This window comes from Callospermophilus lateralis, unplaced genomic scaffold (assembly GCF_048772815.1).
Source record: "Callospermophilus lateralis isolate mCalLat2 unplaced genomic scaffold, mCalLat2.hap1 Scaffold_105, whole genome shotgun sequence".
NCBI classification, from domain to species: Eukaryota; Metazoa; Chordata; class Mammalia; order Rodentia; family Sciuridae; genus Callospermophilus; species Callospermophilus lateralis.
The window spans coordinates 807,201-879,289 of record NW_027510702.1 but is presented as its reverse complement, the minus strand read 5'-3'; the positions used below and the strand labels follow the sequence as shown (position 1 = coordinate 879,289).

The 72,089-nt window shown below is 37.5% G+C and overlaps 2 non-coding genes and 2 pseudogenes across 2 annotated transcripts; 2 read left to right on the top strand and 2 right to left on the bottom strand.

The window, feature by feature from the left end:
• Positions 1-15,140: 15,140 nt before the first annotated feature.
• Positions 15,141-18,729, bottom strand: LOC143640011 (sickle tail protein homolog pseudogene; annotated as a pseudogene).
• Positions 18,730-29,711: 10,982 nt separating this feature from the next.
• LOC143388317 (U6 spliceosomal RNA) lies at positions 29,712-29,818 on the top strand. The gene has a single exon (XR_013089961.2). It is a non-coding gene; the product is annotated as a U6 spliceosomal RNA (small nuclear RNA).
• Positions 29,819-37,380: 7,562 nt separating this feature from the next.
• LOC143388315 (aldose reductase-related protein 2 pseudogene) lies at positions 37,381-38,248 on the top strand (annotated as a pseudogene).
• Positions 38,249-55,456: 17,208 nt separating this feature from the next.
• On the bottom strand, positions 55,457-55,529 carry Trnaa-ugc (transfer RNA alanine (anticodon UGC)). Its single transcript has one exon. It is a non-coding gene; the product is annotated as a tRNA-Ala (tRNA).
• Positions 55,530-72,089: the final 16,560 nt, after the last annotated feature.

Here is a 72,089-nt window from a genome sequence, read left to right as displayed (position 1 = left end):
GGAGAACAAACTGCTCCCTCACACCTCTTTAAATAAATCCCCTAATCCCATTTATGATGACTGTAAAAATCCTGTTCTTAATACCATCTCATTCAAAGTTTCAACATGTGAATTTTGAGGGGATACATTCAGACATAACAAACAAGTCTGACAAAAATCAGAAACTTCAAAGATATATATGATGAATGAAAACCCCTGAAACTGGAGGAAATATGTAGTTAAAAATAAAACAGAAGGAGACCCTCACTGTTATACAAAATACATGTATGAAGATGTGAGGAGAAAAAAAAAAGAATAGTGTTATCCTAGATTAGGTAGAGAGAAATGATGGGAGGGGAGGGGAGGGATTGGGGAGGTAAGAAGGATAGTAGAATGAAACAGACATTATTATTACTGTGTGTATATATGTGAATGCGTGACCAATGTGATTCTTCAACCTGTATACTCAGAAAAATAAGATATTATATCCCATCTGATTCAAATGTATGATATGTCACCGTCATTGTACTGTCATGTGTAACTAATTAAAACAAATTTTAAAATCATTAAAAAAACAGGTAAGAATTTAAGAAAATGAACTTCAATATCTTTAAAAATTTTTTGAGAACAAATGTTGACAAGATTCTCCAGGGGCAAAACAATTACCAAGAATATGAAAGAAATATTGGAAATTTAAAATATGATTGCTGAACAAAAATTCAGTAAGAAGATTTGAAGGAAAAGCTGAGGAAAATTCCCATATTAATGGACAAATTTTCAAAAACATAAAAAATAAAACTGGGAGTTGTGATGCACACCTGTAATCCCAGTGACCCAGGAGGCTGAGGTAGGAGGATTGCAAGTGAGAGAACAGCCTCAGGCAATTTTGTTTGATCGTATCTCAAAATAAAAAATAAAAAGGAATGGAGATATGTCTCAGTGGCAAAGCACCTCTGAATTTAATTCCCACTACTACTTCATGGAAATAAACAAAAAAACAATAAAACAATACAGTATCAATGCAAGAAGACTAATGTCAGATCATCAGAGAACAGAGAAAATAGAGGGGAGGAAACTGCAATAATAGAAAGAAATAGCAGGGGGGGCATTAAGTAAAGACATTTGGCTTTAAAGCAGAGTCTACTAAGAATTTAACAGAATAAATTGAAATAAAATTTCCATACCTAGGCACATCCTGAAGACATTTCAGAGCAATGTTATTAACAAAAAGGTCCTACAGTTTGTTTTTTTAAAATTGATACAAAGATTGAGAACTTCTCATAACAACATTAAATTACTCAGCTCAGTGGAACGTTGTCTTTGAAATGTTGCAAAAAAAAATGATTTTGAATCTCTAATTCTACTCAGCCAAATTACGAATCAAGTATGTGTGAAAAAAAAAAAAAAAGATGCTCAGCTATTCATGTGCCACTTCCAGGGAAGATTTTTGACAATGTATTCTAGAAAAATAAAAACAAAGCCCAACATGAAATAAAAAGACATAGGATGCTAGAATCTGGGAAATAAACCAGGAGTGGAATGAGCCTAGTGACAGTGACAGAGGAGGCTTAAGAGAAATGGGTCAGGTTTAGAATGAGAAGTCACCAGTCACCAAGAACAGTTTCTCCAAGAAGACTGGAGTGGGTGCCACTCAGTGGAGAGGATGAGTAAGACACTTGATGGTATCCACACTCGATAAGAAAGTGGCAGGCTTCTTTTCTGGAGGCTGAATGTCTTAGTGGTCAAGAGCAGGAATTGAACTGCTGGGTTCTCCTGATTCTGTTCGATATTTGAGCTCAGGGATGTTGCTTGTACACCTCTGCTCATTTATAAGCAGGGATAATAGTACTTGATTTGGTTGTTGAGGGTGTGAGTTTTATTTTAATATAATTGGCACACACCTAAGTACCATTGGTATTTTCCATTGATATCACCATTCTCCACAAGAAAAAGAGAAGTGAGCAGAAATTTCAGCAATAGAAAATACAAAGGTGAACAACACAGGTGTGGTCCAAATAAGAGGGAAACTAAAACACTCCACTGAGTAACGAATGGAGACTAAGAGAGTCTCTTGTTTTGTCTTGTACCCACTGAAAGGAAAGGTTATCCTAACACAGCGTTACTTGGTTCTAAGATAAATGATTATTTAAAGGGTCATAACAATAGACATGCTGTTGACAGCATTTTGACTTTTAGAATTAACCTACTTATTGCAAAGTGAAATGTAATCCTTGACCTAAAAAAAGCAAAAATATTACTTAATATTCTTGATCTGAGGAATGGGGTGTGGAGGAGAGTGGGAGGGAAGGATAGGACTGCTACAATCTTTATCTTATATGGGGGGAATCAGGAGCTAGTGATTATAGAAGATAAAAAAGAAAAAAAACAGATATATTTCAAGTTAGAAAAGTTAACAATAGAACGAGCAAAAAAAGTAACTATCAAATATGCAGAAGGGACACAAGTGGTGAAATAGGAAGTAGTGTAAATAAGTTAATTCATAATCTTTGTATTGATTATTCAGTAGCTATGTTTAAAGGTGATAATTTAAAAAAGCAGTAGAAACTTATTTTTTATAAATGTGGAACTAATCATAAGAAATAAAGCCCATAAAGATTAATCATGTCTGCCTCTGACAGAGGAAATGAGAGAGAAGCAAGGATGGAGAGGCTGTGTGGTCTTCTTAGCCTTTCTGTACAATTTAATTTTTAACATTGTATGTATGGACTTTTTATTTCTTAATGAATATGTTACATGTTCTGTATAAGATGCTAGCAAATTTATTACAATGAGCACACTGATTTGTGATGTGATCATATAAATTTTGATCATATAAATTTTAATTAATCATGAACCTAAATAACCTAAGTAGATGAGGATAAAACTGATCATTTGGATGGTGGACACTGCTAGTGTTTTTTTTTTTTTAATTATAAATATAGGAGTATGTGACAAAATATAATGGTTATTAATTATGGTTACTGGGTATGTCTATCTTCATATTTCTTTCTCCATATCAGCAATCATCAGAGTTAATAATAAATAAATAAATACCTCAAACACTTTTTTAAGTAATTTTTCCCTTATTGATTCTCTGGATTAATTTCTTTCTCTAGTCCCCTAGATACAACCTGGTGAATAATGCCCCAGGGCATCTCAACACCCAAGGCTAGCTAGTTACTTTTCAGTGTGGCCATGAAACCCTCACTCAATGATTATCAAGAATTAATATTCTAGTTACTTGGGAGGCTGAAGCAGCAGTATCACAATTCCGAGGCCAGCATCAGGAACAAAGAGAGGCCATAAGAAACTTAGCGTGTCCATGTCTCAAAATAAAAAAAAAAACTGAAAACATAAATAGAAAAACTGGGAATGTAGCTGAGTGGTATAGCTGGGTTCAATCCCCAGTGCCAAACACAAACAAACAAAACCTCAAACTAACAAAAAAAGAGTCAATAGTGTTGATTCTAAACCAATTTATGGTAGTGGTTATTATAATTATATAATTTTATTTAAGTTGAGCATGCTCAAAAACATGATCTTGGCTACACATTAAAAGATTAGCAAACAGATATAAAATTTTAATATTACAAATTTAAATAAAATGTATGCATGTAGATGTTTTAAGAAATTAAGTATTTTCTTTTCTGTTGTTCCCACACATAAAGTTTTATATAATATCAGAGATAAAATTAATTTATATCCTTATGCTTTTGAATTCTAAAATTCATTTGATTCCAGAATCTAAAGAAGCATATATATGATTATTAGGGCTAGTTCAAATTTCTATTACTTAGCAGTAAGTATACAAATTATACCTACATCCGTTGTATTCCTAAGATAATGAAGGAATTTAACAGATCTTGGTTTTAGATTTTCTTGTACTGGTTCTAAAGAAATCCAAACACAAATGACATTTTCATGCTTATCTTCTTGGAAAAAGTGAATTTTTAAATAAAATAGAATTATATGTGCTATTCAAAAGAATCCTTTGGTTAATTCTTTTGAAAAGAAAAGTATTACCCCTCAACCTACCCTTTTCTGCTCCCAATTATGAGTTTTATTAATCTAGTTTCTTGTTATTTTTGTCACAGTACTGGGCATTGTACCTAAGACCTCACACATGTTGGATAAGCGTGCCACCTCATAAGCTTTATCACCAGTCCTGGATTTTCTAAAAGCAAGCATAGTGTAAAAGTGAAGCATACAGACTGAATTTAACCACACTACATCCAAATCACACCAATTTTGTGAGTTCTACCACCTTAGAAAAGTTACTTAACCTCTCTGAGTGTTACCTTCCTCAGCTGTTCAATGATGGTCTGAGGATTCAATGAGATGATAGATATAACATTATGGAGTCTGATATCCATTAAATTAAGAGCTATTTATTGATCAGCTGCCCTATGCCAGGTGCTGGTGCTGGATCTTGGAATTGTGTTCTTACCCAGTGATGCACACAATTTTAGTGGGTAACAGAAAATAAATATGCAAAAAACCAAAGGATGAAATAATTATAAATTGAAAGACATGCTGTGACAACAATAAACACATTTTGGTGAACAAGAATGATAGAGGGATAGACGAGAGAGTTTCTCCTAGAAGATGCTATCTACTGACGTTAGCAAATGAGGAGTAGCTGTGGAGCTACAGAGCAAGAGTACACATGAAAATCAAAGAAAGATCAATAAAGGAAAGGAAAGGGACCAGGGGGAGGGAAGAGGGGAAATACTGGGGAATTATATTGATCAAATTATACTGCTACATTGTGGGCATGTATGAGTATGTAACAACAAATCCCACCATTACGTACAACTCTAAGGCACCAATAAAAAATTATATATATAATATACATGATAAAAAAGAGTGAATGTGTCTGGGCAGAGAGGAGCAGGAAAGTCACTTCTTTGTGACAACCTGGCAGTTATATGGAAAGGAGGCCGGAATGTGTAGTGGGGTAAAAGGCAGGGAGGCAGGGGGAGAAATTGAATGCATAGGTGAAGGTCACAAGACTCGGTAAGGTCACAAGACTCTTTATTTTATAAAGAGAACAGACTCCATCCAAAAGGCAGTGAGAAGCCATGGAAAAGGCTTTAACAGGCGATCGTCAACAGACTTTAAAAAGATCACTCTGGTTTTAGAAAAGAAAATATATTAGAAATTTCTATTACCATTACAGAGGGTCAGCCAATTAGTACTAGCACCCTTGTTGAAGGCAACTGAAAAATTTGGATGAGATATTTTTTAAAAAATCTAAAGAGCATGAAAGAGCTAAAAGGTATAAGGGAACGTCTGGTTCTAAATCTAGAAGAAAGTAAGAATTCAGATATATAAGCCCAGCAGGGAAAGCCCTTTCTGCACTGAAGGTATTTGTGATAAGAAACTCAGGTCTTGAAAGGCACATGAATTGAGATCAAAACCCGACCAAAGCCCTGAAATGGAATATTTGATTTATTCTTCTGTTTGTCACCTCTCCCCAAAACGTCACATGCATTTGTTTTACCTGGGATCCCAGAGGGTTACAACCTTAATTCAGAACAGACAAGCTTGCTGATAGAGTTGAAGAGAGTACTTCTGCCATCTGTGTGTTTCAGGGAAATTAAAACCTTGCATGTGTATTATGATAAGTATTCATAAGTATTGCCTCTAGATACCTTGCAAAAATAGTAAAAAAATCTTCTCTGCAATAAGATATCATCATCCTAATTCTTAATTTTTCCTGTATATAATTTTCTAAATAGTGATCAACACACATTCAAAGATAATAATGCAAACAGGAAAATATAATATTTTAAGAGTGAACCATCAGAAATAATAGGGAATGATGAAACAGACCATTGATGATTGCAGTTTCCAGGCAGGGAGCAAGAGATCAGAATGTCTACTATGTTTAACAAAGTAAGAGACAACCCTGAAATAGACATAAAAATAAATTTAAAAACCATAAATGTAACATAGCAGATGTGAAAAAGATACATTCCTATTTTTTCTTCTAACATATTTTAAAATTTTATATACCTTTTCACCTTAAATAATAGATCTGGTTCAGTAACAGATAAAAATGGAAACATAGAATATAGGTCTGAAGAAAGAATTAGGAACTCATTAAAGAAAGATAAAAAAGAGGAAAAATGCAGACAGAAGAGGATAAAAATCTAATATATATCTTATCACTATTTTAGAAGGAGAGGATAAGAATAAAGCATCAAACATGATTTTTGGAGAAATATGGATGAGGATTTTCCAGAACTGGTGAATGAAAACATCACACATATTTACAAAGTTCAGTGACCCTTAGGCAATATAAATAGAGACAAATCGATCCCTGGACATATCATAGTCAAAACACATAAAAGCAAGAAAAGATAAAACCTTACAAGCAGTCAAAAGAGAAATGGCAAGTAGGCTGACTTACCAATGACAGAAATGGAAGTCAGAAGGTACTAGGAAATTTGCAACGTGCGGAAAAGAAAACAACTTTCAACGTAGAAGTCTGCACTCAAGAAAATATTCTTCCAGAATGAAAGTGAGATAAAGACTTGTTGGAAAAACAAAAATTGAGAGTGCTTACCACGAGATGATGGTAAAATTCCAAAGGAGAAATTTAAGACAAAAAAGAATGCCAGATGTAGACAGAAAAGTAAAAATTTAAGTGAACAAAGACTGAAATAATAATAATTACAATGTCTTATGGGCTTAAAATATAGAATATTAAAATATACAACAGTAAGAGCAGAAAAGTTAGGAAAGGAATAAAATAATTTGCATTCAGACAATGGAATACAAAACCAAACTATGAAAACATACGAAGAAAACTTAAATGCATTTTACTGATTAAAAAAAGTTTATCTTAAAAGGTTGCACACTGTATAATTCCAACCATGTGATATACTAGAAAAAGGGGAACCTGTCAAGATAAGTGATTAGAGGGATTTGGGGTGAGGGTTGGGAGGGATGGATAGGCAGAATGCCAAGGAGTTTAGGGCAGTGAATTTCTCAGCATGATGAATGGTGAATAATGTCATTATATATTTGTCCAAACCCATAGAATGTTTAATACCAACAGTGAACCCTAAAGTTTAATGAAGATGAGGGGGATAGTGCTGTGCCACACTACACACAAGTGAGAGCAAATTTAATCCTCTACTGAACCATATTGTTAATAGGGGAGGGTAAGTTGGAGAGAGGCAGGAAGTATATAGGAACTCTGTGTTTCCCACTCAGTTTCACTGTGAACCCAAACCTGCTCTAAAAAATAAGGTCCATTTAACAAAAATTTAATGGAAACAAACAAAAAAAAACTACATGAAAATTACCTTCTTATCCTTATCCAAGAGTGTTAGGAAGAGAACAGCCTTCTTAATAACAGGCTGAGATAACTGGCTATCCACAGAAAAAAATCAATCAGACCCCTAAATAATCAGAACAATAACAAAAAAAAAATCTCAAAAATCTGGTAGGAGAATGAATTGGTACAAACACTTTGGAAAGTTTGCTCTTATTTTTTATAGTTAAAGATAAGTATACCCAGTAATATGCTCTTGAGAAACAGTAGAATACATAAATATGAATGTTCATTTTAGCATTGTAATGGCTGAAAATTGAGAACCCCAAATTCAACAGTAGATGGATAAATTGTGAAATATCCACACAACAGAATATTCTACAGCAACGAAAATAAATGAATGTCACCTAATCCCAGCCACTCAGGAGGCTGAGGAAAGAGAATCTCAAGTTTAAGGCCAGCCTCCACAATGTAGCATGACCCTGTCTCAGGATAAAAAATAAAAAGACTGAGGATATAGATCAGTGGTAGAACACCCATGGGTTCAATCTCCAGCACCACAAAAAAAAAAAAAAAAGAACCCAAACTACAACAATACAAATGACCTTATGAATACAAGGCTAAGAAAAAGAAAATATAAATAAAACATATAGTATGATAACACTTATATATAGTTTTTTTTTTTAAATCAGAAATATACAGAGAGTAAGAATATAAAGAAAATGAAGGAAGTGATTTCCTAAGAAGTTAAGGTAATGGTAACCTTTAGGAAAAAGCGAGGGAGAAATTATCTGGAAAAGGTCAAGATCTTGGGAATATTCTATTCCCTGATCTGTTTTCTTGTTATGTAGGTGTTGGATTTTTACAATGGCTGTTATATTTTACATTTTGATATTATATGTACTTTTTGGTCTGTTATTTCTTAATTAATAATGGTTTAACAAGAAAGAAGGAAACTGATTAGAAAAAAGGGCAAGAATGAAGGAAGTACCAGTTGGCAAACTCCTGTGGTTGTATTCACGGTGACTTGGATTACTATGGCTTAGATTACTATGGCGGTAGCAGAAGTAATGAAAAGAGATGAATTCAAGATAAGTCAGAATGGAAAGGACTGGACTTGGGCCGTGAGAGAAAGGGGAATCACAGGTGACTTCTGTTCCAGGCCTGAGGATGCTGGAGGAAGAGGTGGGGAGAAAAGGTTAAGAGTAATGATTGGGATATGGAATTGTGTGTCTTGTTCTAGGCATTAAGTTTAAGATGCCTACAAAATGCTGGGAGCCATCAGCCAAGTAGGTATGACAAATTCCTTGCCAGCTTACTCCCATGCTGTCTAGTGGAAGGACTTCTGAAAGGTGACCTTGCTCAAGGACCAGGGCAGGATCCGTGTTTAGGGTGTTCCCCCTTTAGAATAGGGCGGTTTAGCATAATAGGAGATTAGGGTGTTCCCCCTTTAGAATAAGGCAGTTTAGCATAATAGGAGATTGATTAGGGTGTTCCCCCTTTAGAATAGGGCGTATCCTGCTGCTGAGTTCCTCTTGAGTGCTTAGGGTCAGACAGTATATTTTGGGAGACAGAAGCCCATGCGGGTGGATTTGGGAGAGAGTGGATTTGGGCAGAGAACGTGGATTCCCCCAGAGCGTGTTTGTAGACGGCCGGTGTGAGTTCGGGAATAAAGAATTGCTGTTTGAATCTACAAGCTGTGTGGAGACTCGTGATTTGTGCCCAGCCAGAGACTGCGGCAACAAAAGGTTTATCTAGAGGTATCATTTATGTTGTTCAATATAGGCATGACATTAACGAAGTATTTAATAGCATCTCTATGCTATTTTAAAATGTTAAGACTGGTTATGATCACCTGAAGGAAAATGTAGAAACAGAGGCAGGCTCAGGACTAGCTCTGATTAGATGCAAGTACATAACATAAGAGGGAAATTAAAAAAAAAAATGGAAACATTTTGAGATAGCAAGAAACAGACGTGGGTTCCAAAAGCTCCAAGATGAAAGTGAAGGAAGAGGGAGCCATCAACCAACTATATCAGTATGGAGAGGTGGAAGAAAATGGGAACAAAGAGATATCTTTGGGATTTAGCAACGTGGAGAGATCATGGGTAATCTTGAGTTTCAGAAGGGTGAAGGCAGGAAACTGGATTGAAATAGGTTGAAGTTTAAACAGGAATTGAGCAAGGAGCCCAGTGCGGTGGTGCAAGCTTGTCGTCTCAGCTATACAGAAGGCTGGGGCAGGAGGATGCAAGTTAGAGGCCAGCTTGGGCAATTTAGCGAGACCACTGTCTCAAACATATAAAACAAAAAGGTGTCATGGATGCCATAGTGCATGCCTGTAATCCCAACGACTTGGGAATCAAAGGCAGGAGGATTGTAAATTCAGAGTTAGACCCTAAGTGACTTAGTAAGACTCTGTCTCAAAATTTTAAAAGTTTTTAAAAAGGGCTCAGAGATTAAGCACCCTGGATTCAATCCCAGATACCAAAAAACACAAAGCAAAACAAACAAATCTGGAGATGAAGTCCACTGGTAGAGCTCCTGCCTAGTATGGATGAGGGCCTGGGTTCAGTCCCCAATAGCAAACAAAACAACAAAACAAAACAAAACAAATGAACAACAAAACAACAATAAAAAACAGGAAATAAAGGCAGCAAGTATCAACAAATCTTTTATATTTAGATTATAAAATATAATACAGAAATGAGGCAATGTGGGCAAAGTGGAGACAAGGGGCCTTAGTCAAGGAGACTGAGGACAATGATGTCAGTGAATGGCTGTTTGATAATGGCAAAGAAAGTAAACCAAAGGCAACAGCACATATTCAAATTCTCTGAGGGTCTGTACTGCTGGTTCGTAGTTCACTGATTCCCCAAATTTCTAATCCTGAAAGTAAGTTTCCATTAAGCAAGTTGTCTCTTATTAGGCAAAAGTGATTATTTTAAGTTAAGCAAGTTGATTTTTATTTAACCATAACAAGAAAACTCCTAAGGTTACACTGAAAGGAAATTCAGGTGTCTGCTGTCCTCGTAGAAGAAAGAAATACTAAAGATAGACATAAAAAATATATTCATGAATTATGAATTGTATAAATTGTCCATTGTGATATTTAACATCTCTTCATTAAATTCTATATTGCTCATACCCTTCTTTCAACAGAGACATTAAATTATCAAGAACTTTGAAGACATACAATAATATATAGTAAATATTTAAAGCACCCATTAGCAAATCAAAGGAGAAAGAAACATGTTTTATAAAACATTACCTTTGACTTATTTTCTTTTTTTAATATTTATTTTTTAGTTTTAGGTGAACACAATATCTTTGTTTTATTTTTATGTGGTGCTGAGGATTAAACCCAGTGCCTCACAAGTGCTAGAAGAGCACTCTACCACTTGAGCCCCAGCTCCAGCCCTTGACTTACTTTCTTGATTTTTTATGTTTGTTGGAACAAATTGTGATCTTAAATTTAACTTTTCAAAATCACTCTTTCTGGGTTCAGATTCAATTTTGAAATAGACACATCTGAAAGACATAAAAAACAAATTTAAATTAAAAGAATCAGAAAATTTACAAAATGAATCTAAAAAACAAATTTGGAAAATATATGAAGTCCCAGTTATATAAATTTAGATATTAAACTAATACAATTATAATAAAAAATATAAAAGATTGAGCAGGAGCTGAAAATACTAATGTTAATCATTTGAAACAGAGGGAACAAGAACCCCACTGTTGTGATAGGATTAAGGGCAGTCCAAGGACAATCACTCTCCACAAGCTAACTAACCTTTTCAGAAAACTATGCTGCATGAGAAATTGAGGGCATTGCAGATCTGAATTATCATGGTGGGATACAGAGTTAGGGAGAGTCCACATACCAGAATGGTCAACGAGATAGGATCACAGCATTTATGTACTGTAGACAGAATGTCCCTCCTCTAAATTTAACTGGTCTGTTCCTTTAAATTTTTGTATTTTATTTTAAGTGCTTATTTAATATCACTGGGAAATACTTCTATAATTGTGTGGTGCTCTAGTGAGAATGGGCATCATCCTGTCTCTACCTGAGATGGGAATGGGTCAAGTGTCCCACCCTGAGAATGATGCTGGCTCTACAAACATCTCTCAACTTACAAGAGGGTTATGTCCTAATAAATTCATAGTGAAATGAAAATACTGTAAGTAAAAAATGCATTCAAGGCCTTGGTGATGGGTAGAAGCTGGAAGATTTTCAAAATGTATGCTGGAAAACTGCTGATGTTGCCATGAAGGGCCTCACCCTTTTTAACTGAGCTGGTGACAGCACTGTATCCCACCTGTCCATGCACTCTGGGTCTGTGGTGGGAGTGGCAGACTTGGTGCTTTTCTGAATTGCTTCTGGGCCCTTCTTCTCTTGCTTGAAGAATAGAGTATGTTTTACCCATGTTTATAGCAGCAAAATTCACAAGAGCTAAACTATGAAAGTAGCCTAGGTGTCCATCAATGAATGAATGGATAAAGAAAATATGATGTGTACAAACAATAGAGTCATTCAGCCATAAATAAAAATGAAATTATAGCATTTGCAGGAATATGGATGAAAGTTAGGACCATTATGTTAAGGGAAATAAGTGAAACTCGTATGTTTCTCTCATATGTGGAAACTATAGAGAAAAAAGAAAAATGAGAGTCGGTGTGGATCTCCTAAATATCAAAGGGAAATCAGTAGAGGAAAGAGATCAAAGGGTGGGAGGTGAGGGAAGCACTGGGGAGTGATACTGACTAAATTATATTGTTATGTTGTATGCATGTATGAATATGCAACAACAAATCCCATCAATATGTACAATTATAATGCACCAATAAAAAATTGGAAAAAAAAAGAATAGTGCATGTTTGCAGCTGAGTATCTATACAGATGTCTCTCAACTTACGAGAGGGTTATGTCATAGTATCTATGCTGCAAACAGCTCTACACTCTGGCCCTGGAGGGTCTGGGAATTTTATCAGACATTAAAAAAATTTTTAAAAAACAGTCAAAAATTTTTATTTTTTCCCCATTTCTCTTGTCACAGCTGATAGTTTTTTCTGCTTTATAATTTCATCTTTACTCTTGACTTCTGTTGATATCTAATTAGGTCCATGTTTGTTCATAACCACATTCATCTTATTATCCAATGGTCAGTCTACCACAAACTAAGTGTTCTCTTCTAAATGTGCTTTTTCACATTTGAAAAAGAGTAGGGGACAAGAAGCTTTTACAAATATTTTATTATTCCTTTTTGCTTAATTCTATCTTAAATTCATTATCTCTTCTTGTGTTTTACTGTATGGGTCAAGAGAACCAACCTCACTTAAAAATTTCTCCATCTAAATACACAATTTTATTGTTCACAAGCTCTACATTCCACAAAATACTAGAACAAACACAATTCAGCCAAGTTCTCTGCCACTATTCGTAACAAGCACCACCATATAATTTCAAAAGTTGAAAGTAATTTACTGTTTTTTTTTCTCTTCTCACATTTGGTTTGTTGTTTTCTTGCCTTAAAAATTACAATGAAATATATAACTAATTTTATTTCCTTTCCTTTGTAATCAAACAGTTTTTTCTGCCCTTAGAATTAAGTGATTTTTTTAACATAGCTTTAGCATCTTGGTGACCCTTTTAATCTGAAAATTCAACTCTGTCTTTAAAAGAAGAGCATTTTTTTCCTAATATTTCTTGGATCATTCATTAACCATCTATTTTCCTCTCTTCTGATTCATGTATTCAGTATATACACATTTACATATTGAGTACACTGAAACTGTGATACATGTCTCTTTTCAATTTGATAAGGTATTTTTTTGCAAGATTCTGCCTTGATTTAATCTCCTAAAGTATCTATCCACTTTTCATCTGTATTTTATTTTCAATTTCCCCATTTAGTTTGTGATAAAGGTTTATTTTTTAATCTCTTTTTTCTCTCTGATTATTTGTCCTTAAGACACATATTTTCTAAAGCTTTCTTCTGTTCTTCCCATTAAATTTGCTTCATGAGGAGTTACCTGTACTCAATGTTTGGCTCCACCTCCCTCCTTCAAATGAGTCTCTTTAAGTGACTTGTGATTTCTCTTTAGCCACCCTTTCCTGTGAGTGTGGATTCCTCTGGCACCTCTGAAGCTCCAGTTATTTGGGACTCTAATTGGGCAGTAAGGTATTAAGAGCCTCATGTAATGAATCACTGGCCACACAGGTGTCATCTAGGATCTCTTGATGAAGAAAATGAGAAATGAAGAAGTCTACAGCAATGGTTCTCAAACCACTAGCTGTATATTAGAATTACCCAGAGGGCTTTGAAAAACACACAGACTAACAGTTCATGATCTCAAGGGTTGGGGGACTGGGTACATTTTTAAAAAGCTCTCAAGTGATTCTAATGAGCATCTACTATGAAAAGCCCTTCCCTAGATTCCCCAGTTTCTTAACTGTATGGGCTAATGGGAATCCTCTTCCAGCTCCTCAGAGAAGAGAACATGTTCAATGAGTACTGAAATTCTCTCTAAAGAGAGCTGGAGGAGGTAAAGCCCTTCACTTCCCAGAATCCTTGAGGAGCCTTAAAGGAACCTTTGCCCATGTAACTGAGGAACTCTGTTGGTCATAGCAAGTTAGGCATAAATCTCTCACATAAGTGCTCCACTTTTTTCACACTTCCTGTTCCCACCCTATTCCATTTAACTATTAAATCACATGTTATCAAAGATATATCAAAGATATCAAATTTTTTTGCCTTAATTATCAAGAAAATAAGCAATAATAAATATTGGCAAGGATGTGGGGAAAAAAAGGCACACTCATACATTGTTGGTGGGACTGCAGATTGGTGCAACCACTCTGGAAAGCAGTATGGAGATTCCTCAGAAAACCTGGAATGGAACCACCATTTGACCCACCTATCCTACTCCTGGGTTTATACCCACCGTATTTAAAGTCAGGATACTACAGTGACACAGACACATCAATGTTTATAGCAGCTCAATTCACAATACCTAAACTATGGAACCAACCTAGATGCCCTTCAACAGATGAATGGATAAAGAAAATGTGGTACATATACACAATAGAATATTATTCAGCCTTAAAGAAAAATGAAATTTTCAGGTAAATGGATGGAACTAGAGAATATCATGCTAAGTGAAATAAGCCAATGCCCCCAAACCAAAAGCCGAATGTTTTCTCTGATAAGTGGATGCTGATCCATGGTGGGGGTGGGGTAAGGAAGAATGAAGGAACTTTGGACTGTGAAGAGGGGAAAAGGTGGGGCTGTGGGAATTGGAAGGACAGTAGAATGAGACAGACTTTATTATCCTCTACACATGTATGATTACACTACTGGTGTGACTCTGCACCATGTACAGCCAGAAGAATGACAAGTTATGCTCCATTTGAGTACAATATGGCAAAATGCATTTGACTGTCATGTATAACTAATTAGTACAAATTAAAAAACAAAAATAAAAAAAAATCCTAATCTGCTCCCCAATTTTCCCTTCAATAAAGTTAGGACCTAAAAGGAGTATTATCAAAAAACAAAAGAAATGTTTATGTTTTTCATAATTCAAAAATATTAATTTCTTCAGAAATACCCAAATATTATAAAAAAGCATAAAATATTAAAAAAGAAAAGTTTGCCTTCTTTTTTTTGTTCACAAAGTAAAAGATGTTTTATTGCAAGCTTGCAAGAGCGTGGTGAAAACTTTAACAAAGTTTTTTTTTTAGACTTTCTTCATGCCCCCAGATCCAGGATGTCTACTGTAAATCATAGCTTACAAAGAAAACATAGTATTTGGTATGAACTAAGTCAGTGACTTGCTTCAAAACGGAAATCATGTCCATCCAAAATTGGGTTTAAGGTAAAACTACCTGACGATATTGGCGAGGATCCTGCAGTTTGGATTGCTTGCCAGGTTTGTCCAGGCTTCCTGGTCTATTCTTGGAACTCATAGGGACAGGCATCCTGCTCATCTGTGGGGTCCCACCGGAGCCCTTCTTCTCCTTGGGTGGCACTGTGACGCCTGGCCTAGTGTCTTTAGCGTGACTGTCAGCCCGGGACTGCTCCGCATGACTGTTTGAATTTACTTCCATAAAGGAACACTTCTGGAATGCCTGGAGTTCTGCCATTATTTTGTCTCCTTCTTCTTCTTCTTCTTCCTCATCTTTCAAGGAGGACGCAGTGACTGGTGGAGGGGATGGGGCCCAGGCTGAAGCAGGCTCTTCTGCTGGACATTTTGTGGCTCTTGTCTGTGGGCTTGAACCAACATCTTCACCGCTGGCCTTGGTAGTGATGATCTCCTTCCTGCCAGTGTAGACCACATCACCAGATCTCGTGGTAGTGAGCCCCGATACAGGCAGGTAACTTCTCCGAGGAGGTGGAGGAGGGGGAGGGGGTGACTTCCTCCCCAGCTTGTCCAAGTCTGGTTCTGAATTTGGTGAGTCTTCTGAGAGTTCCCCCTTGTCCACGGGGGCATCTCCCTTTGGCAATGGGGCCGAGGCTGGTGGCATCTCCAGGTTTGGAATTGACTTCATGATGTTGGCCTGAGCTTCTTCCAGGAGCTTCTCAAACTCTTTCCCATTATAATGGTCCAGATTTTGCCTTTTCTCTTGCCATTTCCTTTCTGCTTTCTCAATGGACACTGCCCTGTTCTTGGCACTCACACTGTGGATTTCCTCAGTGAACAAGCTCTGCATGGTGGAACCATTCGTGGGTGTCTGAGGGGACTGTGGGGCTGGAGCTGACTGCGGTGCAGAGGTTACTTCCTGTGTGACTGCAGGAGGGTTGGCTGTGTGGGTACCAGTCCCGACAGGCAAGTTCTGGGCAGGGTTCAGCAGGGCCAGGGAGTGCTGGGAGGGCTGGATGACCACAGGAGAGCTCTGTGCGTGGTGAACGGTCATGCCAGACAAAGGCACCACTTCCGACTTCACATCGCCAGGGACTCCCGTGCCATGGAAGGGCTGGCTGGGGCCATGGGCTGCTTCCTCCTGGTTCTTCAAGACTTCGGCGGCTGTGGCCTTTTCCATAGCGACATACTGTGTGGCTTGGGCTGCATCGGTGCCCTTCAGGAGCCCATCAGTGACATGTCTCCGCAGCATGGTCAGGATGTCTGTCATGCTGCGCACACGTTTTAGGAGACTGTCCAGCTTATGTGGCTCCTCCTTCAGAAACCGCACGGCCTCGACTTCTATGCTCAGGACGGCTCTCATCTTGTTTTGTAAGGTTGGAAATTCTCCTTTCAGGGTGGCTACTGCTTCTCCCACTTGTCTTAGGAGGAAAGCCCCATCTTCCACATCCTTGAGAGTAACCACTCGGCCAGCGGATGAAGAGTCCTTCTTCAAGTCTTCAACAAAGTCTTCCAACTCACATAACTTCTTGACAATCCTCTCCTCTTCGTGGAGGTATTTTTGTCTCTCTTGCTCCACTAGGGTGCGCTGTCGCTGCACGGGATCCTCCAGCCTCTTCATTGTTTCCACAACTTTGCTGCTGATTTCCAGCTCAGCCTTCTTCATCATGGCCCTCAGCAGCTCCTGGTTCTGCAGCTGGAGCTGTCTCATCTGCTGGAGCTGGAGCTTGAGTTCGGCCACACTTCGCTTCATGTCCAGCAGGATCATGTGGATGGCTGAGGCGCCTGTAGGCAGGGGCTGGCTGGGTGGCACCGTGGCCTCTTGGGCACCCAGAGTCTTCCCTCCGGAAATGTGGGGAGTTCCTGCACTTTCTGTGTGGTTCCTGTTGGCTGTCGTTTTCATCATTTTCTCGCTGGTCTCTCTGTCTTTGGGGATTGTAGCAGTGCTGTAGGCAAAAACTTGCTTCTCAACTAGAGGAGGGCCAAGGTCCACAATGCCGGATAATCCTGGAGTGTTCCTGGGCTTTTCAAAATATACCAAGGTGCCTGGTTCCTTTTTAAAGGACTGACGACTTGGCGAGGCCCGGTCTGGCTGCATGGTGTGAGGGGGGCCGTGAGCATTATGATGTGCGTGCATGTCTGTCATCCTCAGGTCACTAACTCGGTGAGGAGAGGCAGGGGGTGTTTTGGAGCCCAGAGTGGGCAAATGGCTATCTGGATACTTCCTTGATTTCTGTCTGTACAATGATTGTTCCATGTGCATTTCCGCTTGCATGGAGGGGTTACAATAAGCACTCGCTGACCGAATCGCTGTGCGGTGATATGCAATGATGTGATCAGGGACGTCCAGAGGGTGCCATCCGTGGGATGAGGCTATGCTCATCCTTCCCTCATGATAGAGGTAAGGGTCAGCATAGAAACCCTCATTTCTGTACATCGCGATGTTTTTGCTGCTTATGTCTTCATCGGGCTTGACATCTCTTCTTTCTAAGATGGCGCTTGGGCTTGGTGAGATGGATCTGGAGACCAGCAGACTGGAAAGTCTGTCCCGGGGGATGGTGGCATTGCCAGGAACAACCATGGGGCGAGTGCCCCCATAAGGAATTCTGGATGGGGAGGGAGGCATGGAATGAGGCACAGGAGTGGATGGTGGAGAATTGGGAATTGCGTGGGGTGGATGAGCTGTGGATCCAGGTCAAGAGGCACCAGGGCCATCTCCTCTTGCATAAACAAGTTCTCTCTGCATCCTCAGGTCTCCATTCACAGTTTTTGGTGTGTGACTGAATGCGTGTGAAGGATCCTTGTTGTACACTTTGAGGAGGGATCTGTCTTGAATGTTCCTTACATCATTTAATTCATAATAGACATTTCTGCTTTCATCTTTGATGTAAATGGCGACACTGGGCGACTCCAGCATTTTCATGGTGAGCTGCTGTGGAAAGGCACTTACAAAGAGAGCACGGATCGTGTCTGCACTTGTGATTTCATTCAGCATCCTGAGCTGCTTGGTTTCATCTCCGTACTGGAGATAGAGAACCCCCAGAGATCTTTCTTTCGTCTGGCTGGTTGACCTCACCACAGGAAGGCTTGCACGAGTTCAGCTGCCTCTGGAAAAAGGACTTGGCTCCTCCCCTTCAGACATGGCTTCCAAAGAATCACCGGACGTCTCTGGTAAATGCTCGACTGGGTCACTCAAACTGGGAGGTTGAGGACTGTGAGACAGTTTGGGACTTCTTGTCTGGTCTCTCAGCCTTTCTTGGTGGCCCATGATCGCTGTGGCATGATGGGGGTATTTCTGCTTTAAGTGTTCCAGGAAAGCTTCTCTCTTTCTATCCATCTCCGATGTTTGCATTCCCAGTATTTCTTTGGAACTTCGGGCCCCCCCCCCCCCCGAGAGTGTGTCTCCTTGGGATGTTTCGGGAAGACTTGGAAACTGAAGTACGATTGCTTCTATTAGAAAGGCGCTCCTTGGTTCTGCGGCATTCTGCATCTTCTACTGATGTTACATGCAGATTGCTTTTTCCTTGTTCCTGCATCTGTCTGCTGTCTGCTGAGTAAGGAAGGCACGGCTCACATTTCTGGCTTTTGTTTTCCTCCATTGTCCCTGCCTGCGGCTCAGGCTCCGGGCTCTCTTGAAACTTCAGAGTGCAGTTCCGAAAAGTTTGCCTTCTGTAAACATGACTTAAGTGTATTTCCTTACTGTCTTATTTTTAAAGATTAGCATGTATGATTGTACATTGCAAAAACTAAGCTTTAATTTTATTGTTGTTGTGCTATTTTTTTATGCCTACCATGTGTAGGCAATAAATTTTAAATTTTTCACATACATTAACATATTTAATTCTCATGAAGTCCCTATGGAATATATGTTATTACTATCCCCCCTTTAAAATAGGAAACCGAGGCATAGAGAAGTTATATAACTTGCCCTGCGTCGTAAAGCTAAAAGAAAGCAAAGCTAGTATACAAACCTGATGAAGAGTCTGTAAACTTCACCATCTTAATCTTTAAACCAGGCTAATATCACTCAGATTACATGATGTCTATTGAACTAAGAGAACAATTTGGCTCATTAAAATTCATTAATGGGCTGGGGGTAAAGCACAGTAGTAGACTGCCTTCCTAGCATGTGTAAGGCCCTTGGTTGGATTCCCAGTAGCACAAGGGGAAAACAAAAATCTACATAGACTGCAATTGTATCCTCTATTCATGTTGTTGTTGTTTTTTAATATTTTTTTAATTATCGATGGACCTCCATTTTACTCACTTATTTATATGTGGTGCTGAGAATCAAATCCAGCACCCCACATGTGTGAAGCAAACACTTTACCACTAAGCCACAACCCCAGCCCTCATATGTTTTTTAAAAATATTTTTTTTAGATGTTGATGGACCTTATTTTATTCATTTAATTATATGGGGTGCTGAGAATAGAACCTAGTGCCTCACACATGCTTGGCCAATGCTCTACTACTGAGCCACAACTCCAGCCCCCTTTATTCATATTTAATTATTTTTTTCATACATGAATTTCTCTTCTTGCTAAAAAAAAAAATGAATCCACACAACATAACCATATATACCTGTGTGTGTATCCACACATGATTTTTGTCCTTCCCCACGTTCGCTACTTCCATTCTATGAATTTTTTCCTATGAATTATTAAAATATTACATCTTAATAGGGACAGTTCTAAAAATGATTTTGAAGTTATTGGTTTATCTACCTAAAACAAAGTAGTAATGTAAGAAGTTTGCAATAAAATTAAATTACATAAACCATTGATATTTACTTGTGTTAGAAACAAACTGCTTTCTCTTAACTTACTGCTTCACAATGGGGACATATTTTGATATTCTGGTAAATCACAAATTTAAAAAATCTGATGAGATGTATTTTGTGCTGCTATCAGAATGCTTACAAGCAAAACAATAGGTAGTAGTTACAGTTTTCCACATCATGTTTTATGTTAGATTGGGAGTTATTTATACAACTTTCTTCCAGATACCTCCACCTGAATTCCCCACAGGCATCTAAAACTTAACAGATCCAAAATAAATTCCAGCTCTTCTCACCTTAATCCTCCTACTCACCCAAGATAGAACTGCTTCTATCCACATATTCTCTACAAAGCACTATGATGCATGTACCTGGGCATCAAGCCCAGGTTTGAGGCCATCCTATTGAACTAGATGGTGATAAAGAGAATGGGCTCTGAAATCAGACTACTAGGCTTTAAATCCTTCCTCTTGCTAGTTGTGTGACGTTGGAAGTTATTTAACCTAACACATGGATTTTTCATCGGTAAAACTGTAATTCCCACATTGGATTGTGACATAAAATAAATGAGATAAGAACAGTATCAACATTACCACCAATGTCCTGTTGACCTGGTTTGATTCTATTTCTTTATACTTCTTCTCAGGCTCTCTACATTTCTGATGCTTGGAAAAATTACAGAGCATTACACATGTACATAATGCTAGGAAACACCAAGTATGGCATGATTAGGCTATCCATTGTGAAGTACACAAAGAAACTGCCTTATTTAGTTTTCTAGGCAGGCATTTTCTTGTAATATATTAATTAAAGTTTAAAATAAATCCTGACATTAATTTGGAGAAATGTCACTGACTAACTTTCTTTAAAATTCAGAATTGTGTCTGGGGATGTAGCTCGGTGGTAGTGTTTGCCTAGAATGTGAGAAGTACTGGGTTCCATTCCAAGCACTATGAAAAATAAAAAAAGTATTTAAAAAAATAAATAAAAACAAAAATTCATAATTGAAATTACCATCTATGCTAGTGAAATATCATAACAATATTTTATAAGATGGGAATCTTCAAATAGTTATCTAGTATATTTTAACTCATAATTGTTATAAAATATGCCATATGACAAAGTTTTTATGTTATATACATTGCATAATTTAATACAAATATAAAGCAATGCTTGCAACCTTCAAACTGAAAGTTTTAGGTCATTATAATAGTTACTTTTTTGATTTTTTTAACATCACGTGACTTATCTTCCATGGTCTTTGATGCTGTCCTCGGTGCGGATTGAAGGGTAGCACTACCCTCTTCAAATTCTGAATGATAATCAAATGTCAGGGGTAAAGTATTTTCTGTTCCTACATACTAAAGCTTGTTTTTCTGCAACAAAACCAAAGTGACAACAAATAATTACTTTTCCTAGAGGGAATATCCTGTTTGGATAGGACAAAAATTCATCTCACTTTACACACACACACACACACACACACACACACACACACAATGCATGCGGCAGGCAATATTGACAGAACATACAGATTGAAAACTGGGGTCTTGTGCCCCAACTTTTATACCTTTGCTGTGTGACCTGAGCAAGCTCTTCCCACCTATAAAATGAGGGTACTGGACTAGATGACCACTTAGGCTCCCTTCTAACTCTAACATTCAGAATACAAGGAAAGACCTGCCTATGACATTTAGCAAAGACAATGTCTCTAAAGCAACTTGGAGAAACCCTGTCTGAAAATGAAAACTAAAAAGAGCTGGGGACGTGGGTTGGTGGGAAAGCACCTCTGGGCTCAATCCTCAAGACCAAAAAAAAAAAAAAATCATTAAAATATAAAATATTTACACAGATGGACTGAAGAGAAAAGAAAAAAGAATATAACTAAAGAGTGAGTTAAGGAGCTGGAAGTTATCTCTAAAAAATTCTCTCAGAGTACAGCATAGAGGAATAAAGGTAAAACTTTTGAAAGGAAAGTTAAAGAAATAGTGGTAAATGCTGATGTTCCTAGCTACTCTGGAGGCTGATGCAGGAAGACTGCAAGCTCAAGACCAGCTTGGGCAACTTAGCAAGGCTCCATCTCAAAAGTAAAAATGGCTGCGGATGTAGCTGAGTGGTAGGGCTTCCCTTTTCCATCCCAGTACAGAAGTGCGGGGGTGGGGGTGGGGCGATTAGGGAAGGAAGGAACGAAAAAGAAAGTAAAAAGATAGAGGGAGCTTCTGCATCTGCCCATGAAGGATTAAGTGCTATAGTAAATCAGGCAGAATATATGAAAACTACCTTCTTCAGCAGGAATGAATCCTGGAAAGAAGAAAAACAAATGAGGTGAATTCTGCAATAGCCCAGATTACTTCCTAGAGCAATTTCTGGGCTGAGGTTCAGGGAAGGGGAACCCTATGGGTCTGGGGGAATTCAAACCAAACTTTCTGGCCTTGCTGTTGTTAAGTTCAGATGAAAGACAGCAGCAGTGGTCGTATTTTGGGGCATTAACTCCAGAGAAATGAAAACTTAAATTTATACAAAAACTTGTATAAAACTTGTATAAAAATGTTGGTAGCAGCTTTATTTTATTTTTAGAAGTCTTATTTTTTTGTAGCCAAATCCTGACAAGAACCCAAATGCCCTTCAATGGATATGTGATTAAAACTGTTCTTCCATATAATGGAATACTACTCAGCAATAAAATTTGCATGTTATTTATAATAACAAAACTATAGATTCATGCAAAAATCTGGGTGAACTTCAAAGTCCATTATGTTTGGTGAAAAAGCCACTCTCAAAACTTTACATATCAGATGACTCTATTTGTATAACTTTTTCAAAATTACAAAATCGTGGAGATGGAAAACAAATCAGTGATTGCTTTTCACAGATAGAGATGGTGAATGCAGTGGATAAAAGAAGTAGCATGAGAGTGTTGTGTATAGTGACAGAAAAGGGCTGGATTTTGATTGTGGTGGTTACGCACATCTGTAAATGGAATAATACTGCATGAAACTACACATACACACTCACAGGTGTACACAGACACACACACATACACACACACACACACATAGAAATTCATGCTGGTCAAAAAATGAATAAACTGCAAGTAAAAACTGAAGAAAATCTGTAGTCCTGTTGACAGACATCAGGTATCAACATCTTGGTTTTAATATTGTACCATAACTGTATAAGATGTCACCATTGTAGGTAACTTGGGTAAAAGGTACGCGGGATTGCCTATACTGTTTTTGTAACTGCTAAAACTGGGTCTACAATATTTTTAAGTTTAAAAAAAATTAAAAAACAAATACCAGAGTGATTTATGTATTAGCTAATTTTCATGTTAAAAAATAGATAAAATCTACTTTTATGTATGTAGGTGTCTGTGTGTCTGTGTATTCTTATTCTAAATACATATAATTTATATGCAAAGATAAATGTCTTTATGTCTATCTTAATAAGAGTACATAAAAAGATATGAATGAACCAACTCTAATTGTCAAAATGTATTTGCCAGGCTGGGGATATGGCTCAAGCGGTAGCATGCTCGCCTGGCATGCGTGCAGCCCGGGTTCGATCCTCAGCACCACATACAAACAAAGATGTTGTGTCCACCAATAACTAAAAAATAAATATTAAACTTCTCTCTCCCTCCCTCTCTCACTCTCCCTCTCTCACTCTCTCTTAAAAAAATGTATTTGCCTCTGATGAGTGGATTATAGGAAAGAGGCCAAAGACTACTAATTAACTTCTCTTTATTTAATTTCTTAATGTCTACTTTTCTTTATGCATCTCTATGCATTGTTTAACTTTTTCCCAAAGGTATGTTTTATATTTACAATTTTAAAATAATAAATGTTTTAAAAGATTATATATATATATATATATATATATAGTGTGTGTGTGTGTGTGTGTGTGTGTGTGTGTGTGTGTGTTTGGTGCTGGGGATTGAATCCAGGGCCTTGTGCATGCGAGGCAAGCACTCTACCAGCTGAGCTATATCATCAGCTCCAGTATATAATTTTAAAAGAATTTCCAGAAAACCAAAATTTAATTGTTTCTTTATGTCCCAAATTGGGTTTTGAGAACCATATTCTCTTTTAATATTTTTCTTGAATTCTATGAGTCTTTTCTATTTATAGTTTACTTCAATTATTTCTGTAAGTTTTAATTATTTCTAATTTGGTAACTATCCCAAATGTTATCTTCCTTTTAACATGCCCAAACGAAGAAACTCTGCATATGTTTAGTACAATGGTAAGAACTATAGCAGTAGTCACATTTAATATTCAGCAGCAGAGGATTTCTAAGCAGGTGTGATATGTACCATAACCTACTGTAGCAGCTGTCTGGAGGTTTTCTTGTACAGTTAATCAATTTTTTTATTATCCACTTAGAGATTCTTTCACCTAATGTAATGATTTGCTTTTTATAAATTAGTTTATATTTTCAGGTTAATCTATCATTAACTAAAAATCAAAATTATTATTATTTGAAATGTTAATTTTTTAATTTTTTTTTTAGTTGTAGAAGGTCACATACCTTTATTTATTTTTATGTGGTGCAGAGGATCGAACCCCATGCCTCATGCATGCTACGCAATCCCTCTACCACTGAGCCACAACCCCAGCCCCTTGAAATGTCAATTTTTTAATGATTAAATTGAATTTAACTTTCACTTTACAGACCTTTATTCTTCTGTTCATGAGTATCTTTGCTTGCTTATCCAGGAGTTCTAACTTCTGTAAGACTCTTTCTGCCATCGTCTGTCAGTAGATTCCTACTTAAAAAGGAAGAGAAGAAAAAAAATCTCCGAATCAATTAGAATTTAAACATGTAACTGATTGGACATAAGAGATGACTCATCTTTACATTACAATTTTATTTTATTTTCTTAATTTTTTTAAAGAGAGAGTGAGAGAGGAAAAGAGAGAGAGATAATTTTAATATTTATTTTTTAGTTATACATTACTATTTTAGATAAATTATAGAATTGCATAGATCATGGAATAAATCATAGAATTATACATGTATCCACATTTTTTCAGAAGGTCACGTGATCAGTACTCCCACATATGTGTAGGTCCCAGGAATTTCTATATTTAAGAGGAAGTTGAGTTGGAGAAACTTTAAGATTATCATATGAGAACTAGAAATGACTCAGGCTTGAAGTAAGGACATATGGCTTGATTTATGACTATTTTATTTTGCCATGATATAATTTTAATAAAACTAAATGCAGAGTTCACATTTACATAATTCATTGCATTTAAATTAAATTGGTCTATGATCCAAGACTGTTAATATAGCATTTAGCAGGCAATTAGTCACACAGAAAGCATAGCAACTAAGCTGGTTAGTCCCACTGTGGCAATAATTCATATTTCTAGTTAATTAATATTGCTGAAAATACCATCAGGGTCAAGCAGTTTATATTAGAGATTTGGTAAGTTATTTAAACATGAATACCTTGTCTAATTTAGTTCTGTTTTCAGATGAGAAAACAGAAGGCCACAAAGTACCTTCTTGGTGCAAGACAAATATCTTGGGGTAGAGTGGAGGCAAGAATCCAGGAAGGGTAGCTTCAAACTCCCTTTATTTATTTTAAAAATTTGAGCAAATGACTATTCATTTCATAAATCTTTTCTCAGTGAGTTCAATAGGCTCCAGTGGCATTTAAGTGTAAGTATTATATGGGTCACAGAAAGTATTGAACTCATCAATGTTTATTATTATTATTACTATTATTATTACTATTATTATTGGTTATGGGAGAAAATACTTCTTTCTGATGTTTCCAATGGTCTGCAGACAAAGTTGGCCAAGTCTTTGCCAAACATATTTCACCTGACCTTTGTTTGCTGGTTACTGAGAGAATGACTATCACCTAAGCTAAGGGACCAAACTGCTAGTACTGCTAGACCAATTATTCATTGATAGGAGATACAGAATTATTCCTAGGAATCATTGTACTAAGAATAACTTACTTAATCCTTGATGAAAGTAAGGACATAATTTAGATAACTGCATTAATTGAAGCATATTTTTCTAGACTTTTAAACTAGACATACAATTAGCAATTCTTTCTAATTCTAATGCTAGTTTACATATAAAAAGCTATTTCCCCCTGAACTTATGGCATGGATTTAAACAAAGCCCATTAAGTTAATATGAATTGTAGAATTGAACTCATTAATGTTTTTAGTGTACACACTTAGCTTCTTCCTAGCTCAAAAAAAAAAAAAAAACAAAAAAAAAACAAATCCTATTTCTCCAATATTGTATGATTCAGTCAACATCACATGGAGACAATTATGCATAAAAGACAAAGATTCAAGCTCACATTATTTTGTACATGATTTCTTTCAGTTCTTTCAACACTTTTCCTTTAGTACACATTGCACCATGTATAAATTCTTAAAGCTTCTGATAGTACCTTTCCCCTTCCTGTTCCAGCATGCTCTCTGCCACTTTGCTATATCCACTTAATTCATCTTCATCTCATGATGTAGTTTTATGTGTATTAGGGGTTTTTTTTTAATTGCTATAACAAAATATCAGAGGCTAAGTACTTCATAAAGAAAATAGGTGTGTGTAGCTTACAAATTTGGAGACTCGAAGTTCAGGATCAAGCAGCCCCATTTTATTGGCCTGAAGTGAGGCCTAGTGGTAGATGATATTACAATGATGGAAGTGTAAAGAGAGTCATCGTAGCATGGCAAGACACAAAGCCAGAAAGTAGGGAGGGCCAGTTTTGCTCTTTTATAACAACCTCTCATGAGAAATAACCAGAGTCCCTGGAGAACTCTACTAACTCCCTCTGAGGGCAGGACCTCCTGTGATCTAGTTACTTCCCACTAGGCTTCATGTCCTAAAAGCTCTATCACCTCACACATAGTAGGCTCAGGAACAAACTCCCAACATGTGAGCCTTTGGAGGACATCCTTAAACTATATCCAAACCATAGCACGAATGTGACAAAGAATTTATGCAAAGGAAATTCTATTCTGTGGGTAGATAGCTTGCCTTATTATGACCTACATAACCAGAGATGTATCTGGGCAAGGGGAGATGCAGAATAAAGGTGTTAGGCACATGTGAGTTCCTTGGACTCTGAATCTCCTACAGGAAAGCAGGGACAGATTTTAGAGGAGAATAATAGATTACTTAAACACTACATATTTTTTTTGAGGCCCAGGAACCAATCCTTTTGTGCCCTAAGGTATTTTAGTTTCTGTGAATTCAAGGGGGTAAGACGTCTCTATTCCTCAGTACAATTGCTTTCATGGGAATCAAAGATTTCTATCTCTCAATAAGAGACAGAAAGGTAAATAACCAGAAAGACCAGCATATTGAAGTGAATGTGCTTCCCAGTTTAGGGAAGGTATAAATTATATGAGGGACAATTGCAGCACACTGCTTACTTGTGGTAAGGAACAGAAAGCAGTTCATTTTAGAGTAAGATGTCCTGTGCCTCTTACTTTTAGAGTCCTCCCATCTTCAACCTCACATCACACATTTTAAAATGTTCCATGTCATCCAGTTTTATATATGTGGGATCCTATGATAAGGAACAATATTTATGGTTTTGTTTAAAAATTATTTTGCTATGAGTGAATTATTTGGCTATCTTATGAATTCTGGAAAATCACTACACATATCACAAAATTTTTAAATTGAGGAAAACTAACCAATTATTTTTGAGTGTCAATAAAAATTTTATGAATACTAAATTTGTTAGTGAAACTAACAGAATATGATTCACTTCGAAGTCTTACGCTTTGGAACCAACACTTTTTCTTCCATTTTGCACAGTTTCATGGATCTTTGGCAATGTGCCAATCATGCCTGATAAATGGCCTGAGAGAAAATGGAGGTGAAGAAACACCAGAAATTAACTTTCTTGCTTTTCTCATTAAACCAAGAATACAAAAGGCCTATTATAAATTAATGAGTACTTTTTTTCAATTTTTAATATTTTTATTGATTTTAAATTTTAAAACAAAATCCAGTTTGAATCACAAAATTCAGTTGCAATCATGATTGGAAATAAAATGTTTACAATATATTTCTAAAGCTATTATTCTCTGTAATACTAAGACATTTAACAGCATAGCATGATATGACGTTTTCATTCCAATCGTTTATATATTTTCTTAGGATGAATTACATTTTTTAAAAAATTTAACACCACTTCATTGAACTGTACAAAACCAAAAACACATTTTTAAAAGACTTGCCAAACATCATTCATGAGTGTGTTTTAAAAAACAGCTCTACAGCGTGCAGGTGAAGCCGAGAGCTGTTTCCACCTTCTGGAAGGTGGAAACCTTCAGGAAGTGATCTGGAAAGGCTTCACCTTCACCATCAAGAAGAAGAGATTTGGGGATTTTTTTCCCTCACAAAATTGCTTTTTACATGATCCTGCTGGAGTAGTGGTACACACAGAACCCCCACCTGCCACATTTAATCAGAATCTGATCCACTTGATTTTGTGTAATGCTAAAGCTACCAGGTAAAGAACCAAGGTAAGAAACAGTACAGAGATTTAGGAATGAACTCTAGAGGGTATGTCTTCTAAAAGGGATCTATCTATTATTATATATCAGTAAAGAGGTGTTACTGAACATAATCTCTTCAATATATGAACCTATTTTAAATGATATTTCAAATAGCAATAAGTTCCATTACATGCTGTGGCCTAAAATAGTTTTTTTTAGAAAAAAAGTTACTTTGTTATTCAACTTCTCATAATATTCATGGTGAGTATTTTCATATATCTTCCAAGTACTGAGCTTTTTCATATTTCCGATGAGGTCAAACCTCTTATACTTTTGACTAATAAAGACTTATTTTCTATGTTGGACACTTTTGGTTATTCACCAAAGCCTCTTGATTGGTGATGCAGTGGACTCCCAGTCCTTGTAAATGATTAATATAAATATATACAAACTATAAGAGATTGATTTTGCTAGACTTTGAAAAACCTCATTTGCATTCCAAAACCAAACCTTAATGAGAGACCAAAGTCCGTGTTAGCAAGTTTATGAATACTTTTCTGCTCTTTCTTTGAATTGGTGTAACTTTGGCTAATATTGGTTTCTCTGACAACAGTCACATCTTCCTGCCTTCTCTGAAGTTTACTTGTCTCTTCAACTTGGTCCTTCTTCCTCTGTTCACCCCCTAAATACTGGTGCTCATAAGGGCTTGACCATCTTTCTCATCTTTCAATATATTCTTGGAAGATAACCTCTCAAGACCCATGGCTTCATCTACTGCTACCTGTATTCAAACAAAATCTCCCTTCTGAATTCCAAACCAACACTGCCAGCTAACTTATATCTCCCATAGGAACTGCAATTGCAGATTTCAGAGTAAACTTCCCCTGTTGTTTTTATCCCCCAACCAAAAATCTCTTCCAATCTTCATTATCACGTTAGCATCTCTTAGGTTTCTAGCTCATACTCTTAGGTGTCATAATGATTCTCAACCTTGGTTACACTGCAGAATGAACCAAGAAACCTCCAAGGAATATGATTCCCAGTTGCCACCCCAGACCTTCTCAGTTAGAATTGATTGAAGACTGGTGATCTGTTTTTAATGCTATTGTGATGCAGCTCTTCTCAAAAAACAGAATTTGGTCCCCACTTTACTGGAAAACTCTTTTACTCCCACCCCACCTAAATGTGTATATGCCACATCTTAAATATCTTTTTAGCTCTTCTGTTCTTACCCATTTACATTGCTACTGCCTCCATTTAGGATTCATAACTTCTTTCCTGGATTATTTCACAGCTTAAAAATTTGTCTTTAAGTGCTCGCTTCGGCAGCACATATACTAAAATTGGAACAATACAGAGAAGATTAGCATGGCCCCTGCGCAAGGATGACACGCAAATTCATGAAGCGTTCCATATTTTTAATGAATTCTAATGCACTCTGTTGTTACATATAACAAATTAAAATAAAAAGATAACATTCATATATTTTTTAAAAAAATTTGTCTTTACATTGAATCAATTCTATTCTCCATTCTATTCTTCACATCTGTATTACTTTTTCAAAAAAAAAAAAAAATATATATATATATATATATATATATATATATATATATATATATATATATAATCATATGCCTTTTTGCTTAGAGCTCCAATTCCTCCAACTGCTTTCAAAATAAATTTTAGGCCAAGTGCAATCGCACACACCTGTATTCCCAGCTACTTAGGAGACTGAGACAGGAGGATCATAAATTGAAGGACAGCCTGGATTGTTTACTCAAACCAAAAAAAAAAAAAAAAAAATAAAAAGGGCTGGGGATATATTTCCATGATAGAGTACTCCTGGGTTCAACTTCCTATATTGCAAAGCAACCACCCCCCACCCCCCACCCCCGCCAACAAACAAACAAACAAACAAATGTTAAGGTCCTTAATTTATCATATGAAGTTTAAGGTCTGGCCTCTGGCTAAGTCTTTAACCTAACCTGCTTGTTGTTGAAATATACTTGATAACTCTATCACAATGAAATGAACAACCTGTGGTTCCTCAAATGTTGTACCTCTCTTTATTGTTCCTTTACTTTTTTTTTTTTGGTACCAGGGATTGACTCAGGGGTACTCCATCACTAAGCCATATCCCCAGCCCAGTCCTATTTTGTATTTTATTAAGAGTCAAGGTCTCACTAGGTTGCTTAGCACCTTGCTTTTGCTGAGGCTGGCTTTGAACTCACAATCCTCCTCCCTCAACCTCCCAAGCCACTGGGATTATCAGGCATGTGCCACCACGCCCGGCATTCCTTTACTTTTGATATTCTGTCTACAATGCCATTCTTCTGTTCCTTGTCTTCCTAAATTTTCCTCCTCCTTCAAGACCCAACACAAGTGAAACCTCTGCTAGGAAGTGTTCCCCAATTCTATGATTTTGAAGCCAAATGTCTTTGTTTATATGAAATCTTATGTGCACTGCTAGACTAACACTTACTTGCTCTAACTAAATATTTCATATACTTGTCTCCTCCTTACTATGTATTTATTGAAGGTAGGAACCTTATTTATCTTCATATTTAAGTGTACCTAACAACTTAAAAAAATGAGTTAACCATCAGTCACAGAAGAAATGCACAAGTATAAATGCTGTTGCTGCTTTCAACCTACATTCAAGCTTTTGCTTTTAGTTTACTTCATGAGTATGTACAAATCTTTGACAAGCCTATCAAGGTTCTTCTGGATAAAGCCATAGCTTAAAGAAGAGACAGGTGGATGAAGAGGAGAAGGAGCAGGAGGAGGAGAAGGAGGAGAAGGAGAAAATTGGTTGAAGGGAAATAAGAATTAAAGAAATAGATCTCATGGCTGGGGATGTGGCTCAAGTGGTAGCGCGCTCGCCTGGCATGTGTGCGGCCCGGGTTCGATTCTCAGCACCACGTACAAACAAAGATGTTGTGTCCACTGATAACTAAAAAATAAATATTAAAAAATTCTCTCTCTCTCTCCCCTCTCTCACTCTCTCTTAAAAAAAAAGAAATAGATCTCATATTTAAAAGCAATATAGCAAACATTGATTCTTCCCAACTTTCAAACCTAGAAAGGTAGCCTAGTATCCTGCTTAAGGACATGGTCTCTAGATTAGACTGCCTGCACTGATTCTTAACTCTACCACATAAGAGCTGTGTGAATGTAATGAGTTGTGTTTAACTTGCTGTGTTGTCCATCTAATAAAAATAGAAATAATAAAAGTTATTCACAGGGTTGTTATGAGGTTCAATTGTGCAAATATAAATGACAACATGTTAAGTATTTGATAGAATAAATAATCCAAGTGATGATACACTTACCAGTTAGAGATAAAATGGGATTTCCTTCCTATAAATGCTGCAAAACGCATGTTCTCCAGTTGTAGACCATTTTATGTTTTTCTGCCATACCCACCACCAAGCAGTCAACAATGGTCTCCATATGTCTGATTGGCTACTTGTTTCCTTCTCAGTATATTTCTTCAACTATACCTCTACAAAATCATTTTGGAACTTAGGAAACATTAAGAATTTTAGGCACTTTGGTATCTTGTATTATAATCCAACAATTTAAGATCTTCTGTAATAATGTCATCTAATTTGCTTGTTTCCTTCCCTAACTTCCTCCTGGTTTCATTTTGAATTTTTGTTAAATTCTTATTTAGAATTCAGTGAACCAAAACTAAAACTCATGGTCCTATAAAACCCAAGGGTAGAACTGAATCAATAGGAACTATTTAAGAAAATTGCCCAATCATTACTATGTCTCCATACCCCCATCCCCGAAAAAAATTAATTTTGTATTCAGTAGATCTAATTATCCCCTTTCAACTGATATAGTAACTGAGGTGGGAGAGATGATCTCAAAGAATTCTCACTGAAGCATTCTTTTATGTTCTTACAATTCGGGTGCAATGCTTCCATCTAGAATACAAGGTTCTTAAGTGGTCATAGAAGCCTACCTCATAGAATCTCAGGGATAGACATGGGCACAGTCTGTCACATGAAGAGTGAGTCTGCATGGACACAAAGAGGACCAGACCTTTCCGATCCTGGCTTTGCTTTCCATTGTCATTGTTCCCCGTCCAATCTTCAGCTTTCTGGTTTTCTTCCCCTGGATTACTGCACCTTCTAATTTGCTTACCCCTAAAGTTCCTCTGCATCCTTCAAATGTTGATCCTTCAAAATGCTATTGGAGCTGTCTTAAATAGGATCGGATCCAGCTCTAGTGTGCAAATCTTGGCTTGCTCCTTATTAGTTGCAGAGTGATCCCCCAAATCTTCAGAAGACATACGAGGCCATTCAAGAAAAGACAGCCCAAGATCTGGCTGAATTCCCTTTCCAGTGATCTCCCATCACAGTGTTTTTTCTTCCGCCATATTCAACCCTCCTTCCCTGGATATTCCCTACCCCTTTTCCCACCATGTGCTGTACTCATGCTTTTTCTTCCACTTGGAATGTTCTCTCTTCCTGACTTCCAGTCGCAAGCCTACTCTATCAAATCCTGGTGTAAAAGTGTCCCCTTAAGAACTCTACTTGGCGTCTACTCATTCCTTGCCTTGTGACAGTCTGTTTCTTGTCAGCTCCTGTTGCACTCTGTCCCCCATTGCCACACGTAGCACACACTGTTTCATGTTAAAGAGATTCACTCTTTGACACATCTCTTCTCCACTGTCTTGAAACTCATTTAAAGCAGGAATTGGGTTACCAACCTCTAAACCTCAGCGCCAGGCAGAGCATTTTAGAACTATCTGAATCTGAAAAATGACATTTTAATTTGGAGATGTCCCCGAATATAACATTTTAGGGATAAACATTCCGATTTATCTGTAATGAACAATGTTCTTTCATGACTTACTAGATAGAGGATGAAATATGAAACAGTGAGTTATTACACAATGTGGTTCTTGCCAAATCTAAACTCAGATTTATGTTCTTAATTACTGGATCAGCAATGACCATTTCTTGAGGGAAAAAATATAGTGAAATAGAGAACTTGCTAATTAGGACCCAATAAATTTCCAAAATCTCTCTTGTAGTAAATCAAAGATCTGTCCACATTGGACTTATTTCAGCATCAACATATTAGCACAACAGAAGATGAGTCATTACTAAAATATTACAGCTTTTAAAAACCTACTTTTAGGGACACTATTTTATTTTAACAGTGTGCACCTTGGGGACTGAAAAGAAAAGGAAACAAAACCCAGGGTTGTCGATATAATAAGCTCCCTTGAGAAGGCTTCTTCAGCAAGTTCTCAATGTCTCCTCTTAATAATTCAGGGAAACCAAAAAAATCTCTAAACTCACAAACTGAAGAGCAGAAGTGAGCAATTATCGAGAAAATGGAGACATTAAAATTTACTTCCATTTTATGGCTTTATCAATTTAAACATTTATTCCTTGAGGACAAGGCCCCTGTCTTGTGTTTTTATCTAACACAGACTCTAAACACTATCCCGAGACCACAGTAAGTCCTCATTTTATTTCCTAAATGGTTGATTTTTACTCCATAATGAAAAAAAGTGGTGAATTCCTGCACTTCATATTCGAAATGCAGACACAGAGGAATCTTCTTTTCTTTTAAATCTAAAATGTTGATAAATGGTTCATGTTATAGGCTGAATTATACCTCCCATCCAGCTCATATGATGAAGTTCTAACCTCCAGTTCCTCAGAATGTGATCCTATTTGGAAAGTTCACCTTGAAAGAGGTCAAGCTAAAATAACATTATTAGGGTGGGCCTTGGTCCTTATGACTGGTGCCATGTAAGAAGACATTAGGGTGGGAGACAACACAAAAAGACCTTGTGAGGACAGAGAGAAGGCAGCCACCTGCAAGCCAGGAGATCTGGGAAGAAGTAGCTCTGCCCACACCTTGATGGGTTTTCAGCCTCCAGTTTTGTGAATATACAAATTTCTGTTGTTTACCTCCCAGCCTTTTTGACCTGCAAACTAAGGTAGCCATTGAATAGAGAGAACTAGTTAAAAATTTTTTGTAAAAAGATGTAACTGTAAACCTGGTCCATATGCTCAGAGACATAACATACATTTTCTCTCTCTCTCTCTCTCTCTTTAAACATGTATTAAAATTTTATTTGTTTTAAATTCGTTCACATATGATGACAGCTCAAGACATAACATACATTTTCTTGGCCCTTTTTTGTTATAAGAGAAATTGAGAGAAAGCTTACTCTTCATTTTTAACCTTTACTACAATTGTCACCAATTTGAGGTTAAAAGAGAAGTTTCCAAAGGAGGAAAAAAAATCAAAGAATTTTAAAAGTATGGTATACATGCTTTGGTAATATTGTGAGCAACCAATCAGATAAGGATTTGATGAATTAATTGGCCAACTCGAGATCACACCATAATTACCAACCACAAGAGTTATGAATTCCTGCCAACCATTCCAAGTATTTTCTGTCTTGGGCAAGTTAGGAATGCATCAATTTTGCTCCCTTGAGGGCATCTCCCATGTCTCGCCCGCCCCCAGTTCCCCTGCCCCTTCCATGCGGTTCAGAAAGTAGGGAGCACAAGTAGAAACACTTTATGCTGCAATGATTTAATGGGAAGCCAAAATCTGGGACAAAATTGAGGCAGCTCGGTAATGTGAAGAACAGGCGAAGGGGTTTTCTATCTGCCAGCCTCCCTCCGTTCTCACCCCTGCCCAGGCGGACACGCGCCTCCCCATCCGCGTTCTCCCCCAGACCCTCCTGCCGGGAGGAGGTGGAAAGAGCCTCTCCTACCTCCCTACAAATGTTAATCTCCAGCTTTTCCAAACAAACCACGTGTCTCCTTTCTCCAGTGGCTCGGAACTCCCCGCGCGCTGATCCGAAAACAACGCGTCCTGTGTCCATAGAAACAGTTTCCAGAGCTCATCTGGAGACGTTTGCCCACATACTTTTGTCACTAAAGGCCAAAGTGACTCACCAAATACTTGTGGGCCTAAAGCCGATTATGCTGAAGGAGTGGAAAGATGAGAGGTCAGGAAAAGAAGAGCAAGGGCAAAAAGAACTGAGGGACAGTTAAAGTTGCTCCTCTCTATTGTCACTTCTTCCTTTTGTAATTTTCCCGGAAAGGCAGAATTTCAAAAAGAAGAGTAAATATACAGCTTGCAGGTTCGAATGGAGATCCATAGCCTATTTTTGAATAGTTGATAGGATATTTTTTTCATGACTGAGGAAGTGAAAAAAAGAATATATCTTATTCACAAGGCCAAGAAAGTACCTATTCTAATCAGTATTATATAAATTGTATAGCAGGTGTGGGGACACACACACACACACACACACACACACACATGGCAGAATCATAATACAAAACAGACTGACTTGAAAACACCTTGTATTTGATCAACAATAACAGGAAATTTCTATAAAATATTGGTTACATTTTTACTCAAGAGTTATCTTGGTAAGCATTTTAAGAATATACCTTTTCTGATATATCAAAATTAAAAAAAGAAAAGTTTTTAAAAATAGCATTAATGACTAAAAGATAAGTCAGTGCTAGTGGCAATGCAAGAAATTTGCCCCCACCCCCCCCAAAAAAAAGTATGTTTGTGGATCTGTAATAATCAAAATTTGACTAGGGCTGGGAATGTTGAGGCCCTGGGTTTGTTACAGAGTGGTAGACCTGATTCTGGGAATTCAACAGATGAGACTGGGCCACTTACCCCAAAAAACAAATAGAAAAAGTAATTGTGAAAAGCATGAAAGAAACTTTAATCAGTGTAGTTATCTTGGGAGACAAGGGAACCTGTGTCCTTATCTCTATCCAGGGGCTGACAATGACTTTGAGATCTTGTAGAAAGGGGAATAAGGTCAAGGATTGAGTGTTTACACAGCTAGAGGCTTTTCTTCACAGCTGCTGCTGCAGATGATATTGGTCAGATGATCTTGGTCAGTAGTGGTCTCCATCTTTATCTCAGGATTTGGCTATCAGGCTCTTGTCACTCTGAGAAAGTTGCTGTTGCCTTGGACATAGTTTTGACCCTTGTCACAAGATATTTATCCATCAGACTTGTTATTCTGGAATTTAAAGTGACTCAGACTATAGGAAACAGATACAAAATGAAGGCAGAGATGCCAAATCTTTAATCCTGCTTTTAGTTACCTATCAAGACATTTGTAGGCAAAAGTGAAAAGTTTAAGTCTTTGTTTCAGGTTCAATTCCCACCCCCCTCTCCTCTCTCTCTCTCTCTCTCTCTCTCTCTCTCTCTCTCTCTCTCACACACACACACACACACACAAATTTGTGGCTACAAGTTGCTAGTCAAAATGCATTAAAAACAATGGTATCAGTTTATTTCACATACTTAATATATAAAAATACAATAATAAAATGATAAGGTAGTTTGATTCTATAAATTTTAAAAAAAAACTATATTCATTTAAGAACAATAATTTGTACAGAATTGGTAACTACAATGTAGTTGATTGTGGTAATTTGCCTAAGATTATTATACCTTCAGCTCATAAATTGATACAGAGATGAAATTAACCTCTTCTTTTCTTCCTTTATTCCTTTATTTCTTTCATACCAGGGATTAAACCCAGGGGTGCTTAACCACTGAAACATAACCCCAGACCTTTAATTTATTTTTTTAATTTTGACACAGGGTCTCACTAAGTTGCTTAGGGCCTCACTAAGTTGCTGAGGCTGCCTTTGAACTTGTGATCCTCCTGCCTCTACCTCCCGAGCTTCTGGTATTACAGACATGTACCACTGCACCTGGCAAAATTAGCTTCTTAAAGGAAAATTAAGGTAAAAATGTTAGCAACTCAAAACTCTGTAGTCAGTAAAATTTATAAAGCATGAATCTTATATAAAAATCTTAGAATATTGTCATTTTCTTAATTAAAATTTTGGAACATCTACTATATGCCAGATATTTGGCTAAAATTTTTTTTAAAATAATATGACACTAGACATCTATCTGCTTTCTCAGAACTATTTATGTACCACCATGGCCACCTTTGTGGAGCTCAGCACCAAAGCCAAATGCCCATTTTGGGTCTGGGCACATGAAGTCTACTCCAGTCAAAATCAAAGAAGGTGTGAAGGTAGACACTGATGCAGGATATCTCCAGATAGATTGTATATCCATCTATTAGAATGAGAATGAGGTGGGAGAAGACATTCAAGATCCAAGAGAAGATTATAACATAGAAATACCTCTTCATTCTTAGACAGTTGTGATATACCTTCTTTGAGAGAAACCTTGGGAAGGAAGCCTGTCAGAAGAACTGGGCTATCTGAACATCTGTCTTATTCACTGGCCACAGGATTTCAGCCTGAGAAGGAGTTGTTCCCCAAAGATGATAAGGCAATAGCCTCATCAGTATATTAACATTCTTGGATGCCTGGAAGGTCGTGGAGGAGCTGGTAAATAAGGATTGGTTATAGCCCTTGGTGTCTTCTACTTCAATCACTTTCATCTTGAGCAAGCCTGGACTCAGACCTGAACCAGTGACTAATCAGGTTGTGTGTCACCCATACCTCACCCAGGAGAAACTGATCCAGTACTGCCACTCCCAGGGCATTGCTGTATCAGTCTAGGACCCCCTGGGCTCTCCAGATAGACCTTGGCCCAAGCCAAAATACTCTTCACTTCTGGAGAATCCCGGTTAAAGAGATTGTTACAAAGCACACACACACACACACACACACACACAAATTCCCTGGTGCAGATTCTGATCTTGTTCTAGATCCAGAGGCATATGGTGGTGATTCCCAAGTCTGTGGCATGGAATAATTTTTGAGAACTTTCAGGTCATTGAGTTCAAATTGAGTGATGAGGAGATGGCATCATTGTCAGCTTCAATAGAAACTAGAGGGTCTGTGTTCTGGCTGACCAGGCTTATTTGGTGGAATAATCCTTCAATATCAAATACTGCAGGTCAACTTCCGGAGGGGATTATTTGGTGGATTATTCTCTTCACTGAAGTGGATATGGCTCCCCCGAGCCCTAGTGTAGCTAAGCTTATGTGAAATACTGTGTCCAACCTGGTTATAGTTCAGAATCTAGGCAAGGTTTCTTTTTAAATTTTTTATTGGTATATTATTTTTTTAATTTTTTTTATTAGTTGCTCAAAACATTACAATGATCTTGACATATCATACATTTGATTCAATGGGGTATGAATTCTTATTTTTTCACATGTACTGATTGCAGGATCCCATTGGTTGTACAGCCACGTTTATACCTACAGGTATATTATAATTATACATAATAGTTGGATTTGTACATGCACATTAAGTTGTTCAATTTTCTTCCCTATTCCACCCCTTCCCCCCTTTCTTCCTCCCTCCCCTTTGGCAAGGTTTTATTTAGATCCACATTTTAAACCAAGAGAACACTATCACAGGGAAGTATGACTCAAATGAGCAAATGACAATTTCTTCCACTTATTTTTGATCTGATCAAATGTTAAATATCTGGAACTCTGATAACACTACAAAGATAAAAAGAATTTTAAAAAGATAATAAAAATTAATAGTATCTCATTTCAGCCTTCATTTTCACTAATCCTTAATCCTCAACTAGTACCTATGGAAAATGTATTTATCTTTAGTTTTAGAAGTCATTGTCACAGGAGAAGAGATTTCTCCAAAGAAGGTTCTGAGAAGGGGTTTTTGTTTCAAGACCAGTGGGATTCTTGGCATATGCCATGGGAAAGAATTTAGCATGTGTCAAAAGTATAAACACATCTTATTTAAGAAGGTAAAGACATAATCAAGGGAGAATAAAGGCCATCTCCAGAGGGAGACACAGCAGCCTGATGGTGTGGGATGGTGCTGGAGTTGGGTCTAGAGGTGAAGCCATGGCAGAGTTTCACAATGTTGTGTCAGTGCTCTCTGTGCTTGAATACTGCCCTCATGTTACAAGGGCAAGGGTCAAAGGCCCTTCCTTTGAGACTCAGCATCTCTCCCTGGTCTCAAATTCCATCTTGAATGCAAAGAAATTGTGACTTGCCAAACATCATACAATTACTAAGTATTAATACAACATGCTATTTTCTCTTTTATTAAAAAAATTGGTAGAATGTACACAAAAATAATTCAAATTAATTCTTTTTTAACTACTTTAAACACCTCAATTAAACTCAATAGGTTATCTACTAAATGATTTCATGAACTTATTTTAGAAAAATACTGGATAAAAGAGCCTAATGGATGTTTCATTTAGAAAGCATACAGAGTCCTTAAAATATAAACTTTTTTCTGTCAGAAGGCAAAGAAAGTCAGATCCACAGACTTTTTCCTAATTTGAGGAAAACTACAAAGACCAGCTACAAAGCTGGAGGCCATGCTTCTCAAGACTGTCATTACTTCTGCCACCAAGTTCAGGGTTCTCAAACCCTGACTAGAGCCCTCAGGTTTGACAATTCACCAGAAAGACTCACAGAAATCACTGAAAGCTGTTATATTTAGGATTATCGTTAATTGCAAAAACGGACACAAATGAGAATCAGCCAAGGGAGGAGGCTCATAGGGCAAAGATCCTTGAGTTTCCCTCAAACTCCTTTGGTGGAGTCAGGACAACTGGCTGTCCCAGAATTGTCCTAAAGCAGTGCTCATACAACCAGGGAAACTCACCTGAAGGTTACCAAAGTTTTTAGTGGGATTTCATCACAAAGTCCTGATTAGTTGATTCCTCACATGGTTAATGAGTTTCTAGGTTGACTGATATCATATGACCAAAGCCCTCACCTTAAGTCACACTATTCATCTTTCTGCAGTGGCCAGCCCCCTCCCGAAGATTGTGCAGGTGTGGTCAGCTCCCCACCCTGAATTACACTGCTAGGCTATTGTGTGTGACTCAAGGTACCCAGCAAACAAAGATCTTCCTATCAGGCTCAAAAACCCAAGGGCCCAGTTTATTTCCCCAAAGCCAGGGTAAAGGTCAAACTTTCTCTCTGGGCAAGAGATTCTATTCTACAGATTCTTTACTAAACATCTTCTATATGTGGTCCACTATTTAGTAGCTCAGAATGGTGAAAACCCCCACTTTCTGCCCTCTCTGAAGAAGGCAGCTTATTTTGCCCTTTCCCCACAGAGATTATGAGGTCTGGGAGAAGTGACAATATTCTTCAGCTTTCCGATATCCTTTTCACACCTTTATTTGCTTTTTATTTTTTAAAAAAGTCACCTCTTGTGAGGTTCAAACCAACCATCTCCTCACACCTACTTTATAACAAATTCCAGTCATTTCCACTTTCACAGACCTGGGAACTTCCTCAGTTTGAGTAGAATAAAATGCAGAAAAAATACAATGCACTCTTACTTTTATAGACCCTCCCACCACTTGATGGCAGTATACTAAAGTTTAGATGGTTGAAATTTTAGAAACTTAAAAATAGTAATAACTTGAAATGACACCAAATAGCTCATGATCAAAGCTGCAAAGAAACTCCCCGCCAATGTGCCCTTTTCCAGTCAGAGGGTAAGCTACTATCACTATGTTGTAGGTTTTCAGAAATACCCTTTATTGAGCTGGGCTGGAGTCATGTGGTCGTAGACAGCAAGTGTGAGGCCCACTGTCAACAGTACAAGTACTTTGCTTCTCCACAATCTTTAATGAACCTATTATAGATTCATGCAATTGCCTCTATGGAGCAGGAAACCACTGGATTAATACTTAACACTTTACTTTGTATGTGTCTTTATTTTTTGAACCACTTTTACTTTGTGTGTGTATTTATTTTTTGCTGCTCCTGAGGCCTGATTTGTATCTTTCTCATTAGCATTCCTTATAGAAACAAGAAGATCTTTCTTTGGTAAGAGAAGAGTTGCTTTCCTAACTCAATGCTGACCAAAAAAAAAATGGATTCTAAATGCTGATAATTATAACCTGATTTTTTCCCACTTCAGTTACACTTGTATTTTTTCTTTTTTTTTCAACATTTTTTTGTAGTTGTGGATGGACCAACTGCCTTTATTTTATTCATTTATTTTTTCATGTGATGCTGAGGATTGAACCCAGTGCCTCACATATGCTAGGCAAGTGCTCTACCACTGAACCTCAATTCTATCTTGTATTTCTTCTTTATTTGTACTGGGGATTGAACCCAGGGACACTTTATCACTGAGCCACATCCCCAGACCTTTTTTATTTTATTTTATTTTGAGGCAGGGTCTTGCTAAGTTGCTTAAGGCCTCAATAAGTTGCTGAGGCTGGCCTTGAACTTGTGAAACTTCTGCCTCAGTCTCCCAAGCCGCTGGGAATTACAGGTGTGCCACTGTGCCTTGCTTAATAATGATTTATTTTAAAACTATAAACTAAATTCAATTAGAAGTTAATATCAAATAGTGTTATTCTGGTGAACTAAAGGAAAAATTAAATATTGGTAAGTTGTTACTAATTATTAAATGATTAATGCTCTCTCAAACTCCCCTTCTATTTCCTTTTGGTTTCCTCCTACTAATTTGGTTATGATAGGAACAGAGAGTGCAAATGTTGGGAACATGAGGTTAAGGGAATAATTCTATAAAATGGGCCCACTGTACTGACCCCACATTCTTTTTTTTCAAGAAGCAAGTTACCTACAGCCTGCCTGGCTTAAGTGGACAGATTATGTCACATTCCTCAGCAAACTACCTGTGATCTATAGGAGAAATGAAGGTCCAAAATAATGTTGATAAAAGGAACCCAAGTTACTGAAGTGGGAGACTTTTGTGACCCTTACACAGACCAGATCTTAAAACACAGGGAGATGAGGATAATTTCTCCTAGTATAAAATATGTAAGAATTTATGGCAAAGAATCCAACTAAAATCAGTCAACACAGGCCAAAGTGACCTAGAATTGTCTTGGCAGTGGGGATGTTAAAGCCTGATGTCATTCTGCTGTCAGTCAAAAGTCAAGAGGTGGATATGGGTGGAACTCTCTGGAAACTTCTCTGGGATCCACAATAAAACTGGAGTGCAGGGGCTGGGGTTGTGGCTCAGTGGTAAAGCGTGTCTGAGGCCCTGGGTTCAATCCTCAGCACCACAAGAAAAACAAATAAATAAAGAAAGCTATTGTGTCCATCTACAAAATACAAAATAAAACAACAACAACAAAAAACTGGAGTGCAGGAAAGGCACACTGTCCCCCTCCTCTCTAAGAGAATCTACTCTTTCCCTTGACAATGTCCCCTTTCCTTTTTCCTATCTCTTCAATAAACTCATGCCTGTTACTTTGATTGACATGTCTGAAATCTTTCTGACTTACAAGAAAAAGGGCTTCAAGGCTGGAGGTGTCTTCGTGCTGCCTCAGTTTCCTGGAAGGCCCCAGCCCTGTAACAAGTATATCTATGTGTACTCTTTTTCCCCGCCTCTCACTTTTTAAATGTTGGTATTCTCTAGGGTTCCATCCTCAAAATTCTTTTTCCTTGAACTTATTCACCTACCCAAGGTGACCTTGCCCATGGCCAAGTTTCAAAGCATCACCTATTTATTGATGATTCCTGGGTTTAAGCTCTTGGCCCCCACCAGTCTCCCAAACTCCATTTTTATCTTGTGACTGCCTAGGAAGGATCTTCTTTGGAGGTCCCACAGATGTTGCAAACTCAACATGGCTACACATTCACTTCTCCTTCCTAAGCTTGTTCCATTCCCCTCCTTTTTCCCTTTTCATGTCACATTCAGAATGAAATATTGGAATCATCTTAAGATGGCTAATAATAACATAAAATATTAAGTGCCTACCATCCTAGGTACTCAGTATTTTATGGACACTTAATTTTATTTAATTTTCAAAAGAATTCTATTAAGTGAAGATTGCCCATAGCAACAGAGCTAGTAAGAACAGGAACTGAGATTTAAACCCAGACAGCATGTTTCAGAGTCTTTATTGTTAATCTACACTATTAATGAGAACAACATCAAATAATTGTATGTTTCTAAATATTTTCTCACCTCTCTTGCAATCACACTGGAATTGTCCCTCTAGTTATGGACAGGAAAATGGGAATGGAAGTGATAGTGTCTCTTCCACATGGTAGTTAAGAAACACTACTTTTCTCACACTCCCCACCCCCCTAGTTAGGGTGTCAGAGAGGAAACAATTTCCTCTTAACCCTCATAAGTTCATAGTCAGGACAGAGCCCTGTAACAAAAGGAGAGATTAACAAGAGAAGGACAAACCACTTTTTTGTAAGTGCGCAGTGCACCTCACACAGGAGCAACCTCAACGAAAGGCAACTCAGAACAGTGGCTCAGAACTCTGCCTTATACAGTGTCTTCCACAGAGAACTATGAAGAGAAGTGACAAACAAGGGAAAACAGGTTTAGGTCTCCCGAGGTGGACACCATGGACAGGTAGACATATGAAGATAAACCAACTCTGAGCTAGTGAGAGTTGTCCCATATGATAACTTCTACCCTTCCTGGTAGAGACGGCAGGAGGGGACTCCTTGCAAGCTTACGTTCTGCTTTTAGGGAAATTGAGGGAGGGCAGAGAGCTTTTATGCTCAAAAATCTTCATGTCAGGTGGGGTTGACATATTCTGGATTCCTATGGTGGCATCCTTAGAGGGCAAGAATTCCAAGAAGATAGCTTCAAATGAAGGAGACTGCATTAGAAAGAAAAAAAAAAGCCTTGAGGTTAAGCCTGAGAGAGTTCAGGGTTTGTTGTGACCACAGAGTAACTTCACCTATCCTAACTGAGCACTATGCCAAAAAAAAACTCTTCTCCTCTGTCCACATCCAACTAATCACCAAATCTTCTCATTCCTCCTTTACTCTTTTTCCCTTCTGTCATTGCGCATTGCCTTAGTCTAAACCCTCACAGAATCTCAGTTGGGACCCCTACCTACATCTTCTAAATAAATGAACTTCCTCCATTCTCAGCTACCTCCAATCCATAACCCACAGTATAGCTAGAGTGAGCTAAAATAATTTTCTATTACTATCCTGTCCTTAAGAGTTCTAAAAGGCTTTCCATTCCCCACCATAATATCCAACTGTCCAAGTGAGCTACAAAATCCTTGACAAGTTTGGTATAGTGAACTATTTCATTGTCCACTCTCCTCAACCAAACATTCATCCCATTCGGGTCCCTAAATGCACTGTATTATGCTTTCTACTATTGCTGGTTCTTCTGAGAATGCCTCTTCTTACCTAATATGCTGGGTGAATGTTCATATGCATCTTTTGAAACTCAAGTTAGTTGTTGCCCTTTAGGAAAAAAAATCTTCTTTCACACCCTGTTCCCTCTCTTCTGTGCTCTCACACCCCACCCACCTCTTTTCTAGCTCTGACACTACTGCATTGTGGTTGTGTGTTCCTATGTCTGTGCTCATTTCAATGACTATGTCATGTTCCTTTTAATATCTTATCTACTGTGCATTGTGTCTGCTGCACATTGCATAAACATCTGTTCAATGAATTAATGAATACATGAATAAGTGAATAATATTTTTAGCTTTAATGTGTTTACCAGATTGCCTGTTGGGAAAACAGAATCAATATAGCTACGAAACTGCATTCTCTGGCCATGGTAGCTGGTTTATAAAGGTGGCTCCCAATGAGCCACACCTCCAGGTAGTCACACCTTTGTATAACACATTCCCACTGCTGACCCTCACCTCAGGTCACTATAGAAGTTATTGTCATGAACTGTTCTGACCTCTTTCATTTCAGAGTCCCACAGAGATCATAGTGAAATAGTCTTTCATATTTACTCACATTTTTATTGTACCCCTTTCAAGGACTTAGGTATGACTCCACAGGGGCTGGGCCAGTTCCATATCCATTATCCATATCCATATCCATAGCCATTACTTATCCTTTATCCTAGCTCATTATCCTTAAAGCATACTTCTGTACCATGACAATCCCTTGCCCTGGATTGAGGATTTTTCAAGGAAGCTCCAAGGTCTTTCATATAAACAAATCCTAGGATATGAACCACCAACAGATTCTCAGCTGTATCCAGAGAAGCCGGTAACCTAAGTGTTCAACATGCCCACACTCTAGGCTAGAGGTATTTACTATCTTTTTGTGCTCATTGTTCTAATCAGTTATACATGACAGTAGAAAGCTCTTTGATTCATTGTACACAAATGGAGCAGAATTTTTTGCCACAGTCCGGCTGCAGCAAAATAACCGGGGGGTGATGAACAACTTGTGTAGATTGATACAGCAGGAGTAGGAGCCACTTATTTTATTTTTTTCCACCTTTTTTTCTTTCTTTTTAATTGGTTGTTCAAAACATTACAAAGCTCTTGACATATCATTTTTCATACATTAGATTCAAGTGGGTTATGAACTCCCATTTTTACCCCAAATACAGATTGCAGAATCACATCGGTTACACATCCACATTTTTACATAATGCCATATTAGTAACTGTTGTATTCTGCTACCTTTTCTATCCTCTACAATCCCCCCCTCCCCTCCCATCTTCTCTCTCTACCCCATCTACTGTAATTCATTTCTCTCCTTGTTTATTTTCCCATTTCCCTCACAACCTCTTATATGTAATTTTGTATAACAATGAGGGTCTCCTTCCATTTCCATGCAATTTCCCTTTTCTCTCCCTTTCCCTCCCACCTCATGTCTCTGTTTAATGTTAATCTTTACCTCCTGCACTTCCTCCCTGCTCTGTTCTTAGTTGCTCTCATTATATCAAAGAAGACATTTGGCACTTGTTTTTTAGGGATTGGCTAGCTTCACATGGCATAATCTGCTCTAGTGCCATCCATTTCCCTGCAAATTCCATGATTTTTTTTATTTTTTAGTGCTGCGTAATACTCCATGGTGTATAAATGCCACATTTTTTTTATCCATTCATCTATTGAAGGGCATCTGGGTTCGTTCCACAGTCTAGCTATTGTGAATTGTGCTGCTATGAACATCAATGTGGCAGTATCCCTGTAGTACGCTCTTTTAAGGTCTTCAGGGAATAGTCCAAGAAGGGCAATAGCTGGGTCAAATGGTGGTTCCATTCCCAGCATTCCCAGGAATCTCCATACTGCTTTCCAAATTGGCTGCACCAATTTGCAGTCCCACCAGCAATATACAAGAGTACCCTTTTCCCCACGTCCTCGCCAGAACTTGTTGTTTGACTTCAGAATGGCTGCCAATCTTACTGGAGTGAGATGGTATTTTAGGTGGTTTTGATTTGCATTTCTCTGACTGCTAGAGATGGTGAGCATTTTTTCATGTACTTGTTGATTGATTGGATGTCCTCCTCTGAGAAGTGTCTGTTCAGGTCCTTGGCCCATTTGTTGATTGGGTTATTTGTTATCTTATTGTCTAATTTTTTGAGTTCTTTATATACTCTGGATATTAGGGCTCTATCTGAAGTGTGAGGAGTAAAAATTTGTTCCCATGATGTAGGCTCCAGGAGCCATTTATTGTAGGACTGGAGCCATATTTATACATTCCACACAGCTTATCTTAATTAACATAAACTAGATACAGCAGTCAACCAATAAGGAATTTCCACAATTAATGGCTCGCTTTTATTACTTCACAAACCACTCCCTCTGGCATTTTGCCAGGCGCCATCCAGACTTGTTTACAGACACTAACAATTTTTCTCTTCTCTGGTTGTACATGAAGTAGGATATCTACTATCTTTATCAGTGCAGAATACTTTTCCCCTTCCCACTTTCATCTGCTAACAGCTACTCCCCACCTTGGGGAAATTGTTCTTCCCACTTTCCAATTAGTTGTGATGGGAATGCTGATTATGTATATCACCCTAGACTGGTCCATAGGGATAGGAACAGGATCTTGTTCTGGTCAATCATAGCACCTCATCTCTAGAGAAAGGGATTGTCTAAAGCGTGATTAAGTCTCCAAGATAGATCATTCTGATCTTTTTCTGAGATATTTTCAAGGGACTCTTTCTTTCCTGAGGCATAGAACGAGAAAGTTGTAATCCTGGGCTTCCATGGACAAAACACTTGGAGGAGACAATGAAGTTTAGCGGATGAGGTACAAATGGTGCCAAGTCCTGGTCACGTGAGACCTGAAGTTCCTCTCCCTGAAGCAACTGAAGTTATTTGTTCCCCTCAGAAATTCTACCAATTCTATAACAGACCCCATTCTTCATCCATTCGTTCCCACTTTTTACTTGGTTTGAGTTGGATTTTTGTCAGTTATAATGAAAAAAAAAATCTGACTATTGTAAACACAAGCACATTAAAATAGTGAAATCTTTTTTCTTATTTTTTTACTCATAAGACTCTAATATTCAAAATGGGATAATGACAAAATATCAAAAGCTGCAGTTGCAGCATATTTAAGGAGTTATCTTTTAAGAAATCACCGTGCTATAAAAGCTTGCAATACTGTGATCTAATGAGGTTAAGAAACTCTTCAAGAAAAGGAAATTAGAGTTTTAGAGTTTTTAAATAATGGGATAAATTTCAAATTTGGGGATTTGAAAAAGAGAACATATCTAATTTTTTTTTCATCCACAAAAGAAGTGATACATGATAAAAAATGAAGTAGTAACATTCTTTGAAAAAAAAATATATATATATATACTGAATAATAATATAATTCTCTTGTGCTCTGGATTTAATGATGTTTTCTATTGTTTTTTAGAGTGAAACATGAACAAACACTTAACTTTAATATATTGAAATATTCTTTAACAGCAAATATTATTTAACAACTAATCAGTATTAATAAGAAAAACTGAGAAAAATATAAAGGTTCTTATATATGAGGCTGTAGTAAGGACCATGCAGGAAATATGTCAGATAAGTCTGAAGAAGACAAATTAAATTCATCATTCAAGATTTACTCAATGAAATGAGAAAGTAGCAATTTGACAACCTAATTTATACTATAAATTGCCTTTACACATTTTTACAGATGTGACCATTTTGGCTCCAATTATATGAGGAAAAATAAAGCACATGGGAGAAATATTCTGAAAAAGATAGTCAGCTACTGACTGCTAATAATTCTTCCTCATTATAATCATGGAGTCATACCTGAAAATTGTGAATGATGAAAATTACATTCAAGGTTTTGGTGCTTAAGCTGTATACTCTAATAGAATTTAACAATGATCTACATGGGCACCACTACTGCCTGAAATATTAAAATGAAATGCTCACATTAATTACCAGAAGATTCTCCTGAGAGAAATAGTTGACAAAACAAACAACTGCTTCTTTTCCCCCCAACAGAATTTTGGTCTGGTCTCAAGTATAGTCCTGAAGACTTCAATGTTATATATATTTTTTCTTATGTAAACTTCTACTCCATTTCACTTGAGCTATTTCCATTTCATAATGGCATTCAAATTTTAGTGTGGAAAGGAGAAAAGCATTGAACTCAAGATAGAAATTTTGCCATATTTCACATTATCCCCATAACCAAAAAACTAACATTGAACACTTCTTTGCCAGACTCTTCAATGTACATTTTATAAATGTAATCATGTTTAATTTATACACCTATATGGTTTATATTATTATCCACACATTTGACAGAAGAAAACTGATAGCGAAAAAGATTGGTGACTTGTCTAAAGGTATTCAACCTGTAAATAGCCAAGCTGAATTTAACTTCAGATAGATCTGGCTCTGGAATGCTCCTCTCAACCATGGGCTGTTTCACAGATTAAAAAAAAAAGTTTAAAAGTTTAAGTAATGGCCTACTTTTATTATTAGCAATTAGAAAAAGAGATGTTAACTTGGAGTGTTTAAGGACCCTCTTAGAAGAGAGTATATGGGGAAAAGTATATGGGTATTGTTTCAGTGAAACTCATCATGTTGTACAATTAATATGCATTAACAATTATAATTTAAAAATTAAAAAGAAAAGGACAGTGTTTACTCATATGTGCATTTCCTAAAGTATCCTATCACATGTTGTATACATAATAAACATTCAGCAAATTTGTGGGCAATTGAAGTAGTCCCACACCCCAGTCTGTAATTCCAGCAGCTAGAGAGATTGAGGCAGGAGTATTCCAAGTTCAAAGCCAGTCTTAGCAATTTAGTGAGGCCCTAAGCAACTCAGCAAGACTCTGTCTCTAAATAACAAATAAAAAAGAGTTGAGATTGTGGCTCAGTGGTTAAATGTCCCTGTGTTCAATCCCTGGGTATTGTTATTAGTGCATTTCTGGTATGGTCATTTCTTTGAAAAGAAAAGACCATACCAGAAATGCACTAATAACAATTATTATTAATAATGAAACTTAGTATCATTTACTTTTATTATTATCATCATTATTATTGGCTTTAATAAAAAATTTATAACAATTGCTATAAATGATAGAAATAATAGAAGAAATAAAATTTTCTTCCACTCATTTCTCACCAATCCATAGGGGAAAATACTTTGAAGTCTTTCTTAATGTTCAAAATATTTTCACAGATTAAAAAGAAAAATAGAACTCAGCATGATGGACCATAAATGTTTCTTTTTTTTTTTGTTTTTGTTTTTGTTTTTGTTTTTGGTACCCAGGGATTGAACACCACTTAAAGTTTACTGTCTATTTTGAAAAAGACGGAAGAAGAGAGAAGGGGAGGTCAATGGGATAAAAACTTTCTTCTCCACTTAGAGTTGAGTTTGCATTGGTGAAGTGCGTGCATCACTAGACCTGTCAATAATTATGTTCAGCTGCATCATAGTCTAGAATTGTCTAAGAAAGAGCCTCCTAGGCATATCCCTTCCCTTAAATTTTTCCTAATCTTTTAATGAATTCAGTGTTTTAAAATATTTTAAGATTATCACATGTAATGGAATAATCCTTAAAAAGAGATGTTATAAAAAAGTAAAAATAATCATACTTCCATAATCCAAAGAAAACAACTATTAATATTTTAGAATGTTTTTTCTACATACAGTTTTTGTTTGGCTTTCAGAGTCAAGCTCTAGTCCTGAAGTCTTACAAATGTTTTCCTTGGGTATTTTTTAAAAAAAGCTTTTAAAACTAAATACTCCCTTACATATTTAAATATTCATTACTAGCTAGGCAAGGTGATTATAGGAATAATCCCAGTGGCTTGGGAAGCAGAGGAAGGATGAGTTCAAAGCCAGCTTTAGTAACAGCGAGGTGCTAAGCAGCTCAGTGAGAGACCCTGTCTCTAAATAAAATACAAAATAGGGCTAGGGATGTGGCTCAGTTGTTGAGTGCCTCTGAGTTCAGTCTCTGGTACTAAATAAATAAATAAATAAATAAATAAATAAATAAATAAATAAATATTCATATCTAAAATATTAAATGATTCTAAATAAATTTTCTTCTTTTTAAATGCCACTGAAATTACTGAGCATTTTATCAGATGAAATAAATAAAAATCATGCCATCATATGAACACTCCATAATATGATTTGATACAATAGTCTCTAATTACATTATTGAATAAAGTATACTAAATCTGAAATACATTAGTAAAATTTTACAATGAATTCTGCACAACAAATCTAGAAAGAATGTGATAGTCCATCAAAAATCCAACATACTTTTAAAATGGTAAATATAAGTCACCCATGCTCTTCTGATGCCCTTGATTCAAACCATGCAAAAATAGGCCCAAATATCCTCTGAATTCTCTAAAATCCAGACTACTCAATCATGGGCTGAAACAGAAGTCTTTCAGTGAACTTCAACTTTCTAAAGCATACATATGTAAGGTGGGGAAAGTCTAGAGGCCTGGTAAGTTTAAAGCGTCCTTATTAACTACCCAAGGAGGCCTTGTTAGAACTAATGTTAACGTTTATCCAGTTTTGGTAGCCTGTAGCCATTATACACAGGGCACAGCACAGTGCGGAGAGCTGAGCCTGAATGATACTCCACCTCATGATTGAAAGAATGATTCCTGTGAATGCAGGCTCATTCTCTGAGAAATCAAATGTAAGAAAGGGCATGTGTGAAAGTCGAAAATCAGGAAATGGACCCCTTTTTAATTTGAGCAGTCTCCCTGGAGTTGTCCATGGAAGGTTTTGAATTCACATCCACTTCTTGGACTTCTTGTCTGGAGTTCTTGTCTTAGGAAACAGGGCAAAGTCAGTCTTTCCTGTACACCTTACAGGAAGTGTGTGTGGGAGTAATTCAGTCTTCATGGTGCCCTTCCCTTCCACAGAGCTGAAGGGGCTAGAAGGTACTTGCAGCTAAGAATTGAGCAGCTGCATGTGGGCAGTACTACCCTTTGGATGAGTCAAAAGATTGACAGTATTTTATACTCTTTAAAGAATCTACATAACTCTTTATGAGTAATAGGGTTATCAGTTCAGTGGTTGAGAAAATTAATAAGAAAAAGTCACACCTCATTTATCAGGCATATTTAAAAAATGAAGGAAAGAATCCTCGAGATAATTAATGCTCAACAACTTCAGGTTCATTTAACAGTGGGAAATATTAGTTATAATTTTCCTAATATACACTAAAATAAGCACATCGCTGTTAAATGAATCTAGCACAATAATTTCAATATTTTTGATTAAAAATTTTTGAAATGTACAATATTTGCTTTAACCTTTCTAATTAAAACAAAGCAACTCAAGTTGCACTTTTCTTTCTTACTCAGAGTTGACTACTGAACAGTATACGGCAGGCCCAGACAGTGAGCAGGGCACCCTTGGCAAAGCAAAGTGGGTGTGGCAGGGGTGCACATGCCCAGTGAAGGATGAGAGGGTGCTGGGAGCCATCAGCCAAGTAGGTATGACAAATTCCTTGCCAGCTTACTCCCATGCTGTCTAGTGGAAGGACTTCTGAAAGGTGACCTTGCTCAAGGACCAGGGCAGGATCCGTGTTTAGGGTGTTTCCCCTTTAGAATAGGGCGGTTTAGCATAATAGGAGATTAGGGTGTTCCCCCTTTAGAATAGGGCAGTTTAGCATAATAGGAGATTAGGGTGTTCCCCCTTTAGAATAGGGCGTATCCTGCTGCTGAGTTCCTCTTGAGTGCTTAGGGTCAGACAATATATTTTGGGAGACAGAAGCCCATGCGGAGTGGATTTGGGCAGAGTAGTGGATTTGGGAGAAGTGGATTTGGGCAGACAACGTGGATTCCCCCAGAGCGTGTTTGTAGATGACTGCGGCAAGAGGGTAGCAGGAAAGGCGGGTGAAAGAGGGATGCCTGTATCATGAAATCTAGTTCACAATCGTGTCAACTCAAATCTGAGGAATAGGAAAGAAAAAGCCTGCATCACTGACCCAGATTAGAGGAGCTCTATCCTACAGGCATCAACATTCAGAAATGAAGCTTGCAAAAGTGTGGACCTGTGGCTGCCATCTATTCTTCTCTTCTTTCTTAAGTTGTTTTTGTTGTTGTTGTTGTTGTTGTTGTTGTTGTTGTTGTTTTTATCTTTCTGTGAGCATTTTGTTGTTTTGAATTTTTATTTTCAGATAGACTCTTTTTTTTCAGTTGAACAATTGTTTTTTCTTTGTTTGTTCCATTCCAGTTAAATATCATAAACACTGTCTGGCACCCCTGTGGCTCAGTGAGCTGGTATTGGTGCAGGGGAAAGTTGGATGTGCTTGGATTTGAATTGTCACTTCACAGATTTTTCTGGGTCTCAAATCAGGTTATTTAACCACTGTCAATATCAATTCTTAATATCAGTTAGACAAGGTTAACTCAGAGAGACTCTGCTTTGCCACTTAAGGGTCCTTGGTAGCTGTTAACATTACCCTCTAAGTCACAGTCCTAGGAACAGGGTATATGCTTATGGTTTGAATGTGAGGTGTCTTCCAAAAGCTCACATGTGAGAGAGTGCAAGAAGGTTCAGAGAAGTGATTGGGTTACAAGTGCCTTAACCCAGTGAATTAATCACCTTATGGGGTTAACTGAGTGGTAACTGAAGGAAGGTAGGATGTGGCTGAAGGAGGTGGGCATTGGGGTTTTAGCTATGGAGTATATATTTGTATCTGGCAAGTGGTGTCTCTCTCTCTCTCTACTTTTTGATCATCATATGAGTTGCTTCCCTCTGCCACATTCTCCCATCATGATGTTTAGCCTCAACTCAAGCCCTGAGGAATGGAGCAGGCCTTCTATGGACTAAGATCTCTGAAACCATGAATCTCTAAATAAACCTTTCCTTTTTTACAGTTGTTCTCGTTGGGTCCTTTAGTCACAGCAGAGAAAAAAGTTGACTAAAACAGTGTGTCCACACGTAGAAGAGCCTCAATGAGTGTGTAAGCCCTTTGCCCTTTGAGAACAGAAGGGCAGGGTGGTCCACTCAGTTACCTAAGCAAGTCTTCACTTCTCTTGCACAAGCAATCTACAGTATATTATAGAGAGAAAAAGAGTACCCCACTTAAGGATTGAGCCCTGAGAGCCATACGTAGGAATTTCCTTAAGTAGGTCATGTGGAGTGGCTCATTGTATGTATCCATTCATAATCACAGGGGGCTTTTCATCTCACCCTCAATTCATAGGGTGATTCATGCTGTTGCCTTTCTCTGAGTTCTTTGAAAAAGAAATTGGGAGGAAGAAGCCACTTTCTTACCCAGTCATTTATGAAATAGATTTCATTCTGCTAAGAATTGAGGAATTGTTTGAAAACATAGCACCTGTTAATTGATGTAGGAAAACCAAAGACCCTTCTGCCTTCTCTTGCAAATGCCTTGGCAATGACAATTCTGTCTCCTTGGTTTGATTTATGACTATCCAAAAAACGAGGACAGATATGTGTCTTTTTTGAGACAGGGTGAGAGGATTGTTCCAGCCACACTTTGCCTGTTGTGGCATAGTAGATCCATTTAAATCGGGACACCTGTTTGGTATCCAAGTGTAGAGAGAGATTAGGCTGCCCCATAGCATTCCACCTTCTAGGAATGGTGCACAGATGTGGAAGGTGTCTCCCCTGAGCATACCTATGCATTAGAGATTCCCTGTGGCCACTGCATGTAACTGTTGTCATCTTCTCTGCTTCAAAACCAATTCATCCAACCCCAGCCAGATATCAAATGTTTACTATTGATTTCCCCATTCCACACAGAAATTCTTGATCCCTAAAGTACAACATTTTAAGTCTCCCAAATCAGGTCTTTGTAATGGGATTTGCGTATTTGGTGGTGCCTCCCAAGGGATGGCTTGAGAGCTTTATACACTGTAATATTCAAGTTCTGAGTGTTGGGAGGATATAGCTCAGTTGATAGAGTGCCTTGCATGCACAAAGCACTGGGTTCAATCCCCAGCACCACCAAAGGAAAAAAAAATACAATAGATTCTGTCCCCTAATAAAATCAATTCCAAAAAACAGTGATTTTTTTTTTTCAATATTGAGGATAGAACCCAGGGGCACCTTACCACTGAATTATATCCACAGCCCCCTTTTTTATTTAATTTTAAAATCTGAGACAGGGTCTTATTAGGTTACCAAAGCTGGCCTCAAACTTGAGATCCTTCTGCCTCAGCTTCCCAAGTAGCTGAGATTTGCAGGTTGTGGTACCATGCCAGGCTAAAGAAACAGTACTTTAAGTAAGATTATTGTGCCTGCTACATAAGCAAAAATTCAGGATGAGTTTCCTAGACCTCTTCTCTAACCAGATTATAAGCCCTAAATCCAGGGTCATTTAAAAAAGGGTAGAGTGGCCATGTCACTTCCAAAACATAAATATGGTAGGTTTCCCACCTCTATTTAGAGTTAGGGGTTTACTAAATTATAATTCAGGGATTCAACAGGCCATTCCTTGTTTGTCTTATTATCCACATGGCTTCTATGTCCTGAGGCAAGGTAGACTCCTCCAGGCCTGCTCCCCCAAGAGTAGACCACTATTTCTAGGCAACAGCCTAAAGTTCCAGATCTTGGTGTCCAGTTGTTCTTAAACTGGGAGAGCCTAGTCAACCCACTTCAAGGAGCCCGGATATGGTATAAATGTTTGTGTAAGCTTCTCAAGACCATCATGTCTGAAACAAAGTTCATTCTCTTCCTCAATTAATGTCACTATCTGGTGACTAAATGTAGCCACCAGAGACGTTCTGTGTGCTCCTGCATCCCTGGTTCTTGGGCTATTGTTCCCATATTGAGCACCACTGCCCATGCCATCTTCTTCCACGTGGCACTGCCCTTGCTTCAAACCCCAATCAGCTCTTAAATTTCAACAGACTCCTGATGGGTCTGTTCACATTTTTTTTTTGGTGGTGCTGGGGATTGAACCCAGGATCTTGTGCATGCAAGGCAAGCACTCTACCAACTGAGCTATATCCCCAGCCCCTACTTTTGTTTCTTTTTTATCAGTGCTAGGGATTAAACCCAGGGCTAGCATACCCTACCACTGAGTTATATTCAAGCCCTTTTTAAATTTTATTTTGAAACAGGGTCTTGCTAAGTTGCTGATTCTGGCCTCTAACATGAGATCTTCCTGTATCATTCTCCTGAGTAGCTAGGATTACAGCCCTGTGCCATCTGCAAGGGGCTGTTCATCTTTAATCAATTCTCCACACAGTAATTAGTGTTACCTTTCTAAAGCCCCATCTGACCATGTTATTTCTCTGTGTAACAAGCTTTGCTACTTCTTCTGAGCCTTCAGAATAAAGTTTAAACTGTTTAATAGAAACACAAAACTATTTCATGCTGCCATTGAATTAATTTTGTAGTTTAAATCCTGTTCTCCTAAACCTGGAGAAACAACTTGCCCATCCTCAAACATCTACATCACTTGTACTGTCTGTTTCCCTATATCTCCTTGGAAAAAATAATAACTAATCATGAAATCCCAATTGGCACTAATTTCTACTGTGTGGTCTTCAAAGACACCTTTTTCTATAGGTTTTAGTGATTCTCAACCTGACAGCTTATTGTAATCTCCTGGGGGCTTTGAGGAAATACCCATGCTCAGCTTCTACTCACAGAAATTCAGATTTTGTTGTCCAGAATGAGTCCAAACATAGGAACATTTAAAATGTTCTCCTAAAGTGATCTAATGTACAGGGTTCTAAAGACATAAAAATTGAAAAGACCACATGGAGTTTCACTTCAAGAGAGTTATTGTAGAGAAAACACATAAATGAGTTTTCATTTACAATAGAATGGGGTACACAGAGTGAAAAAAATGCATGCAAAACATATTGAGAAATTGGAAAGAAAGGTCTGACAAGAAAGGACCCTGGTAATGCCTCCTAAAAATCAACCAAATATTTGGTAAATATTTATTTGCTATGGAATCTGGTCAAATTATGAACAATGATTCAAAGGTATTGATCTGTAAGTTAATCACCAGAAACAATAGAGCAAAGAAGCTTCTGTGTAGTTAGTAGGTGTTTATGTAAGACACCCAAAGCACAAACAACAAAAGCAAAAATAAATAAGTGGAACTAAACCAAATTGAAAAACTGCTGCTCAGCAAAGGAAACACTTAGCAAAATGAAAAAAAATGTGTGAAATTGGAGAAAATAGTTTTAAACTATTTATCTGTTAAGGAGTTGATATCCAAAGAACTCAAATAATTCAATAGCAAACAAAACAAAACAAATAATCCATTTTTAAAAATGGGCAAATGGTAACAAAAAAAGCATGATATTGGCACCAAAACAGACATGTAGACCAATGGTATAGAATAGAAGACACAGAGATAAAACCACATAAATATAATTACATTAAGGGTGCCAAAAACTGAAGATAGCCTATTCACAAATGGTGCTGGGAAAATTGGAAATCCATATGCAGCAAAATAAAATTAAATCTCTATTTCTCATCCTGCATAAAACTCAATTCAAAGTTGATCAAAGGCTTAAGCACTAAGCCGGGCACAGTGGCGCGTGCCTGTAATCCCAGCAACTTGGGAGGCTGAGGAAGGAGGATCATGAATTCAAAGCCAGCCTCAGCAATTTAGTGAGCCCCTAAGCAACTCAGTGAGACCTTGTGTCTAAAGTGTTTGTGTCATATATATATATATATATATATATATATATATATATATATATATATATATATATGACTGGAAATGTTGCTCAGTGGTTAAGTACCCCTGGGTTCAATTCCCAGTACAAAAAAAAAAAAGACTTAAGCATTGAAACAAAGACCTTGAAGATGTAGGCCTACATCTTCACCATGTCAGCTTAGGATCTGACTTCCTTAACAAGACTCCTAAAGCACAAGAAGTAAAATCTAGACTCAATAAATGGGATTGATTCAAACTAAAAAGCTTCTCTTCTCAGCAAAGAAAATAATTTTAAAAATATTAAGAGAGCCTACAGAATGGGAAAAAATGTTTACCACATGTACCTCAGATACAGCATTAATTTCCAGGATATACAAAAAGCTTAACATCAAAAAAACAAATAACCCGACCAATAAATGGGCTAAGGAACTGAACAGACATTTCACATAAGAAATACAATCAATTAGCAAATACATGAAAAAATGTTTAGCTTCTCTAGTAATTAGAGAAATGCAAATCAAAACTACTTTAAGATTTCATCTCACTTCAGACAGAATGGCAAATATCAAGAATCCAAGCAACAATAAATGTTGGGGAGGATGTGGGGAAAAGGGCACATTCATACCTTGCTGGTGGGATTGAAAATTGATGCAACCATTATGGGAAGCGGTGTGGAGATTACTCAGAAAACTTGGAATGGAACCACCATTTGACCCAGCTATTCCATACCTTGGTTTATACCCAAAGGACTTAAAATCAGCATATTACAGTGATGCAGCCATGCCAATGTTTATAGCAACTCAATTCACAATAGCTAAACTATGGAACAAACCTAGGTGCTCTTCAACAGATGAATGGATACATAAACTGGAGTATATATATACAGTGGAATGGTAATCAGCCTTAAAGAAGAGTGTGAAATTATGACATTTGCCAATAAATTGATGGAGCTGAAGAATATCATGCTAAATTAAATAAGCCAATCCCAAAAAACTAAAGGCTGAATGTTTTCTCTGAGATGTGGATATTAATTCACAATGAGGGATGGGGCTAGGGAAGAATAGAGTTTAGATTAGGTAGAGGGGAGTAAGGGAGAAGAGAGGATATGGGGGTAGGAAGGATAGTAGAATGAAACAGACATTATTACTCTATGTGCATATATAACCACATGACCAGTATGATTCTATGTCTTATACGACCAGAAGAATGAGAAGTTATATTCCACTTATGTATGATGTGTCAAAATGAATTCTACTATCATGCATAACAAATTAGGACAAATTAAAAAAATAAAGAAACAACAATAACAAAAAAGAAACCTCAACAAATACCTGCCCCCATGGGCAATTTGGACTGCTGGACTGCATCGACATTTTTCTGAAGAAGACATGGCCTACAGATTGGCAATGGAGGCGTAGCTCAATGATAGATAGTTAGCATGCTCAAGGCTCTGAGTTTAATTCCCAGCCACACACACACAGAAACACACAGACACACACACACACACACACACACACACACACACACACACACAGATACTGAAGAACAAAGGGCGAACAGGTACATGAGAGGGTACTCATGTCACTAATCAGCAGACAATATCAACCAGGATCACAGTGAGATATTATCTCATACCATTAGAATGAGTATTATCAAAATGATAAGAGTGTTATTTAGGGGTGCAGAGAAAAGGAAAACCTTACACACTATTGATGGGAATGCGAAGTAGTCCCATCATAACAAAGAACAGTATGGAAGAACATTAAAAATAGAACATTAAAAATAGAACTAACATATGTCCCAGTAACCCCTCCTCTGGGCATGTACCCAAAAAGAAATGAAATCAGCACTACAGAGATGTCCAAAACGCACACCCATGATCATTGTGAAGCCAGATTAAAAGTTAGGTAGTCAGTGTAGTTAGGTAAATTGGGTCTAATATCGAGTGAAATCTAAAATGGAGGCCATGCTGGGAATGACTCAGGGAAAACGCAGGACAACTCATGGAATGTTAATGAAGTCCTGAAAAGGCCCTAGGCCAAAGTCCACCTCAAAGAAATGTTAATGGAGCCCGGGAAAACAGCCCCAACAGACTTGGAGATAGCCCATCCCAAAAGGTGATAATTAAGCCCACCTGTAGGCCTCCAACCTACATTCCATCACTGAAAGAACTATAAAAAGGGGAAAGAACAGCCCTTCCACGGATTCCACCTCTTGGGTCCCCTTCTTCCTCTGGGAGAAGTCTTTTCTGCTTTCCTTTAATAAACTTCTAATTTCTACTCTGACCTTGCCTCGGTGTGTGCTTTCTGGTGTTATTCTTCAACATTGGGGAAGCAAGAACTCGTCACCGGTCAACAGCGGTTTCATATTGGAGGTCCCATACCGAGATTCTACACCGAGGTTAGTGCACGCACCCCATGTCTGTTTGAGGTGCATCTTTCTCTCTCTTTCTCTCTGGAGGGTAAGGTGGGCACCCGACGGCTACTTAACGCATTTAGTGCAGCCGCCACTCTTCAAGACTCGGGTGAGAGGTTTCTCGGCCTAGGCAGCTCTTAATCACCTGTTCAATACAGAGCAGGCATGTTGGGTTCTGCCAAAGCCGCTTCCAACTTTTCTGTCTGGGCCCGGAGAGCAATTGGCGTGAGTACACGGTGTCCTGAATCCCGATCTGCCTCGGATGCGTGGAGGTGGGGGAAGGAGTTTGGAACAACTGCGGAATTCCAGTCTGGGCTACTCTCAGATGATTCTTAAGGTTCCTTTCTCTTGAGCCTCCTCCCGACAGCCCTCAGGGGTATCTAGGGTGATCGGTAGATGAATGGCACTGAGGGAAAGCCCCAATCACATTTGCCTCTGTATGGGCTATGTAACACTCCCAACCTCGCATCCAATCCCTCCTGGATTCTCCCCTTCCTTCACAGGTCAGAAATGTTAGCAATTAGGGTTGTAGGACTGAGAAAGACATGAGATAATTAGTAAAATCTGCCCAGGTTCCCTAAGGTGCATAGGTAACTTTCAATAGTCTGTTTTACCGCCCAATGTTTAAAATGAGCTGTGTTCTCTTTCAGCTGCTAGAGAGGCATTTTTAGAATCAACTCCTCAGGTAATCTGCTAGTCTACAGAGCAAAGGCAACAAAAGAGAACATGTTTCTCTTTTCCAATGGGTTTTTAGTGGCCAGGAGGATACAGTAATGCCCTTAAGTCTGAATCCTCCCAGGGTCTCTGGCACAGGGCAAACTGAGACCCTAGCACTTTGCTAAAGGGGACCAGAAACCCCTTGGCAAAGCAAGGTGAGAGACGGGTTTTCTGGACCGTTTAGGAAGCTCAAACCTAGGGAGACGTCCCTAATGAGAACAGTTTTCTCTGGTGCAGCGTGGGCGCCTGAGTCCTGTTTTCTTCTCACTCAGACAGGAGCTTCTCTCTCTCCAATATGCCAGGTGCACCACTAGCCTGTGTATTGAAAAATTGGGACAGTTTGATAAAATTTACAAAAAGGAAATGGTGTGAGGTGCTGTATATTCAGATTTTCGTTGCTCTAAGGGAAAATCCTAAATTATGCCAACAGTGTAAAGTAGACTTAGCTATGATATCTGCTATGAAGAGAGAAAATCTTGGACTCACTGAGAAAAAAATCAAGAGAAAAATTTGAGCCGATCAAAGTACATACCCTCTTCCCCCTTCAAGACCTAAGGCAGATAAAAACTGACTCCACTGGAAAATTAGGAGATATGCCAGATTGCCTGGAATTGGGTCTATCCAAAGGTGCTAATCCTATAAGTAAAGGGGAAACTGAGGATTTCTCAGCAGCTGCCAGAGCCATCTTCGCTCTGGGGAATTTCCTCATTCTTTCCCTGTACTGCAAGGATTACTCCACCTGAATGCAGTAAAGTCAGTCACACTGAGACCCTTAATTTTAAACCTATAGTTGCCCCTATGTGAAAACATCTGGTCCTCTCATGGGGAAATCTATGGTGCCACTGATAGGAGTCATAATTAAATGGAAGTTCAAAACCTGGAGAGATTTTCTTATCTAGTTGTCTGATTGCTTCTTGGGGATAATCTAGGCTAAATGTGTGTCTAAAAGATGTTTCATTGTAACATCTGGTATCTAAATGAGTTTGAAGCATTGCACAATCTTGCAGTAAAAAGTTAGGGTTAGGTAATTGTTTAGTTTGATTTCAGATAATTCATGCCAGAGAACTTAGATACTTAGGATAGAAAATTAAAAGAACTCTACTTCCAAGTTGGCAAATAACTCCCAATCATTCAGTTTTATTTTTTCATAAATTTTGAACTGGGTAGCCTGAAAAGATTTCACTAGGTGTACCAGTGCATTAATTTGGGCAAGGATAGTAAATTATGATTTGGTATCTGTTCCCCTTAGTGTGTAAGATTCAGGAAAAGAAAATGTTGGATTGGGACGTTGGTCTGGCTTATTGAAATAACATTGAATAGCAACAGTCTTGGAAATTTTTAAAGCTCAATTTTGGATATACATGGTAGTGTGTAGTTCTCTTTTAAAATTTCTTCAGGTGATTTAATGTAACTTAGTACTACTTTAGAAACTTCAGAACAAAGAAAGTGACTTAATGATCCTAAAGAAATTTCTTCTGATGATAGAGATCCTATTTTCAGTTTTGTTTGAGCAAGTTTTTCTAGTGTAGAAAGATGTAAAGGTATGAAATTTTATAAATTGTATCTTAAACTTGTATCATAATTTTCAACACCCAAACCTGAAAATTGTGACTTATGGTTAAAATGCCTTAGGCATGAGGTTTGTGCTCAAAATTCCAGTTTTCCCAGTTTCTTCCAGACCTCAGCCAGGATTTAAATTGATATGCAAATTGAAGAAGCCTGGAGCACTCAGTAGGAGACAGATCTGAGACCCAAGAAAAAAAAGGGTAAAAGTGTCTTTTTATGGGAACTCAAACTAGATTAAACCAAAGAGTAATTACAGGCCTGTCAATTTTTTCTAGGACTTTTGCTTTTTTCTTAGATTCTGTATTTTTTTTGAGCTCATGATTTTGATCCTACAGACAAGTTAATGTTTTTCTGATAAGTTCTATTTTTGATCAACTATGGAGTTTTTTAAACATTGCAATGAGATATCACCTGAGAATGCAACAAGGCCTTTACTATTGTGTTGTGTTACACTCGTGTTACGTGTTGTATGTCAGTATGTCTGTGTTTGTCCCTATATCATGCAGTGATGTGCCAATTGACAGATGAGGAGCGCTCATGAAAAATTTTAAAAATGGATCCAAATATCTTTGATTCACATGATTCAAATGGCTCAATTTAAATTAGGTAAACAGATGAAAGTAAAGATGTCTTTAAAATTAAGCTTATTATAAGTTTTTCTAGGTGTTCAAAAATAAAACCTAACAAAATGTTGATGTGTATAAAATAATCTGATTAAATTCAAAATTTACAAGTATTGTTTCAAAATGTAAACAGAAGGAGGTTAACAGATAAAAAAGAGAAACTAGAAGGTTCTAGGTATGGATTTCATAGAGGGAAAATGTGTTTCTGGATAAGAGTCTATATGATTAAGTAATTAAAAGAGTTTAAGTAAATGATATAAAGAAGGTCTGTGTAAGTTGCTTATAAGTGTAAGTTTTTGAGCAAGTAATCTTAAAGAAATTAAACAGCTGGTTAAACAAGTGCTATTGTTTTAGAGAATTGTGCTATGTTATCTCTTTAAAAGCTAAACTTGGTTAATATAAAAACATCAATGTAATTGGTGCTATTAATGTGTTCACATCTTCCAGGTATACAAGTCTGTTAGGTAGAAGCTTTAGAAAGAGCATTATATCAAGCTATGTTCTAAAGTTGTATGGTAATTTTAGGCTTAAAAGAAAGACATGTTGGAGATATAATTAAATCATTTGTGTTCTATAACTGGGCTTGTTATCAATAAGATATGTACAGTTCTTACACTGAGATACAACAAGTGTATTTTTAAGTTAATGAGGGCTTAATCTATGTAAAGGTTTTATTGTAAAACACAAAAGTACTTTGCTACTTTTCTACAAAAGGTTAGAAGCTTTCAGCCTTTCTTTAATTCATGTTTTAGATGTGATATTATGTTATGTTTGCTCAAGTTCACAACAATTTATGTAGGCTTTGTAAAATAATGTTTAAAAAGCAAAGATCAGTTTCAGAACTATAGTATTTAAGATCTATGAAGAGCCCCGCCTTACTTGAGATAAGGCTCTGTGTCCCATCTCACTGCATGTGAAAGTGACTATGAAAGAAGTAGGCTAGATTTCAGTACATTTAAAGTTGTGCCCAAAAGTTGTTTTTTTGTCAAGATTACTAGGATCTCAAACAGGGGATATAATGTATAACTCTGCCAAAATTCAAGGTAGCTATTACGTGAACTAAATATGTTTTTACCCTAGTTAGTTTTGTTTTGTAGTTTTCAAAATGGCTTAAAGATTGCCTGTTAATGTTTTCCAGAGGTACTGATTTAAGAACTCACAACCTGGGTTAATGTAAGATAAGGAGTTATCACCTACAGGATAGAGAGATAGACATTAAAGCCCAGTGCTCTTAATATAAGGCTGTTAAAACTTATTTGCTGGATGTTTAAGATTAAGTTTTAAAATTAAAAATTTGGCTCTTGCCCTCTGAGTCAGTCTGAGTCAGGGGATAGGGGACTTTTCCAAAGAGCTTTGCAACTCTAGGCCACATAACCTCCCGATCAGGGAGATTAATGAGACCAGTGGAGGACAGAAAGCCAATCAGTGCATTTGCTGTGAAGAGGAGGATCATCAGAAAAGGGAGACATGCCTGATGCTTCCGAGGGAAGCCACATGGTCAAGCAAGGCCTGGACCCATCCTAGCGCAAATGGCACTAGCAGATCTGAGAAGCTGCTGTAAGTTCCCGAGGACTCCCAAGGAAACTCAGCTGACTGTTAACAATAGATAGAAACAAAAGTCAGTTTGACTTGCTTCATCTTAAACACTTAGCAAAGACAGTCAAAGCCAAAACACAGCTATTCCTGGGCATTTTAAATAAAATAATAGTTAAATGTAACTTCCATAAATAAGTAAACTGGAGGCTTCAAAAGAGATTCTCAGACAGGAATGCCTGATAACTATCAAAAGGAACTGTCAGAGTAGTTTTTAGTTCAAGGCCTTTATTTGCTAGTATGGTTATCTTAAGAAAAAGAACATCTGTAACCCTAAAAGTTAAATGTTGTGTTTACATCCCTGACAATTCTGGCAATGTGACAAATATCCTTAAAGATTTACATGCTCAGATAGAAGCCATGTCCTCAGCAACTTTGTCATGGAAACAATATCTTAGCTCCTGGTTCTTGGTACTTCCTGGTGGAAAACATTGTCAGTCATTGTCTTTGCCATCATACTCATTGGCATATTCCTGTGCTATGGGATTTATTGCTGCATCAATCTGGTTCCAGTACTAATGAATTCTTGTTTCTCTTATAGACCACCCATAGACCACCCATCACTCAAATGGCCTTCCAGTCTATTCCTTCTCAATCAGAATTCTATCATGGACCTACTCGATAGACCCGATTTTTAAAGGGAGACTCCAAACTGCTTGCCCCACACCGTCCCTTTTCAGCCTGAAGAAGCCAGAAAGATTTTTTTCGCGCCCCTTCCTTACAGCAGTAAGGAGTTCCCAAATTAGAGGGGGGAATGAAGCCAGATTTAAAGTTAGGTAGTCAGTGTAGGTAGGTAAATTGGGTCTAATATCGAGTGAAATCTAAAATGGAGGCCATGCTGGAAATGACTCAGGGAAAATGCAGGACAACTCATGGAAAGTTAATGAAGTCCTGAAAAGGCCCTAGGCCAAAGTCCACCTCAAAGAAATGTTAATGGAGCCCGGGAAAACAGCCCCAACAGACTTGGAGATAGCCCATCCCAAAAAGTAATAATTAAGCCCACCTGTAGGCCTCCAACCTACATTCCATCACTGAAAGAACTATAAAAAGAGGAAAGAACAGCCCTTCCACGGATTCCACCTCTTGGGTCCCCTTCTTCCTCTGGGAGAAGTCTTTTCTGCTGTCCTTTAATAAACTTCTAATTTCTACTCTGACCTTGCCTCGGCGTGTGCTTTCTGGTGTTATTCTTCAACATTGGGGAAGCAAGAACTTGTCACCGGTCAACAGCGGTTTCAATTGCAGCGGTATTCCTAACAGCCAAGGTGTGGTCCAGTGATGGATAAATGGATAAAGAAATTATGTTTTATTTGTGTGTGTGTGTGTGTGTGTGTGTGTGTGTGTATACACACACACACATATTATTCAGCCTTTAAAAAAGGAGCTTCTTGCTGGGAGCAGTGGCACATGCCAGCCTCAGCAGCTTAGCGAGGTCCTCAGGAACCTGTCTCAAAGTAAAAATGTAAGAAGGGCTGGAGATATGTGGCTCAGTGGTTAAGCTCCCCTATGTTCACTCTCCAGTTCATATAAAAAAGAAACTTCTCCATTTGTTTCAACGTCGATGAACTCCTAGGACATGCTAAATGAAATAAATCAAATCAAGAAATCAAGACAGATAAATAGTGCATGATCTCACTTATAAGTGGAATCTAAAAGTGGGGAATTCATAAAAACAGAGAGTAGAAAGGTGGTTACTAGAGGCAGAGGGGGTGGGAAGACACCTGTTAGAGGTAAAAAAAAACTTTCAGTTTTAAGATGAATAACCCAAGGGGATCTAATGCATAGCATGGTGACTATAGTTAACAATTCTGAAATGTATACTCAAGGTTTGTGTATGTATCAAAATCGAACTAAATGAGGCGATATATGTGTTAATTAACTTAGTTGTGGCAATTCTTTCCCTGAATGTATGTATATTGAATCATTTTGTACACTATGAAATATAGAATCTTATTTGTCAATTTTACCTCCAAGCTGGAAAAATTTTATAAAGAAAATTTTATAATTAATATCAATGTTCATTACAAATTAAAACCAAGTGTCATAATGACAATGTCAATAATTTTGACAAATTAAGCATGTATATTTGTTCTACTTCTTAGATGAGACAATTTTAAATCACGTTGAGAAAAAAAGTTCTGACAAAGCAGTTCACTTTCAGTAATCTGGGTTTTCCCAAATAGTGACATGCAAGCCAGTCATTTCAAAATAGACAGCTTGAGTTCCTCTTCAAGAATCAGAAATGTAGGTAAGGGCTCTGCTGACTTTTCCATTTGCCTCATAGCTGAAGGTTTGAAGTGATCATTGACAGGCAGGCGCTGGGGCAAGAAGACTCGCACAGCCAAGGACAGCAGCAGGCCAGCTCTGAAGTGAAAGTATGTGCTTCATGCAGGTTGAGAAGTGAAGACACACGAATCCTCCAAATGCTTAAAGGTAGTTCTGTTTCCTTCTGGAAACACACAGAAAGAAAGACACTTTCTTTTATAAATTCCCATGTTAAGCTGACTCTGTAATGTTTTTAATATCACATCACTTTTTATTATTAATATTAAAATAATCTATTAGGTGAGTAGTTAACTTCTAACCAGAAATCTTTAGGTCTTCTGTTGCCTATTATTTATCAAGAAAAGCTCTATTGCTAACATATTATGAAAGGGATATCTATATTCCTAAGCAGTAAGAATGCTTGTTCTTAAATATGTTATCAGATATTTTATGTCTTTTCATGAGCCATGAATTGTGCTTTGAAGTTACTATTTCAGGTGTTAAGACTCAGGTTTCTCAAAACAGATAAAAACATAATCACTTAATAATGTTGCATTTTAAGTAACTGAATTATCCACTAAGGTCAACTGGATAGCATAACTTGGGCTGTGAACTCATGGCAGTCTGGTTTTTCCATTACTTGTTTCTTTTGAGCTTCGCAGATGGAAAGCTGTTAGTTTAACTGGTGGCAGGCATGAGCCTTTGGCTCATTTCATTTTTATTTATTTTGTATCCTTTTTCTCTGGGTGTTCTGAGTTTTTTAAAAAATTTTCCCAAGTTGTGCTCATCAAAGACTGACATTTCTAGAGCATGGTAGGTGCCTAATTCCAGTCAGGAGAAGAATTCATCATCAGAAATTAGAGCAGAAAGAACTGTCTGATGAGTGACTAGATTAGGAGGAACTGTCTTTTAATAAGAGTCAAAGGTCCTTCCAAGATAATTCGTAGTGATTTTTGAAGGGCATCAAATTCCACCCTTTGGCTTTACTCCTCTACCTCTTACAGTGCTCCCCACATACTGTATATAACATGTATTTGCCCTGTTTCTTCCTTCCCTTCCTCCCATTCATCCCTAGCTCCCTCCATTCCTCCTTTTCTTTCCTATCAAAGATTCCCATGAAAGACAATAGTTGTTAGGAAAATGTAAAGCTTTCTTATTTTATTAAAATATTACAACTTAAATATTTTTCATGTCTTTTTTTTTTCAGAGAGAGGAAAACGACTTTTTTTCTGCTTTTGGGCATGAATCAGGTCAAAATTCAATTGGATGTGGTAATAGCTCTCCACCTGCTCTTCAGCTGGTGCCATGGAGGTACAGTATTTGGCACATCTTTTGTTCAACAAATAGGTTATCAAGTGATTGTTATTTTCAGTCATTCTGCCAGACTCTTTGAAGAATATGAAAATTATCAAATTAGGAAAATCATATATACATAAAATGTATATAGAACAAAATAAAAATGGTCTAACCTTCCTCCAAGTGCAGGATTTCTTTCCTAAATGTCCCTAATGAACAGCTTGTGATGTTAAATAGGAGGCTATTATGTGAGTGGGCATATTCTATTTTTCAATTCTAATATATTATTTTATTATAACTGTTATATGACCAATCAAGTGTTCGAATTTAATTCAACTCAATGAACCATTTATTGACGGTCACTTTGTGTCAGGCTCTTGTGGTAGTCTTTCATTCCTCAAAAAAACCATGCAGTCCTACTATGTGCTATTATTATTCCTGTCTCCTAATCCACACAAACTTCTGATCTTTTTCAGGAGACCAGAGTCCTATGAGACAGGCATAGGTGATTTTGAGGAATCCAAGAAGGGTATCTTCAGAAGTTCAGCAGGGCAACAGTTGGCACTTGGAAGTTTCTCTTAGGAATAATAGTGTCTTGGGCAAGTGGCAAGGATTTAGTTACTGGGTGACAACACCAAGGCAGAGTTCTTGGCCTTGAATGAAGTTTTGCTGACCCGATTATTCAAAGTAATGACCTCAACTATAGGTTGGAACAGAATTATGTTGGAGCTATAGATGTAACCCCATCAACAGAACTAGATACCCCCACTCACCCAGCAGGATGACATTAGACAATTCCAGAGTCAGATGGACAGCTATCTTAGAAGATTTGGAGAAGATACAACTCCTGCTCTTTCTCAGCTTCTTGAAATAGGCAAACAAGAAGTAGAACTTCTTTGTATACATTCAAGTGATAAGTAAAGAACATAGAGAACAATTTTCTGATTTCCACTTAAATGTTATTAATTTCTCTAATAACCTTCTTTAAAAGAGAAATTGACATTTTTGTATAACTTATCCAATCAATGTTGACTTCTTTGAATCACTGGATTCTTTTTTTTCCTTCCATATTCTGTCCTTTTTTGGGGAGTGGGGTACTGGGGATTGAATTCCCAGCCCTATTTTGTATTTTATTTAGAGACAGAGTTTCACTAAATTGCATATCTCCTCACTTTTGCTGAGGCTGGCTTTGAACTTGTGATCCTCCTGCCTCAGCCTCCTGAGCCACTGGGATTACAGGTGTGTGTGCATGCCACTGAGCCTAGCAACCATTGGTCATTTTAAAATATGGAACTTGTGCGCCACTATGCCTGGCTTTTTTCCCCATATTCTGAAAAATCATTGATTTACTAATTCACTCCTGAATGTTGTGAAACCCAATTGTCCTGTGTTTCTGGGGTTTTTCTTTCTTCCATTTTATGAAAATGAGGGCATCTGGCTAAATCTGAAGTTTTTAAGAGTTCTGACATTTTAAATGTATTCTCAACATGGTTTCATGGTACTATGAACACATTTCTTTAAGGTGCTGTTGTCTAAACTTGAATTTTTAAATTTACTTAAGGTAGTCAAATATTTCCTTAAAACTTCTTCTGCATGTCTTTGGTTTCAATTCCCTATTGATGAAAGAATTTTTTTTGGTGGGGGTGGGATACCGGGGATTGAACTCAGGGGCACTCAACTACTGAGTCATATCCCCAGCCCTATTTTGTATTGTATTAGAGACAGGGTCTCACTGAGTTGCTTAGCACCTCACTAAATTGCTGAGGCTGGCTTTGAACTAGTTATTCTCCTGCCTCTGCCTCCCGAGTCAATGTGATTACAGGAGTGCGCCACTTTGCCTGGCCCTGATGACAGAATTATTTTTTCTCACTACTTCAACATTTAAATATTTATAATGTGTATGTAAATATTTATTACACAAATGTAAATAGTCAACTACATTTATATTATATAACAAGTTAATTCTTTAAGCTTTGTGTTCTAAGGATAAAGGTCTTTTAAAACTCAAACATTGACCTTTAATTATCACTCTTTTGATAAGATTTAAAGAGATTTTAATGCAGTATTTCAGGAAAAGCCGATAATAAATTTCACAGAATCTCTGCTATGTCTTAATATGAATTTTATTTCAGTTATATTGCATTTCATTGTCATTTGAATCTATAAAAACTACCTTACTCTTTGTGTGTGTGTGTGTGTGTGTGTGTGTGTGTGTGTGTGTGTGTGTGGTGCTGGGGATCTGGGGATCCAGGCCTTGAGCATGCTAGGCAAGTGTTCCACCACTGAGTTACACCCCAAACCAATGACTTTACTTAGTTTTGGTTACAAAAGTCATATGTTCATTATGTAATTTTTAAGATGCAGACATATACAATTTTAAGATGAAAAAATCAGAGGTTATTGTTGTTAATATATTAGTGCGTTTCTTTTTAATTCACACATTTATTTACTTATTTTTAACATTGAGTCTATATTAAATATGTTGTTTTACAACCTTCTTTTTAATTTAACAATATATTGTGAACATTTTCCATATTATTAAATTAAAAATAAATGTTAAGTGGTTATTAAGCACTGAATTTTTATCATTTGCAAGAATATGTTTTTTTTAATCATCATATTCATAATTTGCTGATAAAAAATAGCTTTTATCTATAAAAAGAACAAGAGATTGATTGAGTAGCTTTTGAATGGGGTTCAGATTCTGTAGTGCCCAGTGTTTATTCTAATCTTACTTTTAAAAAGTGACATAGCTTTGAGGCCGGGGTTGTGACTCTGTGGTAAAGTACTCGCCTAGCATGTGTGAGGCACTGGGTTCACTCCCCAGCACCACATAAAAATAAAAAACAAAATAAAATAAAGGTATTTTGTCCATCTGCAACTAAAATATATTTTTAAAACGTGACATAGCTTCAAAATGCCTCAGTTCTCCATGTTAAAACAGGGGAGCTCTTTTGATTTGCTCTTTATAGAGAAGCCAAAGGACTAGCTGTAGTCTTATGTCATGCTGCTGATTACCAACAGGAGCACAGTGGAATAAACTAATTGACAAAAGTATTTTCCAATAGAAATCACTTAAATAGAGAAAAATAAATTTAAAGTGCAATAGCATATTCTTCTGGGTCTCTTCTTGTAATATTTCTTGTATAGCTAATTTATTATTTTTTCTGTTTGTTTTCAGGAATTACAAATATACACTGCTCTGGCCACCTCTGGGTAGAACCACCCACGGTTGTTAAGATGGGTGTAAATATCTCTATATATTGCCAAGCAGCCATTAAGAACTGCCAACCAAGGAGACTTAATTTCTATAAAAATGGCATAAAAGAAAGATCTCAAATCACAAGGATTAACAACACAAGAGCTCGGCTTTGGTATAGAAACTTTTGCATCTGTGTACTGCACTGCTGAATGTCCTGTACGTGTTCAAGAGACACTGATATGTGGAGAAGATGTTTTTCTGGGTGTAAGTGTTGGGGCACTTCACAAAACAAATCCAAACTAGTCTAATAATGCATTTGTAATTGCTAGGCTTATCTGAAAACAAGCAAACTGACATAGTTCACCTCTTAGATGGGCTTAATACAGGAGCTTCTAATGCGAACATCTCCAGGGTCAGGTTAGTGAACTGTAAGTTAAGGATGCTCGTGGGATCTGTGCGGAGAGGACGGCCTGTGGACTGGGTATGACCCTTGCCAGATCCAGCCTTCATGGGGGTCCAGTATGTCTAGATCTTTTGACTCTCCAAAGGAAGACAAAAATATGAATGTTTAATACAAACTCTCCAAATTTTAAAATATTGAGAAAGTATGCAAAACACAATGATTTTTTACCACCAGCCTGGCCAGACAGGGCATATATGAAAGTTAGCGCCTGAGATTTAAAATGTTGCCCTTTTCATCTCTCACTTATGCTTTTCATTCATTTCCAAGCTAACATCATTGCCCTTGAAGAAGATACCTTTCAGATATTTTGAGGACAAGATTCACAAACTAGCTTTGTGTTATCATCATATTCCTTACAATCTGTGTACCCTTGGGCAATTTGCTTAACCATATGAACTTCAGTTGCTTGTCTGTAAGATGAAGCTAATTTTACTAGTTGTGTTAAGTACTAAATTTCAATAATTTATTAAATGCGTATTATAAAATTTACAGTAAACACCAGTACCTAAATCTTTAAAAATGTGTCTTGGGGTAGGGGTATACCACAAATTGAACTCAGGGGTACTCACCCACTGAGCCACATTCCCAGCCCTATTTCATATTTTATTTAGAGACAGGGTCTCACTAAGTCACTTAGTGCCTTGCAGTTGCTGAGACTGACTTTGAACTTAAAATCTTTCTGCCTCCGCCTCCTGAGCATCTGGGAATTATGCCACCATGCCCAGCAAAAAAATGTGTCTTTTTGACAAAAG